Here is a 72,089-nt window from a genome sequence, read left to right on the forward strand (position 1 = left end):
CATCCACTAATTCCTTACTGAAGGTGTTTATAAGATCCCCAATCAAAGTTTCATATAATTATTGGATGTTTATGATTTGACGATTGGGAGATGGGAATTGCTCCAGTTCACCCCCTTTATCCATTTTAGGCTTGACATTTAACTGTCTATCCTCTAATTGTAGACATTTGTCAATTTCAAAATTCTCCAGAGAGATACTAGCTTCCTCATACTAACAACAATTGGGTGAGGGTGATTATAGGGACCCATTTCCAAACATTCATTATTATTCACACCTTCCTTGCCCCTAGATTCCTTATCAATTAGGGAGACATGCTCATGAATATTGGGGGTGTTAAGGCTATATCCCACCTCTTCCTCAAGGAGTTCCACCTTCTTCCAAGTTAGGAGCTATAATCTGATCCAAGTTGTCATTTGAAATATTTATAGGACAAGAAGAGTTATTATGCAATATTGTAAAACCTCCTCCATTTTGAATAAATTAAATTGTTATGTTATTTTCCAAATTTCTTTTACCGATGTGAACTCTTGATTTTCTTGTGTACGACTCTTTGTCTAAGCTTTCCTTCTGCTGTTTCTACTTGTCACACTGCATTTACTGTGGGAGCTTTTAGGCTAGGTTATAATGGCCCTAGCCAGTGGTGACCTAGTTGTTGTTACTGGTGTTCATGCTACTGCTTTAGATAGCCATGGCACCTCCTCAAAACCCTCATAAATTCATCCTAAAGGTTTTTCACGAGGTAATCCTGATATTATCCTTCCTTTACAAGAATTTGATGTTGCTTGTGATTGGTTAGAGCAACATACCTTAATAGGGTATTTTGTGGGTAGGACTGCTCCTAAACCTATGCTCTGAGAATGGGTTAACAAGAGTTGGATTCCTCATGGAGTCCGCCTTGACGCTGTGCTAAACCTTATCAAAGGTTTTTTTTTATTTCACTTCGCCAACCCATCACAAGCAAACATGGTTTTTAACAATGTTCCTTGGTCTGTACATTCTTCCTTGCTTGTTTTCAAAAATGGTTACAAGACTTCACAATCTCTGATGACAAAAAGCTTAGGGTTCTCGTGTAGGTCAAGTTCCCAAGTTTACCCTTGCCATGTTAGCCTTTTATTGAGTCCATTGCCAATACCCTTGGTAAAGTTATCACAAAGGAACATGAGAAATTTTTTAACACATGCCCTCATAGACGCATTTGCATCGAGGTTAATCTTTCCAAAGATCTTAAGGATTCTGTGGAAATATAGATTGGGACTCAAAGCTTCTCTTAGAAGGTGGTTTATTCGAACCTTCCCAACACTTGCTATAGGTGCTAGTCAGTGAAACACAAGATCAAGGATTACCCTTTGGTTGTGCCTAGGGTTAAACCCCTGCCTAAAGAAGCTCTTGCCAAGCCAATTGAAGGGAAAAAATAAGAATGGATTACTATTGGGCACAAAGGCAAGGCCCACTTAGCTCCCAGATAGTCATATGCAACGGTTGTTGCAGTTCCTCCTATTACAATAGGAACGCAAACCCCAACCAGCTTAGGGATGCAAGCAATTTCTTTGGAACCCAACCCAAGTGTTTCACAGGTTTCAAACCCTATTGGCTCATAGGGGATTAAGGTTTGAACCCCTCTTGCTACTTCTTTTATAGTGCCTCAGGATGTGCATCAATCTCATAGTCCTCCCGGATGTGCTGAGAAACCAGAGGTGAAATGTCAGGCCATCAATCCAGAAGATTTTTCTTCTGACTTCAACCAGGTTTCTACCTTCTTGCAAAATAGCTACTCCTCTCTTGAGGATGAGGAAGATATGGAAGAATTTTCATGAATTTTTTTATCATGGAATGTACGAGCTCTTACAGACCTCTCGAGAAAGTACTATGCCCAGGACATCCATCATAGACTTAGAAATTTAGATTTTCTCTATATGCAAGAAGTTATGATTTCTAGTTTCATGCTTTCTTCTACATGTCGCATCATTTGGCTAGATGAAATTATGTTTTCCTCTCAACACGAAGCTAGCAGAGGTGGTGTGGTTACTCTCTTATCATTTCGTCTTTATTCTACTATTATTTCGCACAATTCTGACCCCATGTGTAGAATTATTTGGCTATTGCTTTCCATTAACAATCATTCTTTTGGAGTCATTAATGTTTATGCTTTTAATGATGTTGTGGAAAGATCTCAAATGTGGAGCTAACTAGCTGACAACTTGCCTCTAGCTACTTAGGTTACGTGTGGTGACTTCAATATGGGTGAAGTGGCCTCTAACAAAGACAACATTTTGCCCTTCTCCTAGATAGTCAGGGAAAGGAAGCCTAGTACTACATGTGTAATAAATTGGGCCTTTTTTATCCCAATACTAACTACTGCCAACATAGTGGGGTTTGGCACACTTGGTCCAACTTTTGAGTTGGCTTTGACCACATTTTAAAGTGTCTCGATCGTGCCATGATTATTGCACAACCTTTTTTCTCCTTTTCTAAGGATCGTGATTTACCTATCATTCCCCTGCCAGATGTGACGTTATCTAACCACTATCCCATTTATTTTTTCATTTCATGGCAAACAGTTGTCCAAAAAGTTGTCAAGTCGCAATTCTTCCTCAACATGTCTGTGTTGATGCATGCTTCCACCATTGCTCATATCCTACATGTCTAGAATTTGGAGCCATGTCGTATTCCCAGACAGGGTGGATCCAGTGGTGGAATGATGCCATTACCATAATTGCTCACTTTCTGCCCATCTATGGGCAACAGTTGGCAGTTTTCAGAAAGCAGTCTTATGACTCCACTTCTTCTGTGCTCAAAAAAGCTTCTACGACTCTCACCCTTGATCCCTTTGATGTGGATATGCAAATCCAGCTTGCAAAACTTTGCTATGATATAAACAAGTTGCTAATAATTATGCCGCTCGAGGAGCCCAAATCAAAGCTCATATCCACTAGTTGGAGGTTGGTGATAAGGCTTTGAAGGAGTTCTTCTAGGCTCTTCGATCCTGTCATACCAATCTTGGGATTAAAAAAATCAAACAAGGCAATTTTGTTCTCTCTAGTCTCCCTGACATCCTACAAGCATTTGTTCATCACTATGAGAACATTTATGCTTCACAGGGAAATTTGGTTGCTTAGGAGGAAGTTCTTAGAAAGTGTATCTCTGTTACTCCAAACCATCTAGCAGTTGAGCAACGTGCTTTCTGTGAGCAACTTCTTATCCTCTAAGACCTTAAGGAGGCGATTTACTACATGGCTAATGATAAATCCCCTAGGTGTGATGGGTTTCCTTGTGAATTTTACAAACATCTCTGGGAACATATTGGTCCTGATTTGCACAAAGTTTATCTTGAAGCCTATCATTCTCAAATCTTAGGAGCCATTATCAATAAAGGAAATATTAAATTCATACCTAAAGCTGGAGATCCTGAGGATATTTGCAATTAGAGACCCATTACCCTTCTGAACATGTCCTATAAGATTATTGCCAAGGCAATTTCTTTCAAAATTGACCACCTTCTACCTTTAATTGTGTGACCTGAGCAAACTGGGTTCATCAAGTCCAGATATATTCTTGACAACATTATTGTTGTCTGGGAAGGAATGGAGCGGGCTTGCAAGTCTAAGCAACTGGCTATTTTTTTGAAGATTGATTTTGCTAAAGCCTATGATCACATTGAATGGCCTTTTATCTTGGCTATGCTCCAAGCTCTTGGTTTTGGTCCCAATTTCCTGAAGTCTATGGAAATGCTCTTTGGCGATGCTAATTCTTGCATTACCATCAATAATTCCCAATTTGATGCCTATAAGCTTTTTCATTCCATCAGGCAAGGTCACCCTCTGGCTCTGGTGCTTTATGTTTTTGCTGCCGAAGGGTTTGGCTATTTGCTAGCCCACTCTGTGTCTTCAGGCTGGTTCATGGCATTTCTTTGCCAGAATCATCTTCCCAGTTGGTCAATGGTCATTTTGCTGATGATTCCTTTCTCACTCTTTTGGAGGATGAAGAAAACATCAAAAATGCTTTACATTTGGATATGTTATTCAATGGCATAAAATGCTTTGCTACCACCAATCTTTGTTGCCAGTGCCACCTTAGCTTAGCTAGTTTGAATGTTAATGGGTCACTCATGGGGAGATCTTCCACTTTTTTGGCATACCATTTCCTTTTCAAGCTTTGCCTATTGATCTATGGAATGCAATGCTTGCCAAGATTACCAAGAAGCTAGATTATTGGCTTACGAAACTGCTTTCTCTTGTGGGCAAATTCTAGATTTGCTCAAAAAAAATTGTGGCTACTCATGTCTATTATTCTTCTTATTGGGCTCCTTCTAAAGCCTCCTATCAGAAATTGGAAAGGATTTTTCGTGATTTTCTTTGGGCTTCTGGTTCCGATCATCATGGCTTTCATAGAGTTGCTTGGGATTTTTCCCAAAAGAATTTGGAGGCCTTGGCCTGCTTTCCACATAGAAGAAAGGCCTTGCTCTATGTGCCAAATGGATTATTCATGCCATTACTAGTGATGAAGCTTGGAAGATTTTGGTTTGACATCGCATTTCTTCTGGATTTCTTGTCAATAGGCCTACATGGAAAGGGATTGACTTTCACACCCTCCTCATCATGTTGGGGCTAGTGATCATGCATGGCTCTTTTGTTATCAAGAGCATATGGAAAGCTTGGGAAGCTATCAAGCCTTGGCTTCACTGGTCTAGTGATGAGTTCCACAATGGACTCTCTTTGAATTAGCAAAACATTTGGTGGTCTCCCCTGTTTGCCATCCAGGGTACTCCCCTTGCCAAGACTCAAGGTGCTAGTGCTTTGCATTTTTTCAAACAAGGCATCAAGACTCCTAAAGATCTTTTCTCTAGGGCTTCCATGAGTTTTAGATCTTGGGAAGATATGCAAGTCCACTACTGTCTTGCTTGTTCAGATCAACAAACTTTTGACTTATTCCTCTCTTCAATTCTAGTGCACTTAATTCATAAAGTGGGTATTCAGTTAGTTAGACCTTGGTGGCATGATTGGAAGTGGTATCCTGCCACTCCTTTCACTAGTTACAAACAAAGTTTGCATTATAGATGGCTTTCTTCCCATCTGTCAATGGTGGACATGCTCAACTAGAGATGGCATTTGCAATATTCTCTTTCTCAATGGAGAAAGCACTTTGACACTATTTGGAGTGCTATTACAGAACCCAAGATTGCCCATTTTGCTTGGTGCCTAGCTTTTCAAGGTTTTCCCTTGGGGCCTCGACTCAAGCATATTGGGGTTTCGGATCCTAGATGCCCTTTCTGTGGACAACCAGAGTCTTTCTTGCATATTTTCTAGTTTTGTAGACGTGCTAAAAAACAAGAACTACTTAACCACTGGGGCAATGCCCCTTGCACTATTTCCAAAGTTCTTTTAGATGCCTCGATTAATACCTTGATGCCTAGAGGCTGCCGTTAGCGGTGCCACTCCTCAGGCCGCCACTCGCACACCCCGCGCTCCGAGGCTTCCCGCCACCACTCTCCCAGCAATGGTGATGGTGGATGGAGATGCTGCTTGGCTTCTCCACCCTGTGGTGGCGCTAGCTAGTCCTTGATTCCTCCTCCTAGTGCTCGACAGATGGTCTCTAGGAAATGGCCTTGCCTGGATCTGGCAATTTCACCTTTGCGCCCAGAGATAAAGATGCTGACCAAGCCACTGATCCTGCTGTTGCTACTGCTGATGATGGCTAGACTATTCCTAGCTAGCCTCCCAATCACAAAGATGATTGGGGTTTTCATGATCGTGACGAGCCACCTCCCTTAACAGGCACTGCTTTAGCCACCTGAGGTTGCTTTATATGTTTTTTTTAATGAATAGTTTATAATTTTGGCTTTGGCCGTGTGAACTCTCGCGGGGTGATCCTATATCCCTCGACCCTTTTTTGTGAATTGTAATCTTAGTATATTAATTATTAATAGAAAAGGACTTTCATTAAAAAAAATGCCTTTACCTGATAGGGCCTCATTAGATTTTTGGGAGCTAGATGCCCTACCTATGTTTGAAGGGTTGGGAGAGTTAATGGCGATCTTACCTTGAATATCTCCCAAAAATAATTTTTGTTGGAGATGATGGATTAATTAATTGGCGACAAGTCTAATTGGTTTAAATTTTTGCAATCCTAGTTCTAAATTGATTAAGATTTTAATATTTGCATAAGAAGTAATGTCCTCTTCAAGACCTTCAAAGTCTCCTAATAAATCTCCAACTCTAATTAAAATATAGCTATGGAGAAATTCTAAAGGAAGATTGGGGATCATAACCCACTTTAGAACTTTTATATTATGAAAATTTTTTAGTATCAAAATTTTGTGACCATTCATTTTTTCCTAAATGACATCCTTGAAAGAAAATAAGGTTTCCATTTAGTAAATTATTCCTAATTACATATTTTTACAGTCAATAGATAATAAGTCTTTTTCAAAGATATTAACACTACTTGGCTTCTAAAGGATTCCTTTAATCATTGCTCGATGCATTCTGCAGAGTTCCCGAGTCCACCATTTTGAAAAAAATACCATTGCTTTTACAATAATCCCAAAGGCCTTCAATGTAGACATTATTAAGGATTAATGTCTCCATGGAGGGGTACTTCCTTTGAGAACTAGAGAGACCAATGGTTCCAAGTGTTTGATTGAAAGCTTCTAGTCGAGATTGGTTCTAGGATGCACCAAATCCCTTTGCAAGGCCTTGGTGATATCTTTTGATGATGGGTTGTTGCTAGCCTAAAGGATCCTTAGGGTTAGAGATGATGCCTCAACATAATGGTATCTTATTGAGCCTCAATGCAAATTTAGGCAGGTCGCCAGTAACAGGGATTTCCCACATCTTTCTACATTCACCCATTAGGATTTTCTTCTTCCTTCAACTTTTAAATAAGCACCATCCCTCATCAATGTTCTCTATGGCTCCACTTTTACTTGCTTGATTAGAGCTAGGGTTTTGTGGCCCCTCCTCTCATTTTTGCATTTTCCTTCCAAAATTATAGACAAATCTAGTAGAACCATAGATGCTTGGCCATTCAAAGACTTAGGGTAGCTCGTAAGGGGATTTCTATCTTGTGGAAAAACCCAAGGATCCTCCTTTTGCAAAAAGAGCAAATGCATTTTCACATTGGACAGAGGATTGATTTGCATATTTAGTCTTTTTGAAAAAGCTTTTTTGCCTATCCACCCTTGATGTGAATTTCGCCTTGGTTGTCAAGTTTGCTAATTTCACATAGTGCAAAGCCATTATCATTTCTGGGCCCGTTTGGTTGGTGGAATAGGAATATAAATTTTGGAATATGTTTTCTATTCTCCATTTTGTTCGTCAAATGGAATAGGGAATATTTATTCATATTCCCATTTTACCTCTAAAATAAGCTTATATCCATTCCAAAAAATAGTTGTTATTGGAATAACCATTCATATTCCCAATATTGCATCCCTATTCTCGATTCCTATGCTTGCAACCAAATGTGCCAATAAAGAATTATGTTGATAAAATAATAATAGATTTATAATTTTAATTTTAAAATCTTAGAAATACCCACTTTTTAAAGCCTTAAAATTTTCATGATTATCTATGGATGGGACTTTACCCTCTAATTTATTTTTCAAGAAATTCATTTAATAGTTAAAACTTAACATTAAGTCGCTAAAACTTGAAAACAAAAGCAAGAAATGTTGAGAAGTGCGACCATTGGAAATCTATTAGGTCTGTTTGGATCATGGATTTGAGTGAGAATTGGAATTTATAATTCTCAAAAGATCTTAATCCACTGTTTGGGTCTGCAAAATAGGAATTGGAATTGGGGAAAATTTGGATGCTGTATCCCCATTTGATCTCCAAAGCAAGATTTTTGTCTCCCCTCAAAATACTTGTTATTTAGAATTCCCGTTTTAATTCTTAATTTTTGAAAATGAGGATTTTAGCTAAAGTGAAATTTAATAGGGTTTGACATTCGAATGCCCATTTGGGAGTACATATTTTTGAAATTTAATTGAGTTGTAACTGAGATAGTGAGGCATTTCAAGAAATGATGCCCTTTGCATCTACTTCGGGCACCCTTTGAACACCATTTTGTAAAAATTAATAATTGTCCCTTGAAGAAATTAGAAAGATTATTGCATAAATTTGCACGAATACAATTTTTTTAAATTGGAAGAAAAACTTCGGCTATTGTTGCACTTGCTCATATGTTTTGATCAAATAAAATAGCTAATACCAAAAATATCTAATTTTTTTCATCTTTCTTTTAACTTTTTCTTGAATTTTTATTTTGCAATGAACATCGACATTTTTGACATGTGTGGAGTTGGAAGAACCATGAATCACCTTTCTCATTGTAATTTTTTAATTCATTTTTTCAACTATATATTTATCTTTTGAACCAAACAGACTTGAAATAACAAATTCCGAATATCAAATATTCTTTGGTTTGAACCAAGTCCCTAGATAAATTTTAAAAACTGTAATATAGATTTCAAGTTCCAATCCCAAATCAAAGATTTTAGATTCCAATTCCTAAATTATATTCCGACAGCCAAACGGCCCAGTATCCATTTTTATTCAGGGGATTTGGTCGTCCTATTTGGAGGTTGGAAAAAAACAGAAGACGTAGCGCTGCTATTTTTAAAGCCATACGATCATCTCAATTAGTTGAGGGCAACGAGTTGAAAATGGCTGGGGGAAATTTCATGAACAGGGTTCTACACTATGTTGTTAACGAACTTTTGGTCGATCGTCTTGCAAACAGGTATCTCTCTCGCTCTCTGAAAATAATTTGAATAGTTTTATCTGTTTCTTTTCTCATTTGCTTGTCCCACCCCCATCAAACTCTTGATAAATATAATTAATATCTAAATAAAAGGGTTGAAATGGTAATAACACTTAAAAGGGCTTCAAGCTGGAACACGGTGGATAGGGTAGAAGTTAAAGTGTTCTGGTTTTAGAGTTGGGCGTCGGCGTCTGTAGCCTCCGCTGTGAATTTCTTCAAAGCCCACTGTGAATTTTTTCATGGTCTACATTGAATCTTCCATTCGCAAATGAGTGCCGAGCTTTGCCAGTTCAAACTATAAATCATAAAAATAATGCACTGAAATCGAAAAGGCCATGTCTTTCTCAAATTTCATGAGTATAAAGGGTTTGTAAATAGGGTTAACTTGAATATTGCCAACCTTGATTGAAAAACTTCACAGAAGGCATGAAATAGGAGAAGCGTTCCTGGCACAAGTTTGTGCCAATGATTATGACTGTTGTTTCTATTATAACTAGTAGGAATTGATCAAGTGTATGGTTTCCATAATTTGAAACCCCGACAGGAGTTTGGAGTATTGCTACTGGAAAAAGCATTACTTATGATGTTTTGAAGTCAAATAGTGCACGGTAAATTTCAACTCTATTAAAGTGCACTCCCTTTGCAACCATACACTGCTTTTATCTTGATTAGCTTGTTGGTAAGTCTCAAATAACGGATAGGGATCATCACTATTCAAAGGCCAACTCGAGACATCCAATTCCATATCAACATCTTCTATGGGCAGGTCTTTTTTCATGGCTGAGATTTAGAATATCAGATCTCAACAATCTGTTGGTCCTCAAAAAGCAGTGGGACCTAGTCAGAAATGGAAGCTAAACTCAACAAATTGATTTCTAAGCATTAGTAGTTCTGGAATAGTAGATTTATGCATGTACTATTAACACTTATATTTTTGAAGTTTAACAAATTACCTTCGCCAACATCAAATTTTGTGAAGATTGAAGACCCAAATGCCAAATTGCACAAAATGCTAAAATAGATGAATCATTAGGACGATCAACATATTATCTGACTTTAACACTCTGAAATAGTGACTTGTCAAATAACTACAATCACAATGTTATGAACATATCATAACATATATTATGATCTCTAATTATCCGAAACAATATCTAAAGTAATCATAATGCTTTCGTTATCAACGACTTCCGGCATATCCGAAACAATTGCTACTGGAAAAAGCACTACTTATGATGTTTTGAAGTCAAATAGTGCACAGTAAATTTCAACTCTATTAAAGTGCACTCCCTTTGCAACCATACACTGCTTTTATCTTGATTAGCTTGTTGGTAAGTCTCAAACAACGGATAGGGATTATCACTATTCAAACAACAAGGGCAACTTGAGACATCCAATTCCATATCAACATCTTCTATGGGCAGGTCTTTTTTCATGGCTGAGATTTAGAATATCAGATCTCAACAATCTGTTGGTCCTCAAAAAGCAGTGGGACCTAGTCAGAAATGGAAGCTAAAATCAACAAATTGATTTCTAAGCATTAGTAGTTCTGGAATAGTAGATTTATGCATGTACTATTAACACTTATATTTTTGAAGTTTAACAAATTACCTTCGCCAACATCAAATTTTGTGAAGATTGAAGACCCAAATGCCAAATTGCACAAAAAGCTAAAATAGATGAATCTTTAGGATGATCAACATGTTATCATGCCAGAGTATCTTCAGCCTTCTGAACTAATTGTATAGTTAGTTTTGGGTCGAGGATTGCAAATTACAATGGATAGGGATCATCGTTATTCAAAGGGCAACTTTATTACAACGCACTCCCTTCACAACCATACACTCTGTCCATCTTGATTGGCTTGTTGATGAGTCTTAGACAATGGATGGGGATCATCATTATTCAAAGGGCAATTTGAGGCATCCAGTTCTATTTCAACATTTTCTATAGGTGGGTCTTTTGCCATGGCCGATATTTAGAATATCAGATCGCAACAATCTGTTGGTCCTCAAAAAGCAGTTTGATGTAATCAGGAATGGAAACTAAAATCAACAAATTGATTTATAAGCTTTATTAGTTCTTGAATAATAGATTTAAACATCCACTATTAACACTTGTATTTCTGAAGTTTATCAAATTACCTTCGCCAACATCAAATCATGTGAAGCTTGAAGATCCAAATGCCAAATTGCACAAAAACTAAAATAGATGAATCTTTAGGATGTTCAGCATCTTATCATGCCAAAGTATCTTCAAGTTTCTGAAATTGATTGTATATTCTTAATTTTGGATCTAGGATTGGAATTACAAATTTCCATGATCAATTTGGCATCCTCTTCACAGAGAAATTAAGAATCAGTCAAGTGAAGAAATTCTTTGAGTATCATGATTTGTGATTGCTTGAGAACAAACAATATCGGGAAGGGTGGACTGTAATGTCCACTTTTTTGAAATGGGTTTAATGTTAATGATGATAATAAATTAAAATATAATTATAAAAATATAAATTGAAGATTAATTTTATCAAAAGTCAAGAACATGTGAAGATGATGACCATTGAAGGTGATAGATATGATTTTGTGGCACAAATTAGTTTTTATATAAAACTACATATATAGCTTTCAATATATGCAACTTCCATTAATTGGTTGCAAGCTGAAGATTCTGACTGGTTCCATCATAAGGCTAACTTTGGCTTTTAATGCAACAAAATGGATCATCAAATTTTGTTTTTAATTTTCATTTCAATAGAATCGAGTGCCTCGAAGGAAAAATTTCTTTCGACATATGATCCTGATATAGGTAAGAAGAAACAGTTCAGCAGATGTCTGATTTGAATTTTGTCCAATTTCATATTCAGAGGTTGCCCATGACTTGATGGAGTACATTCAATGGCCACATTTCTGCCAATGTTACAGCTTTGGGTTCTGTATCCTGATTTCTTTGCCTGGACAGGATATTCTCATCCTGTATATCGAAGTTTAAGTCTTCTGTTTCTGTTTGTAAACTGGGTTATCTCATCAGGTTATTAGTTCTTTGATCAGTCTGATCTGCATCTAGCTCCATTCTAATCACTCTCTCTTTACCCCTTATTTCCCCACCCACACCTGTTTCTTCTTTTGTGCTGAGCTGTACTCCTATTTGTGCCTTGTTGCTGTTGGCATCTATAACATACCACTCTCTCTTTTTGATCAATTATTTTCGAAGATTGCAATCTGCACCCACACATAATTGTAAATGAAATCATGTTGCTTACGGGATTCTGCTATGAAATAATCTGTGAGTCGTGTTGACTTCTAATTGTGGAACTAGCTAAAGATTTCTTTTTTTGGATTGGGTATTCTAAATATAACTGTGTAAACAGCTTGTTTTTTATTATCTCAATTAGTTTCTGAGCCTGACAAGGGCATCAGCTTAGCTGATCTACTTTTGTGAGATTGCTGATTTCTTGTTTGCAGTATATTAGTATTTTGGAATCTTTGAAGGCATAAATAACGTCCTATAATGGAACTATCTGTGCAGCCATTCATTTCAGAGATTTGCAGTGAGATCATCAATTGCAATTCAAGAATTATCTAAGAAAGGTATTTTTGTTTTGCCTCATACATTTCATTCATTCTTTTGCAAAAAACCTTTAAAGGTCTTTTCAAACACAGCTGATAAAGTAAATTCATTTTCCTTTTTATTCTTTAAATATGTATGAAATTAATACTACCTAGTTCTCTATATAGTTTTCTTAACATTGATAGAATTGTAAAGCAAACTGAATATGGACTGCCTTGATAAGGGACTTGTTTTTTGTGTTCCTTTTCTACCTTGTTTTTTGAAAATTGCTCAGTGACATGCTTTGGGAGAATTTTGGTATGGTCTATGGTGAAGGATGGTTGTCAAACTTTATGGTTGAGTTTGCCTTGTGTCTAACAAACTATTTGAAAGCTGATTTCATGTTCCATCTTGCTGATTCTGTCAAGTCTGATTACTCATGACAAATGAGTGACCCTGGACATTTTGGGGATAGGTCTGCTTGAACTTGCAATTATCAGAAAGTTTAGCTCTCTGTCACTATTATTGAAGGTTTATTATCTTGTTATTGATTATCTTGCTTAGTTGCTAGCTCTCTAGATGAAATCTAGGTGAAGTTATAAGTGTGTGTGGAAGCCTTTTGTGTTTGTGTTCGAACCTTTGCATGTGTGTTTAATGCCCTATTTTGTTTATGCTTGTGGACCAAAAACTCATTTCAATGTCTTACAAACTAAAGGGAATCACAAAGCAAGTAATTATTAATTTTTAATTTCCATTATCAATTATATTTTTGCATATGTGAAAAATGGGACATAACTAGTTTTAATTGCGCAAACAGGGCACACGAATTCACAAATGGAGAACTTGTAACTCTCAAAAGTATTTGAGATCTTTATTTATGTGAGATTCTATGGCAACTCATAATTAGGGAGTTACGATTGGCAATCAATGAGGCAGGTTACAAAAAGCGTGTTCTGGGAGATCATATCTAATAATTAACATGTTTTTTGATATTGAATGTCCAAGGAACATCTTATAATTATTCATGACAATTGGAATTTGGGAGTATAAGAAGGGCTTCTTCACTAGCCAAAACTGGTTGGGATTTAGTTGTCAGTTGTTGGTGTGAATAATGTCTTATACCTAGTTAAGTCTTTTACCTAATTAGTTTGTAGTAGGGGACTTATTCAGATGACTTAAGATTACTTAGATCCTAGGTTTTCTTCTAGAGGTCTTAGTTGTCTAGAGAAGATCTCACCATATCTTATCTTTTATTTAATTCTATCTACCTAGGTCATTTAATAATTAATTGCAGAAGTATTTAATAATTAATTGAGGCAGTTGTCTCATTGTATAGGATTAAGATACATGTTGACATTCTGTCTGATGCTATCTCGCACCTTGCATCTCATGTGCATTTTCATCCATTCTTGCAGTCATAATCAGGCAGGTTATTCTTGTCAATCTCTCTTTTGTGAAAGTTATTTTGGTCTGTAGTTGTTTGTGGGGGTGTTGAAGAGTCACAGTTTCCTCCTCCACGGTACCTGAGTTCTAGTTTTGGAGACTATTCCACAAATTTGAAAGTGCTTTGGGGGGGGGGGGGGGGGATTTTTTGGGTATGCTTTGGTGCGTAATGGACCTCACCACTGAGTTGTAGGCACTAGGACCTCTGTTTCGATATCAAATACTTAAATTTTGAATGATGTTAATTTGGGACATTTTTGAGGGTTTGAAGGAATTTTAACAAGGATCTGTCCATATAGTTATACTGAATCCAGACAACATAGATTCACTGTCTGTCGTTCTCCCTGCAGGCTTTAGGGACTATATAGTTTGTGGCTTGTGCAGACTGGATTGGTCAACAAAATATTCCTAGTATGGGCGGAATATTCTTCTGTTGGTTGATATCATCCTTTGCATATGATGGTAACAAATTGAACTTTGAAAAGGTGTTTTTAAATTATATATTTTTTTCAACATATCATCAATTTGGTCAATGGTTTTTTTCTGAACCTTGGTTTTGTGAGAACTGATAGTGGTCATGTTGTGTGGGGAATGCTTGGAATTAAGCCCTTGGTGGACATGGAATGACATGGCTCTGCTCGCCGCCCATGCATCATCCCATTTTTTAGTGAACTGCAGGCATTGGCTGAGGTCCCATGGGTGACCACACTTCAGTCCCTAGGCTCTCTAATTTTTACCCCTAAGTCCTAAAGGTTTTTTTTCTTTTTGCTTTTTGCTATAACTTTTTGCAAATAGATGCATTCTATTACAACAAAATATTGCCAAAAAGTTGATTTTGTAAGCTTCAAAGTTCCCATGATTAGACTCAGCAAGGCCAACTCGACTCGTGATTCAGCTACAACTTGGCAATGACTTGGGAAAATGAAAGTGTATATATATATATCATGACCCAGACCGAGCCATGAAAACCCCGTCAGGTCTGCTCAGCTAGGTGACCCGGACTACCCAAACGACTCGTGGTTAGTCATGGAACAAGATATTTGGAGAATTTTTGCCATTTGCTGCTTATTTTTTCTAGGTTGAAGTCAGAACTTACTTTTCTACCTCTGAGCTCATGGTTTTTTGCTCCAGATTTTGTTTTTCTCCATCCTTGTGACTTTTAGAAGTTATTCATGAGCACTAGAATTCTGTGCATGCTTTTTTTGCAGATTTGTTTCCAAAATGTATTTAATTTTAAAGCCAGCTTGACATTATTGGGGAACTTGTAAATTTGCAAAAAATTGTTATTTTTTTGAACCAAGAAGATATTTTCTTGTATTGTAAAGGGTATTTTTCTTTTTGTCTGTTGTTCTTTATGATTTTAGCATGGATCTGCCAGAAGTTGTATTTAACTCCACTATCATGAGTGCAAAACACAAATGGAGGTTTTGTTGTTAAAATTAAAGTTGCAAGGAATCATACAAGTAACAGATCCATAACCCACAGTGTTGTATAAAAAGAAGAAAATGGTTTATAGAAGAGCTGAAGCCCTTGGTGCTCTCATTTTGTCCTTTTCTTCTATTCTTAGATATCATTGTATAACATGTACTCATCTTAATGAAATTTGGACCACCTCAGGGATTCTCTTTGGTAAGCTAGATAAGATAAGAAAATTTAAGCTGGAGATTTGATTATATCTTCAGATCTTGTTTATATCTAGGACTTTTTCACTAAACTCAATTCTCTTAGATTGCAGTTGGCTGATTATGGGGTCACTAAATAGGATAAACAATTGATTTTTTCTTACTCTTGCTAAGGCAGGTTCCAATTATTCAGTTTTTGTTTCTACACTTTATCCTACTTGAAATTAGTGCACAAAAATGCTTCTCTTGATGAATTTGCAACTCACAAGGGAACAAGTCAAGTTGGCAAATACAGACACATTGAAGTCTTCAAAGTCAGATGCTCTTTTTATAAAAGGCTTGAAATGCTTCAATTGGAATATGTAAGAATAAATCAATAAAGACCTCATGTCTAATGAGAAAGCTAAGGATTCACCTTCACAAAACACCCTTGAGTCCACAACCTCTTTCAAAGAGTGATCATCTAAAATGAAGAATTTTAGATGTGCATATTATAGAAGCCTAGGACGTGTTCAGCATAGGTGTTATGAAAACAAGATTGATGAACTTACACACCCTTAGAAGCACATCTGATTGCCCTCGTCAATGTCTTCTTTTTCAACATCACAATCCACAATATTTTCCTCAACATAGTTTGGAATTGCAGGAGTTGCAAATGAGATCGACAAAATGAAAGGCAAAGCACTCTTGGTCTCTACAAGTCATGAATTTGGGAGATGGCTTCATCTCATCATATTGCATCATATGTGGAATGTTCTCTCCTTTTGAGCCTTTTAGTTCCCCAAAAATATTGATGGGTAAAAACACATAGATGAAGGCTTGTGGGAAAGGTTCCATTGAAATTGAAGCAAACACTTTTTGGTGATAGTGATGTACTTTGTGTTCCATCCTTGTCATTTAATCTCCTTTCTATCCATGAAATTGCTCACAGTGGACTAGTTAAAACAATCGAGACTCCTAATTTTGCTTACATTAGGGATGTTGAGACTAGAGAGATCACTGCTATAGGGATGGCTGATCATTTATCTCGTGTGTATTACTTTACTTACATTACTATTAATGATGGTAATGTTTCTTTGACTAATGTTAACACACTATCATAAAGTGCTAGTCATTTTTGTGAGGAGAAGTTTAATCATTTGAATCTTGGTATTCTTGATTATGTTGCTGAGCTTCATACTCATCCACCTCTTCACCTTTTAGTGCTTCTATTTAATGAGATGATCACAATTTTTCACTTCTTGTTTTTTGGGATGAGTATTTGACAAGGATTTCAAACTTGTTTATGGAATCTCAAATTTGTAGATTTGAACGACACTCTTGAGGGGATTTTTCGCCTCTTTGATGATAGTTTCAAACTTTCAACACAACTATAGTGTCAATTTCAATTTTTTTGGATATTGACATTCATGAGTTTCTTTACTCACTTGATTGTCATGTTTCCTTGGTTGAGTTTGATCATGAGTCTATGTGGCTTATTCAAGCTTGGAGACTCTTACTTAGTTTTCAAATACATACATTTTGAGCCTTCTTTCTTGCTCCTTTACATGGAGTGGCTTCATCATTCTATGGACTTGTTTTTTCCAAAGGGAAGATATGTTGCTTGCAAGCATTGGATCACTTTTTTGTATCAAAGAATCCTTCATTGGCATCAAAGCTTCTTCATTGTGGGGGTCATATCTTCTCTCTTTTTCCCTCGTATGGGGGATCATTGATTATATATTCATGATGGATGTAGTCCTTGGGGCGTATTGTTGAGCCCTCCATACATCATTCTTTTTTATGTCTTTTGTTTTCTTTGAGAGAGTTTTGTCCCATTGGGTTTTCTACTTTTTATTGTTTGTGAGATACTTGCATTGTAAATGGGTATCTAACATGGTTTTGTATTCGAGATTTATAATAATGTTGCATCTTTGCATAATAATGTACTTTCTAAATTGTACTTACGGGGTATGTTGGTGTGAAAAAGGTTTTGTACCTAGTAAAGTCTTCTACGTAGCTAGTCCTTGTTAAGGGTACTATACACATGACTATGTTACATAGATCCTAAGTGTGCTAAGAGTCTAAACCATCTCAATAAAATCTCATCATATCTTTTCTTTACAACTTTTATTAAGATAGTTGTCTTATTCTATAGGATTAAGACACACGTTAACATACTTTATACCCTGTCTTACATTTTGCCTTTATAAGCAAGGCATCTCATATGCATTTTCGTTCATTCTTGCATCCATTATCAAGCAAGTTATTCTTGCCAGTTTCTCTCTTGTGGAAGTTATTTTGGTCTTGCATGTGTTCCTAGGGTGTGAGGAGTCACCCATAACTCATAAATGGTTTGTGGAAACCGATTTAGTGTGGCTTAATTGAAGAGAGAATAATTGCATATGAACTAATATTATAATATTGTTTTATTATTGTTTACTAGCATATTGGGATGTTGGGATTGTGCCCCAACCTTTATACAAGATAGGTAGCTTCTTTAAATAATATCTTTTGTCAATTTATCAATTCCTTGTTGAGTTTGAGTGCTTTTATTAATCTATAGAATTTGATTATGAAAACTTTTGGATTCTTGGAGTATAGAGGACGAAATCCCTTTGGTTTCTTGAGAGGGATCTCATACAGAAATTATATGCGTACATCAAAGATTATTTTGGGTTTCAGTTTGTTTTTTGCAAGACTATGAAGAAGGGGGCTATAACATTCACAATTTATTTTTCAAATTTCAAATGAATTACTATAGTTTCTGATTTGTACTAGCATTTTGTTGTATAATTGAAGGATGCAGATTAATTCTAGTATTTTGGTGAATTTATAATTCACGTGTGCAAACTTTGAGTGTTTTTAATGACACTATTTTATGAGAAACAACACTTTGTATTATAGCCTTGGACATGCAATTTTGGTGGAGGCTATTTCACTATATTTTATTTTATCCGTCAATTTCATTTCAGGTTTGAAAATATTTGCAAAATATATTGTTGGGGGAATTATAGTGGTATTAGAGCTATGACCTTGCTAGCTTGTAGGGTACATATAGTTGTTGATGCACACGTTAGATTTTTGAGATCTATAAGAAATGGGAAAAATGCTTAGTTATTGGATTCGTGCCCAAGAGGTTGGATTTTTGTTCAGGTTCGATCCAAATTCGGATTTGTGCCAAATTGAGAGGATCCTTGTTTTACATTGTAGATCCATCTGGCCTATGAATCCAAACAGATCCACATTGTAAAACAAGGATCCTGCCTGCACGAATTGCGAGGACCCACAGGTAGGACAAGGTTTTAAGTGGGGCCAACGTATTTAATATGACTTTTTAATTTATTTTCGCCTCCTAACCCTAAAACAACCCTTTTATTGAACATCCAAATATATTTCACTTCACGTTTGATCTCTATTTTGCTCTCATTGTATATTTCTCTTTTTTTTTGTATATATAATGCACACACGCACATAGACACACACATACACACACACAAATCATACAAATCATAATTGGATTTTTTTCACGAATCCACAGATTTGATTCACGTGCCCGAATTGGATTCGGATCCCGCAACTAAGGAAAAATGCAGTCACAATGATGGAAATACAAAAGAGCCAAGTTAAAATGTTCGATTTTGCTGCAAAGGTTATAGAGTAGTATGCCAAATCCAATTCCAACTAAAACATCATATAAAAATGATCTTGACAAAATCTATGAGCAGTATTGAGAGGAATTTGATGCTTTCACAGCTGCAATAAATTTTGATGATTATTTAGAGTTACCTGGAAAATGAAAGAGGCCAATATGAGTACATAAGAGAGCTGAAGGAAAAAGAGGGAGAATCATAACCAATTTAACAATTCATTAAGGAACAAATCATTAAGCATGAACCGGAGTAAGTTGACCTACAAATGAGAGATCGAATTGAATTGGAGGTAAAAGTTTGTACCATTGAGAAAGAGATCTAATTATTTCTAAGGAGCTCTCACATTGGGAAACTGAAATGACCCACTCAGTTTGGTTGGCTGCTAGCTGTTAACTCTGCAGTACTGTTCTTATAATTCATTGCCAAGAGATTGTTTGTTGCTTGCTTGTTTGTTGTTTGCTTCAAAACACAAGATTGGTTGAAGAAGTTTATTGGAACATTTCACAGAAAATTAAATGTTAACATGAGCTCAACAACCAGATATCTACAACTCAAATTAAAATTGCTCATTCACCATATACTTCAGAAAGCTACAACTGAGTTAGTAACCAGTACCAGTCTGCAGGTCTATGCTCGCCGTGTTATTGAATCAAGTAGGAGTAAGATTTCCTGTTGTAATGATATTCCAGTGTGGCTGAACCGTTGAATCTTTTAATATGATTCCTGTTGGTCTGAATTTGTAGACGCTTCATTCCCACCCCTTGTCAGCTTAGTTGAATGCCTCCAATGTATGGAAAGTGTATTCATGACGCTTGACCATTTACTTCATATCTACCATTTCCCAACCAATTACTGGTGTGGTCAACCATTTGATTGTTCCTTGACACTCTCGGATATCCTCCCCGTACTTCTTCCTTCATGTATGGGTTGGTTGCTCTTTTCAGATAACCAAACTTCCCAATGTTTCCACTGCAAAGCACAACCAACTTGCAAGTTGAGCATTCTGAAAGTTTGTCCCTCTCTGAACCGTTGGAACCTGATGTTCTTCTTATGCAAAACACATTTCATTCTATCTCCGACTCAATAGAAATCTCTTTCTTGCTAGTCCCAAGGCCATGTACTAGATCATGGTGTCAAGACTGGCAAGTGACGAGGGGCTACGTTATCCCAATCCTTCAAACTTGGTATTTCCAACTAATGAATTCCTGCTTAGTTTTTTTTCACAATTCGATCTTTGGTCTTCGTTTTGTCCTCCTCTTGTCTAAAACTTCATTCCATCAAAATACTGTATGCAATCCCAACAACCATAATGCTTGACTGTTCATGTTCTGCCATTACAAAACCACACTTACAAGGTGAGTAAGGAAACATTATGCCCGTGAGCATATACCAACTCAGTTCTCCACTAAGGATAAAAGTTAGATCACCCTTAACACATTAGCGTCATAAAAAATTATAGTAAACTCCATGTTATCTTAATTCGGTCGCTTTGCGTACGTGATGCCAATAAACACCAAATAATCTTCATGATCCCTATTAAGTCCGAGATAGCCTCTTTGGGATAAAAAGTTATAAGGGCCAATGATTAATTCTGATGACAATAACGATTAATTCTGATGACAATTTCATGTAGTAGACATTACAGTCTGCCCGCTGTGAAATTCCTTGCCCTCAAGCAATCTCATTCTGGGATGCTGCAAAATGACTTCATTTTCCCATGTCGCATCCTTGCTTGGTAGATCCTTCCACTACACCAAGTATTCCCTGATTGACTATTTTTCGGAGCATACACTCTCTAGTGTCCAAAATTGCCTTAAGAACCAATACCAACCTTCCCTCATTATGCAGAGGAGGCAACTCAGCTGAAGGTGCCACATTATGTCCCAATACCTTTTTGAGGGGCGACACATGAAACATATTATGTATCCAGCTATCAATTGGTAACTCCAACTCATAGGTTACTCCTCCAATCCATCGACTCACTCTGAAGGGCCCATAATAATGTGGCTTCAATTTGTCCACTCTGCTCTTCTTAAGGGAGGAGTGTTTGTAAGGTTGCAACATGTGGTAGACCATGTCTTCTATCTCAAATGTTCGCTTAACTCAGCACTGATCTGTGTTCTATTTTTTCTTGTTTTGAGCCTTTTGCATATTCTCCCTCAAGGATCCAATGATATCTTGATTCTCTTGCAACATTTCTTTGGCCCTAGGCACTCCACAGTCACTGAATAGAAATTTATGTAATTTGGATTATCATACCCGTAGAGAGCCATAAAGGGTGTCATCTAAATGGACATGTGGTATGTAGTGTTATAGAAAAACTCACCAAGGTGCAACCATTTCACCCTCGCTCTCTACTTCCCTACTATGTAGTTGCAAACATATCCTTTAACCCATTAGTTCACTATCTTAGTCTGACCGTCAGTTTGAGGTTGATAGCTTGTGCTTGGGGTAAGCTCAATCCCACATAACCTGAAAAGCTCTTGCCAAAGGAGACAAATGAATTTTTAGTCTTGGTCACTGACAATAGTCCATTTCGACCCATGCAACCTAAATATCTCTCTAAAGAATAACTTTGTTACTTGTACCACTGTATATGTCGATGCGATGGCAAAGAAATCCACAAGCTTAGTCAATGAATTGACCACCGTATAAATGCAATTCTTACCTTGGGCCTTAGGCAAGCTCGTAATAAAATCCATCAACATAGTGTCCCATTGTTGTTTTTCTTGAATCGTTTCTGCAAATGTAGTAACATTGCCAATGTGATTGATGCTTTTTAAATGCAGTTTGGATCTCATATACATAAAAGAGGAGGAGACATGTCTCTTCAAGAGACATGTCCCTATATTTTAATCATCATTAGTTAATAAAGAACTATATGTATAACACACCTTTAAGCATATATATAATATTAATATATTAACCATATATGTAATATATTATTATATAATAATATATAATGCATTATATATATAATATATATTTTATTACATATATAATATATATTATATATAAGAGATATAATGCATAATATATATAATATATATTATATTACATATATAATATATATTATATTACATATATAATATATATTATATATAAGATATTTATCTTAAAGATAATTTACCATTAACGAGGTATTTCATGATAAAATCAAACCGACAGAAGCTACAACAAAGTCATGACCCATAGAGACATGACTATACTTGGCCAAAGGCCACATAGGGTCATGTCCCAACTTGATCACTGTCGTTGAATAAGCAAATACAATTACTTTGCTTCTCAATCGACAATCATGTGGAGGTAAAACAATTACATTCAGGATCTTCATAACATAATAGTCTCTTTTGATTATAAGAGCCCAATTAGTTAAGGAAAGTCATTTATAAATATATTCTTATATATATATATATATTCTTATCAATAATATGAGACATAAAACAATGTTCATATAAATTATGAATATAAATACTCAATGTAATGAGTATATCACTTCGACTGATGCTATACTTTAACACTCCCTCTTAGTAAGGGAGAAGTAACAAAAACATTTTATGAGACATTAGTATCAAGGATATCTATACACAACATATTATCTGACTTTAACACTCTGAAATAGTGACTTGTCAAATAACTACAATCACAATGTTATGAACACTATCATAACATATATTATGATCTCTAATTGTCCGAAACAATATCTAAAGTAATCATAATGCTTTCGTTATCAATGACTTCCGGCATATCCGAAACAAAACTATCATAATAACAGGCCTATCATTTGCAAGATTGTCATCTTACAAAGATTACCTTCTGTCTGTTCGTTATCATGGTTTCCGGCAAAATTCGGCCCGAAGAACCATGATAACAGGTCTACCATTTATAAGATCGTCATCTTATAATGGTTACCTTCTGTTTATATATGTCAATGAAAGATCGTCACCTTTCATTACATATCATATGTCAAATAGTAACCACCATGAACCAAGTCAGGGGGTGGTGCAAAGGCTTTCATCGCAATTCTCTCTCATAGAGAAGAATGCATTACAAGGAATTTCCTTTAGAACTTCTCCTCATAGAGAAGATATCATCCACAAGGGATTGCACCTCAAAATTCTCCCTCTAAACAATGATCTTGGGAAGTTTAGTTACTCCCTTAGAGGCTCTCTTCCCCCAAGGATTCTTGTCACACTTACTCTGAATCTGATATCGATTTTCTGATCTTCTCGTCATAAGTCATCACTTCCTCATGATATACATAGGATTAGGCCCATCAAAATCATGTAGTCACACACATGTATTTTTAGACTCCCTCTAAGTATCTATCTTCTAAGCTCCTGCATTGCCTTCGAAGAAGTGTCATACTCCCTCTTAATGTAGAGGAATCTTACACTCTTAATCATCAAGGATGTTTTCTTCAAGAGCCTCACTTTATCCATCTTGATCATCAGTATCTTGGGAGCTACTATCATTAGATTTAGTCTGCACAATATTTGTTAGCATATATAAAGTACCAACCTTCTTTTCCTGTAAGAATATCCTCAACCATAAAGGGAAAAAAAATCAAAGCAAATAACCCTTATAGTTTGTATATAATTACAAATAAATGATCGATATAAATATAAAAGATGTGTACTTATCTGCCCTTGAGGGTCACGAAACATCTAAAGAATGGTTCAAGTGGGAATGACACATTGGTTATCATTCCCCCCACAATGTAAAATTCCCACTCTTGTATCGTTGAACACTTTTACATTACATCAAATATGCCAACTTCTTTCTAAGTTCCAACTTGCTCTTTTCATCCATTGAGGATCTTGATATTCATTGATCTTAACAATAGAAGCACAATCATCCATGATACGCCAATATCTAGAATGAGTATGATTGTGCCACATGAATGAATCTACAACTCATACATCGAGCTTCATTCATCAAAGAGAGACTCGTAGATAGTTCAATTAAAGTCACAACTTTCTTATGATGTACACAAGGGGTAGGTCCATTCAAATAATTGCATGAATTACAATCCTCTTGACTTTTACAATTTATTGATCACTGAAGATTCTATCACAACATTGGTTTACTCCCTTTGAATCAATATGATCGATATTGCTGAAGGTTAACTAAATAACATCCTTAGTCTTCTCCCTCTCTTTCAAGGTTCCCTCTAATAAAATGTCAGTCTCCCTCTTTTCCTGCAAGAACAATCTCAGAGGAAAAGATCAAGGCAAATAGCTCATATAAAATAAAATAAGAGAGAGACCACAACAATAATCAAGGATAATAAATAGTTATGTGCAATAATAAGACCATTCCAATAAAATATAGATGAAATATATTTTGAACATATATGCACATATTCAAAACTATATAAGATGCTTTAATCTATATTAATTATATTATTAGTGACATTGAATGAGGCTATTTCTTCTTAAGTATAAAAATTACGTAATAGATGGTAGAGTTTATAACATAAAAATTAATCCAACACTTCGTACTAGTTCTATTTATATAATTGAATACAACTATATATTTATAATGTTAGAAATTGTATTTCAAAATAATATTAAAAGTTAAAATAAAACTTGAGATTGGTTCTTTCCCAAAGATAATATTTGTGTCCATAAAATTTGACCATAGTGCCATTTAATTGTGAACCAATAAAACATATATCTAATGTTTGAAATTATATAAATTATCATCACATTTAGATTCATAATATCCATTTCTATATATAAATGAAATAACAAATGTAAATAACACATTCCTTATGCATTGTCCTTTAACATACCTTCTTAAGCTCATGAGGTGTCCCTCATAAAAAATGGCCATGTATTTTGGTGCAATGGTACGTTATTGGAGTGGTATGGTTGAGTGGTGAATCTAGTGGCTGATCTATGCCTTCCAATTTTGTATTTGCAAGGGAGTCCCCTCCCGGGAGGTTGGGATGAAATTTTGAAGTCATACTGAAGTAAGGCAATTTCATATTCTATTTTGTCTGTTCTTCTAACATTGGGGCAAGGACATGATGGGAAAACCCCATCCGCATTATGACTTGGATTTCCCTATGATGTACCAAAAGTTATCTGAATACTCGCATAGTTGAATGAACGACAATTCATAGGAACTTGTCATGGCGTAATCAACATTTTCGTAGGACATCATAGATCTTCGGGCTCATAACAGCATCAACGTATCTACCATTAATATCTTGTTTATTGACGTTATTCCGCAGTTGAGTATGAGGATCCTAAACTCGCGTGATGTTATTGTTGAAAGGAAGTATATAAACTTTACCATCGAATACACCAGCAACGTAGGGATTAAGGTCTAGACCGATATTTAGATGAGGAAGAGAACCCCACTTGTATTCCTCTACATTATAAACAATAATAGCATCTTGTACATAGGGACAAAATATCTGCCTATTGTACCTGCCAACAATATAGATGAGCCCTTCAAATGCTAAGGTGGTACATGCAAAGTAACATCGACTTCTTGGCATATCGGTGCCCAGTCGCCATGTGTGAGATAAAATATCAAATGTTGCCACACCTTCTGTTTGGCTCTCTCTATTAAAAAAACTAAAAAAAAAATTACTACCAATTGTGGGTTGGATTTAATGAAGAGGCAATGACTATACTCTGTGTATGCTAGGTTAAATGTTTTGGGTATTTCTGATAGCCTTTCATGACAATGCGCAAGTGGGTAGTAAATAGCTACGTCAAAATCACATTCATTATCATTTAAAAATTCATTGGATTTCATAAGGAAAGCTTGTTTCTCTTCCCACTCGCCATAGTGCTCTCAGTGTTTTTAAAAGTTAGTAGAGCTCACTTGAGCATTCCGGCACTTGGATATTGCCATAAGTTTGGCGTGGAATTTGTAAGGAACTGTCAAGAGGTATTGCGTTGCTAAATTTTTTGGAAGACCTGGGATTATCTCTATTACAAAACAGGTTTGTTTCTTTCTTTACTATCTTTATTTGTAGCCTACCTCTGATACCATGTTGTTTTTCTTGGATCGTTTATGCAAATGTAGTAACATTGCCAATGTGATTGATGCTTCTCAAATGCAAATTGGATGTCATATATATAAGAGAGGAGGATATTTTAATCATCATTAGTTAATAAATAACTATATGTATAACACACCTTTAAGCATATATATAATATTAATATATTAACCATATATGTAATATATTATTATATTATTATATAATAATATATAGTGTATTATATATATAATATATTATATTACATATATAATATATATTTTATATATAAGATATATAATGCATAATATATATTATATTACATATATAATATATATTATATATATAAGATATTTATCTTAAAAATAATTTACCATCAATGAGTTATCTCATGGTAAAATCAAACCAACAGAAGCTACAACAAAGTCGTAACCCATAGAGACATGACTCTACTTGGCCAAAGGCCATGTAGGGTCATGTCCCAACTTGATCACTAAATACAATTAGTTTGCTTCTTAATCGACAATCATGTGGAGGTAAAACAATTACATTCAGTAGCTTCATAACACAATAGTCTCTTCTGATTATAAGAACCTGATTAGTTAAGTAAAGTTATTTATAAATAAATAGACACACACAAACACACACACACACACACACACACACACACACACATACACACACATATTCTTATCAATAATATGAGACAAAAAACAATGTTCATATATATCATGAATACAAATACTTGATGTAATGAGTATATCATTTCGACTGATGCTATACTTCAACACCCACTTCCTCTCAGGAATGGGTAAAGGCTGCAACAAACCCCCAGGAAAGGAATGCCTGTTCTTATTTTGCTGGTAAACTGTACACTCCCTCACGTGCTGTAGTAGATGTTATTTGAGCCCTTTCCATGTAAAGTTTCCCTCACCTGCCTGTATGTTTTGTAACATCCTTGATGCCCTTTCATAGGCAAATCATGAAAACCTTTCAAAAATTTCTGCTTAATAACAGATACAGGTAACAACCGTATTCAGTTCTTTTCCATGATCAAATCATTTATCACTATATACCCCTCATCTTATGTAGTACCATAAAAAATGCGTGCAGCCCTCTTGTTCTTGTTGGCTTAATCTTCTGAAATCAGCTCTCTCCAACCATCTGATATAGTTCCGCACTGACAACTATGTTTTTCTTCCCCTTGACAAAAACTATGTCAAAGTCATATGCCTGTAGTTTGCTGACTCATTCATGTTGTCTATAATTCAATTCCTTCTGACCAAGGAAATGCTTAAGGCTATTATGGTCTATTTTAACTGTGAATATGCTTTTCACCAAGTATTGTTGGAGTCTAGCCAAAGCATGCATAATGGCTAACAGTTTCTTGTCATAAGTGCTGTAACTCTTCTCAGCACCTCTCAACTTACTACTCTATTAAGCTATAGGATGCTTATCTTGCATCAAAACAGCTCCAACTCCTTCTCCTTAAGCATCTCAATGAAACTCAAATAATTTGTTGAAATCAGGGGTGGCTAAAATGGGGCAAGAACTCATCAACTCTTTAAATATGTCAAAACATTGCTGTGATCTATTTGTCCACTCGAAAGCATCCTTCCAAGTCAAACCTGTAAGAAGGAACAACCGATTGTGAGTACCCCTTCACAATGCGATAGTAGAAACCACATAAACCCATGAATACCCTAGGGTGTGAAATATTATTGGGTGGCAGCCAAGTCCGTAGTAGCCTGTGTCTTCTCTGAATCCACGTGAACTCCCTCAACAGTAATGATGTGTCATAGTTTTAGTAACTCGTTCATTTCAAATTCATACTTAAATGTTTTAGCATAGAAGGATTCCTGCTCTAATATGCTTAACACAATATCAATGTGTTTCAGGTGCTCCTCCCAAGTCCTGCTATAGATCAGTATATCATAAATAAAAGCCAACACAAACCTTCTCAATTGATGCTTGAATATCCTGTTCATGCATGACTGAAGGGTAGCTGGCACGTTAGTCAAACCAAAAGGCATGACTAAGAACTCAAAATGCCCAAAATGGCACTTGAAGTCCATCTTCTCTATGTCATCCTCCCTGACATGAATCTGATGATAGTCTATCCTCAAATCTATCTTTGAAAAGTAGTAGGCTCCATGTAACTCATCAATCTGCTCATCTACATGGGGAATTAAATACCTGATTTTAATAGTCCGCTTATTCAATTTTCTGTAATCTATGTACCACCTGAAATCCCCATCCTTTATCTTAACTAACTACTGAAGTGAATGGGCTCTTACTAGGCCTGATGTGTTTCATATCAAGAAGCTCCTTTATTGCCTTTTTGATCTCATCTTTATATCTCTTCAGATGCCTATAAGGAGCAATTATCATTGGTTTGGCTCCTTTCTCGAGGTCTCTCACATGCTTTATACTGCTGTCTAGTAGTCTGCCCGATTGTATATCTGAAAACACTTTAGAGTGTTTGGAAAAAAGCTCTTGAATCTGTGGAGGATAATCATGCTTGTGCCGTGCACTCAGCTTTGGTATGGTCACTATTCCTGTTGCCCACTATACCGTGTCATGCTGAATCAACCTATCTATCCATCTAGGTTACACCACCTCAAGGCATCCATCCGAAAGTGATCTAATCACTGCCTTCTACCTTGATGTTCAAACTTCAAATCCATTCTGTCAAGGTTGAAAGTGAGCTCATGTGGTGACCTCATCCAAGTCATGCCAAGAGTACAATCATAATCCTCCATGTCAACAACAAAAAATCTCCCAACCATGTCATACTCCCCCATTCGTAAGTGCATATCATTAATAGACGAGTTCTATGCAATGTATGGCACTAGCTACAGTCACCTTAAAGCCCCTTTGTCCTTTTGTCCTGTCCGCTTAACCAACTTCTTTGATACAAAATTATGTGCAGCACCTGTGTCAACCAAGGGAATCGCTAGTTGCCCCTCTATTACTCTTCTCACTCTAAATGTTATTGCTTGGTCATCATCTGAGAGTCTTGCAGTACTTTTTCCATCACTTGTAGCCTTTGCTTCCTTACTATCCTCTAAATCAGATTTTGTTTCATCTTCCAAGACTGATTCCTCTGCTGAAAAATACTCTATTTGAGCTGCCTTGGCCTTCAAAGGACATTAATGAGATAAGTCCCATGGTTCCCTACATTAGAAGCATGATTTCATTCTTCTTAATATCCGACCATTTTCTTTCATTTTTAGGTGGAGGGGTCTTTCTGAAATTTTATTTTATCTTTGTCTGTTTTTGAAGTAGATCACTTGAACTGAAACTTATCCTTAGAAAATGAAGGTTCCATGTCTCTGGCCTTTTTATAGGCTTCCTGTAAGGTGACTGGATTTAATTCCTTAATCCATCCCTTAAGAGTTGTACAGGTCTGTCCATGAATAGTACCAACCTTCTTTGGGAATATCTGTAACCCAAACAGAGATTTCTCAAAATCAGCAATGCAAGTGTGTATAGAACCCCATTGTTTAAGTTGAGCTAATTACTTAAACTGTAATTCAGGGTCTTTTTTGTCAAAACGTTCAATCAATATCTTGGTGAAATCAATATAAGATGTAATCTGGTGATGGCCCAAGGTAACCATGCCATGGTGCCACCACTCATGTGCTAGATCATCTAAATTTAATGCAGTAAATTTTATGGTCTCTTCTTCCAGCATTGGATTCAGCTGAAAATAGATATCCACTTTTTGCGCCCATGCTCTAGGAGTCATCTTATCGGAAACATCAAAATATGGTAAAGAATGTTTACTAGCTTTCTTTTGCATATGAAAATGTCGTCCTCTACCACCTGTCCAAGGCATGTGTTTCAGCCTCACATCCATGTACTCTTTGAAGGTAATGGTTGCCATGTACTCTTTGAAGGTAATGGTTGCCACGAACTCTTCTCCACCACTTTCCCAATCTCTCCTAAATTGAGCCTGCAACTTAGTAATCTGTGGCTCCTCTGCCTGCTGGACTGGAAGACGGGGTGGAAAGGTAGGTACAATGGGTCTCAAACACAGTTCTTATGGGCCTAGGTAGTTGTTCAAAATTATTTCCCAGCTGTGCTCCTCCACCATTCTGCCTATTATGTAATTCATTATTGCCTCCAATATGACCTGCATTATTTCCACCTAAGTCACAAGATTCGGCGAATATCAAGCTTGATATTCGGATATTGCCGAATTTGAAACTTGCCTTAAAAATTCGTTCAAATCCGCCATTCATTCGACTGCCAAAAACGGACTTCGTCAAGTAAATTTAGAAATTGCTGGCAGAGTTTGTAGGGTATTGTCGAGCAAAAACGTCTATAAAATCCGATGCGAATAAGAAGAAAATCCAATGCAAATAAGGAGTTTGTTGAGGCTGCGTTTTCTGAAACGTAAGTCCAGCGGCATTTTTTCTCTCCTGCGTCCTGCCTTCATCACATTTTCCCTCTCCTGGCCTGGGTGAACATCTGAACCCCGCTCGTGCCCGCCTGGGTGAACGTTCGAACCCTTGTCGTGCCCGCGTGGGTGAACATCCTGCGATAAATTTGTTTTTCGCGATTTCAATAGTTGTAACTTGTTATTTGTAATAATATGATGATGATCCAGTTATATTTGTAGATTTATAACTTTGTAATAATATGTATAAGTTTTTATTTTTAATAGGTATTAAGTTTATATTTAGTTTTGTTTTTTTAATATAGTTTTTAGATATAAAATTTGTATATAATTTTTTATTAATATAATTTGTATAAAAAAATTATTTCATTTTATATAGTTTTTTATTAATACAATTTGTAGAAAAAATTTATTTCATTTTATATAGTTTATAAAAAATTTAATCTTTTTATAATTCTTTGTAATCTATTTTGTAATAGTTAATTCAATGTTTGATTTATTTTTTAAAATTGACTTAAAATAGTGATATATTAATTTGTAATTAACATAATTTGGAAAACTTTTAAAATATTAGAGTTTAGAGTCGATTAGATATATATTAATATGTTTACTTTATTTTGCTTTGTAAGTTTATAATTTTTATTATAATTTAATAAATAAATAGATATATTATATTATGTTTAGTAAATGTATATTTCAATTTTTAAATAATATAATTATTAGTGTAAAAAGTTGAACTTTAACATGTTTAATTCTAAATTAACATTTTAAAATTATTTATTGAATTATTTTGTTTTAAAGTTTGAAATAATAACATATTATTTTGTTTTTTATTTTATAGATTGTAATATGGCTCCCCACAAATCAACTTCGGAGGCGTGGAAACATGTGACTCAAAACGGTCCTAATAAAGCTCAGTGTAACTTGTGTCCGAAAGTTATTACTGGAAGTTTAACAAGGGTCATGGATCACTTGCTTGGTATTACAGCAGGTAAAGGTGTGGGTGTTACTGCATGTCCAGGTGTGACCCAAGAGCTTAGGGCGATTTTAGAGAAAGAGCATTCGTCTTCTATTGCTCAAAAGATGAAGAAGGCACAAAAGAAACAAAGAATTGAAGACATCTCTAGATTCACATCAACTATACCATCATCTTCATGTCTACCTCAGGTTGTAAAGGCAACAAAAGAGAGTGGAACTCTGAATAGCTTTTGGAAACCATGTGAGAAACAAGTAGTTGATGATTTACTAGCTGATTTATTCTATACTAGTGCAATTCCTTTCAATGTAGCTAGAAATCCACTTTATCGTGTTGTATTTCAAAAGGCTGGAGAGTTTGGCAAAGGGTACATACCTCCTTCTTCTGAGGCTTTGAGAACAACTCTCTTAGAGAGGTCAAAAGATAGAGTGACTGATAAATTAGATGTGGTCAAAGCCTCTTGGAAGGTAACAGGGTGCACTATATTGAGTGATGGATGGTCGGATATCTGTCAAAGACCATTGATTAATGTTTTAGTGTCTTGTCCTGAAGGTGTTGTATTCTTGAAGGTTATTGACACTATGAATCATAAAAAAACTTCTGAATATATATTTCAGATATTAGAGGAAGCAATTCTTGAAGTAGGGGTTGCAAATGTCGTTCAAGTGGTTACTGATAGTGCAGCAAATTGTGTGGGAGCTGGCAAGCTGATTGTAGAGAAGTACCCAAAAATTTATTGGAGTCCATGTGCAGCTCATTGTTTGGATTTGTTGCTTCATGATTTGGCAAAATTCCCTTGGATACATGAAGTAATTCATAGAGGAAGAGAAGTTGCGAATTTCATACGAAATCATCGTCTCACATTGAGCCTTTACAGGCAACATGCATCTAGAGAGTTGTTGAGGCCTTGTGATACAAGATTTGCTTCATTTTATATCACTTTGAGAAGAGTGGTTGAAGAGAAAGCGGCTTTAAGATCTGTAATTTGTTCCAATGAGTGGGAAAATTCAACTCTCTCAAAAAGTGGTAAGGGGAAGATGATAGAGCAAATTGTTTTAAATAGTAGCTTTTGGGAAAGTGGGGCAAAGGTTTTAAATATATGTAGTCCAATTGTTGACGTGCTCCGCATGGTTGATGGTGACACTCCTTGCCTTGGAATGCTTTATGAAAGCATGGACCGTTGCAAGGAAGCTATTCAGAGAGCACTAAATAATGTGGAAGCAGAGTACATAGAGATATGGGAGACTGTTGATTCAAGATGGAAAATGATGCACACTCCTTTACATGCAGCAGCTTGCTATTTGGAGCCTAAACTGTTTCACATTGATAGACAAGGTGATGCTGAAATTATGGCAGGGTTTTATGAAGCCATTAGTAGATTTGAACTAGATCCAACAATTGCATCTCTAATTAGAGAACAATGTTGGAAATACAGAAAAGCGGAAGGGATGTTTGGAATAGCAGCAGCCAAATATGATATGACACGAGATGAGGTACCTAGTTATAGATGGTGGATGAGCTATGGGGCAGAAACTCCTGAACTTCAGTGATTTGCCATTCGAATTTTGAGTCAAGGAGCAAGTTCATCAGCTTGTGAGAGAAATTGGAGTTGCTTTGACCACATCCATTCCAAAAAGAGGAACAAGTTGTTGTCTGGAAAGTTGGGAGATCTTGTCTATGTTCGTAGCAATTTAAAATTGCTTATGAACAAATCAACAAATGAGTCATCTTCACAACAACAGACTTTGGAAGACATAGCAGTACCAGACGCAAATGAGCCTGACTTTTTTGAGGAAGAATTGGGTAGTGATACTGATGATGATACTACACCATCTGAGCCAAGTGCTCTTGATGACTTCGAGCTTTCTTGAAGCTATGAAGTCTTGACTTTTGATTGAAAATATCTTTGCTATTGTGATTTCACATGTTTCTTATGTTTTGTACTTAATAAATGCCTCATCAGGCTTATGAAGTTGTGAGATCTATTTAGCAATTTTTACTATTTTGATAATTGATAAGATATATTACATACATCTAGAAAATAATTAAAATTGTATAAGGCGAATTTAATTCGAATTTTTTTCCGAATTTTTACTCTTTCCCGAACTTCATTCGAATTTTATAGTTGCCGAACTCGAATTCGAATTCGAACCTTGTGACTTAGATTTCCACCATTATTTTTACCATTATTTCCTCCATTATTTCTGCCATTATTTCCTTCATTATTCCCTCCTTCATTTCCATTATTATTTCCACCTGCATTCACATTAATGCCCATCTGTTTAGCCATCATTTGAATTAAAACAACCATTTGTTGATTCTGTTCATGTGCCCTTTGTTCAGCTAATTGCTGTCCTTGTGCTATGGTATCCAATAACTGCAGAAATCTGTCATCACCTGGATCCCTAGCATTCCTGTCACCCATGTTGTCAACACCCTGTTCAACTGCAACAAATTGTTCTTCGTGACTTGCATTTAAAAGTACTGTAGTTGTCCTCAAGTTGTAATGGTGTGTCAAGGGCTGCACACTCCAATCTGTCATATCATTTTCCACTGGTTGGTACCATTTTACCCACAAGGATGACAAGGTTCATTGCCCTGATACCATTGAAATGACCCACTCAGTTTGGTTGGCTGCTAGCTGTAAACTCTGCGGTACTGTTATCATAATTCGTTGCCAAAAAATTGTTTGTTGTTTGGCTCAACAGACAAGATTGGTTGAAGAAGTATTTTGCAACATTTTACAAAAAATAAAATGGAAACATGAACTCAACAACAAGATATCGACAACTCAAATTAAAATAGCTCATTCATCATATACTTAAGAAAATTACAATTGAATTAGTAATTGCTACTAACCTGCAGGTCTGTGTTTGTTGTGCTGTTGAATCAAGTAGAAGGGGTAAAATTTCCTGTTGCAATGATATTCCTAGTGTGTGTCGATTGTAGAATCTTGTAATATGATTCCCGTTGGTCTGAGTTTGTAGACTCTTCCTTCCTATCCCCTGCTGACTTAGTTGAATGTCTCCAATCTATGGAAAGTGTATTCACAACATCCGACCATTTTAATCATATCTACCATTTCCCAACCCCGTGTTTCTTCCTTTACATATGGGTTGGTTACTCTGTCATATGACCAGACTTCCCAACGTCTCCACTGCTAAACACAACCAACTTGCAAGTCTAGTATTCTCAATGAAAGTTTTTCCTTCTATAAACTGTTTGAACCTGGCATTCTCCTTATGCCAAACGCCTTTCATACTATCTCCGACTCAATAAAAATCTGTCTTGCCAGTCCCAAGACTATGAGGAGCTATGTCCTCCCAACCCTTCAAACTCGGTATTCCCAACCCATGGATTCCCGCTCAGTTTTTTCACAAGTCAATCTCTGTTGTTCCTTTTTCCCTCCTTCCATCTACAACTTCATTTCTTCCAAATACTCTGCGTGATCCCAGCAACCATAACACTTGACTGTTCATGTTGTGCCGTTGCAAAACTACGCATACAAGGTGAGCAAGGAAACATTGTGCCCAGGAGCATACGTGGCTGTCCAACTCAGTTCTCCACTAAGGACAAAATTTAGATCACCCTTAGCACATTAGTGTCATCCGAAAATATAGTAAACTCCGTATTATCTTAATTTGGCGGTTTTAGCATATGTGATGGCAATAAACACCAAATAATCTCCACGATCCCCATAAAGACTTGGGTTAACCACTTTGGGACAAAAAATTATAATGGCTAACATCTAATTTTGATGACAATTTCAAGTAGGGGACATGACAAAAACTTCTGTTTAAATGAAATTAAGGAGAAATCAATGTTGCAATTGAAGTTAACAATTGAATAATTGAAGAAAATATTCTAATAACGAAGATAAAGATTTAATAATTGAAGAATATATTCCAGTGATTTCTAGTGATGTCCAAGAAAGACCTATCAATCTTCTAAAACATTTAGGACATTGAACCATTGGCATGTGAGAGTGGTTTATAAGTTAAATATGTTGGTAGTAATGGATTAATAAAGGATGCTTCAGTAGATTCTTGTTCCATTGAGGATCTTCATTTTGAGATTGCCATTTCTGTTATAAATTTCTCAAAAATGCCCAAATCAATGAAAGGAGCTAACGATATTAATTGCTTCTTTGATTACGACTCGAGGAATAAAGGAGGTAATAATAGTGCTTCTTCAAGATGTGCCCCTAGCCTTTTTGCCCTTGCTTCTTGTAAGTGACCTTGCAAGGTTGTGGGGACAACTAAGAAACGGCCTTTGTTGCATCTTGAAACATTTTCAAAATGTCCTTTATTGGTAAAGGGATGATTAGCTGTCCTCGACATGGCTAGGGGACGTTTAGGCATCTGCAAATAATCTTGGGGGTGGCTAGTCATCCCCTACAAGCCACTAGTTATCTCAAATGTTGCGAATTTGATGCCCTAGTGCCTTTTTATGACTGTTGTTTTCTCTCTCCATTGGTACTCTTTAATGAAAATCCAAACTTGTTAAAATGAGACATCCTGTTTTTCTTTGCTTCTTTTGAGGGTTGTATTAACTTTAGAAATTGTTTCAAGGTGTAGGTAGTTGGATAATAAGTATTTGGTCCGAATTAGAAGTATACCAAGGAGAAGTTACTCAGGTAAAGGGATGATCAAGTTTTACAACTTTGAAAGGTAACTCATTGTAAGAATTAGGGAGTTTAAGTTTGGAGCGTTATCATGCAAGTAAGATGATCTGAAGCTTTGATAAAGGCAAGGGGCAAGAGTGGGGGTCGGAGGAAATGGATCTTGGGAAGGAGATTAATGAAATTGTAATAGGGAAAAGGGATGAAAGTGGGCAGTAGTTGAAAGGCATGTTGGGAGTGTAAAGTCCATTTCTTGACATGGATGGTGTAACAAGGTAGAGTATGGAAGAAAGGCATACCAAGAAGGGAAACTTTGAAACTTTGACATTAAACACACTTAGAAAATTGAACTATAAAAGACTAGACTAAGAATATTTAAGATGTTTACAATTTTTAACACATGTTAGCCATGTGGTGGACAAGGGGGAATTGTAATGTCCTTTTTTGGGATATTACTATATTATGACCTAAAACCACAAATTCAATTACAAAAGAAACAAAGAAAGTTTAAGAATATAAATTTACTGATTGAAATGCATCCTATAAGAGAGATTCTGGTCTAGGCCCTACACTCAATTTTAGTCACTGGAAATCGACATTAAATCATAAGCCATAATATTATCTACCATTGTAATCATTAGCAAACACCACAATATCCAAAAACATCATTCATATCAAAATCCAATAAGTCATTGTCTTTTCAAAGTAGGTTCCTATAATAGTCTCATTAGGGATACATTGAAACATTTGCAAACCGCAATTGCAAGGTTGGCCACCTCTGTACTCTGAAAGCATGGAAGGTGGGCTTCCCTTCCATCCTTTGATTTACCTTGAAGGTATCCATACTCGATCAAGAACACGAGCAATAACAATCATCCCAACCCATGAGGCTTAACCCTTGATGTGGCGTGCATGATGGTACATCAAGCCCAAGGGCACATGAAACCCCTTGGCCCATCAAGATAACAATCATCTTGGTGTGGTGTACTTGGGTCTCGTGAACCCGAAAGGTTGATCAATGTTTTTGGTTTGCAATCCATTTCTCTAAATTTGAAACAGATTATCATACAAATCTTCCTTTGCATGATTTATATTTGAAAGAGTATTGAGATTATTCAGTAATTTCTGCAAGCATCCCAATAACAGTAACACATGCATAGTTCTATATTTCTACTAATCTATTAGCTTTATCCCTTAATCAGTACTGCCGCTAATATATGATCAGCTCCGAGTTCCATTCTGTTCCACTCTGTTCCTTTTTATCTTCATTGATCATTCGGTACCTTTATCCCTCATGGATATCTTTCCCAAATGAATGGAGCTTCCTTTTATATCTTTAATTTTCAGTGGAGGGTCACTTCCTTTTATAAACAATATTTGGGTTAAGGGTCGCTTCTTTCCATAAACAAAATCACTTTGCAAGGGACACATCCCCTCTTGCTTCATGTGTTGTTTGGGTATGCTTTTTACTATACTCCTTTGGTCAGCCAATTTCTGAATTTGTATGTTTTACCCTTGGTGTCCTTGGGATTTGTCACTTGGGAAATATTTGTATTTATGCTGTCTTAGTAAGTTTTATTGCCTCTAAGTTCTAAGGACTGTGATTTGTATTAGTTTAAGGACTGCTAACCTAAATCTGGTGTGGTCGTGACAAGAGCAACACATGCAAAGTTTAATCAGGGGACACCCATTAAGAAACATCTCAGATTGGTTATCTATGATGGGATAACAAGGCCAATCAAGCACAATTGTACATAGTCAATTTGGGTGCCAACATTGGCTCGAAATTGTTAAAAACTACCCTAAAAAGAGACACATCTGGCCCATGTTAGTCTTGTCAAATGTCAACTTGTTAGCTTAATTTTGAATATGCTCAAAAGAGGCATGGTAGTTGTCTAAATCTAGGAAAGTTGAGTGCCCACATTCATTGTGTGCTGAATTCCCTTAGATACCTTTGGGCTTTCAGGGATGTGGCAGAAAAGAATACACCTCAAGTTGGTGGTTCATTTTGACTTCACTTGGCAAGTCTAATGGGTAATTGTAACTCAATTTGCACTGTGATATTACTAATTGATGAATTGGTTCCATAATTGATAATCTAGAGCAGCCCTAGATTCTCAACAAAATAGAGCTTTTATCCATTCTAATGAACCAACTCATTGTGTGGGTCTTTAAGGTGAATGCATTAGAAGGATGCAGTACATTTCAAAATGGAAGGATTCACAGCTTCCATGCTCCAAGGGAGTTTCCACTTTTTATTTCAGTACCTTAAATATGATTTTCAATAGTTTAGTCATGGATTTTAATCTAAGTTACCATGGTTCATCCCTGGACCCCCCGGACATGCAGAAGTTTGAACTAGTTTGAAGTTCGGGTCTGGTTTGCAGTCCGGTTTGGGCAGGGTTCCAATTTTTACCTGCTGGTTTGATCTAGTTCGAATGTGTGCGAACCAGGCCAAAAATATCGAACCAAGTTTGAACCCAGTTCAAACCACGTGCTTCCTGGGTTCTGCAGACTAAAGCTTAGTAGCCAGATTTGTCCTAGACAGGCCGGATCCAGATTCGTGCTTGGATCTTTGAGGATCGGGCAGGATCCGAGCCTCAGCCTGAGGATCCAGCACGAATCCGTGGCAATACAAGGCACAAAAACATAAAATCATAAATGTGAATGTGCTGATTTTCTGTATAATCGTAAAAATAGATCGATTATCAAGTATACTAGATTCATAGATGCATACTAGAATCATATATTCATACTATGAAATGATTTAGTTTTAGAATTATGTATATTTCTCTTATTTTTTAGTACATAAAATTTATAATGCATATGCACACACACACACACACACACAAATCCTCCACGGATCAGTATTGGGAAAAAAAATCTCGAATCCATGGATCCGATTTGCGTACCCGAATCGGATTTGTTTCACGAATTGACAACTAAGCAATAAAGAGTTTTTTTTGCAAATTTAATAAGTTTTTGGTGTCCATAAGCCTAAAAGGTTGCTATGAAATGCTTTTAGTGGCCTCTCATTGTCATTGTCATCTTTTGAAGAATTTGATGCTAATACCATTGTTGCTGCTGCTGATCCCATTGGCCATAGCTCTATTGCTGAGTCAACGAATGCCAGAGAAGAAGAAGATGAAGATGAAGAAGAAAAAGATGAAGATGAATATGAAGAAGAAGATGAAGATTGAAGAACTTAGAATATTAATAGATTTTTATTTCATTAGTTGAACAATGAACGTGAAACCATGATACTTGAACTTGATGCTATGATTTATTTTTAATATTTTGAATCTTTGTTGTTGAACTATCTGATGGTATGACCACTATGATTACAAGTTTATCGTGTTTTTGTTGTTTAAATGTGTTTATGCTACTATGCTACATTCTCATTTTAACTCATGCTTCATATATATATATCTTACATGTTTTTGTACTAACAAACCCAAACCCCTTTCCAAAATTTTGATGAACTTGTGATCTGAATCTTGGACTTCGAACTTGGAACTGAACTCGAACCGGTAACCTAGATTTTAATTTTTTACCTAGGATAGCATTGGGGTCAGACATGATGTAGATGACAATATATATCTGTAGGAAGCATTACTTTCCAGATATATTAATTTTGGTAGCAAAGAGCATCAAATATACAATATTACAATTCAAAGATTTCATCTGGTAAAGTACTCGGAAATATCCTATGAAATTACACGTCAACCACTGAACTGTCTGACATTCAGTTAACTATGAGTATGGCTATAACAGAATCTCAATTTTTTTTTTCAATGAACCCTTTGCACACTTCTGTGGTTTTTGCATTCCATCCTTCAATATAGTGTACATATGGTCGATGAGTATCTTATCTTCCAGGACCAATGCTATGTTAATTGACTTAAAAGAAAATCAAACTCCTTAATAACTTAAGACCACAAAAATTACATGATGGATTGTGATGCAGCAGTTGTCTCTGTATTATTCTTTGATTCCACGTTGTACTTCAGACTTATTTTTTTAGACTGCAGGAATTGGGTATAGCATCCCTGTAAGCTGCAGTGTGTTTGATAAACTATTTTTAAAGTGACCAGTGAGGCTGGTGTGGCATGTTCTCCAGTACCACGTGGCTAGGGGTAGACTGAACCTAACCTTGTGCTTTACTATAAGAAGCTCTTGCCAATCAATCCAGGCCTCTAACCCTCGTACTCCAGTTTTTCAATTGTGCTATTTATCATCTGTATTTCCCAGTGCCACTGTGTCTTGGAAGATAGGTTTTTAGTTCCAAGTATTTGAAGTGTGTGTGAATCATTGTTGAAAATTTAGCTATCTCTATTATTGTAATTTTAATAATGCCTTTACCATTCAGGTCTTCAGAAAAGGGAGGAACTTGCTGAACAACTGAAAAAAGCTTCGGAATCTTGGAAATCTGAGGTTTGATTCTAACTGGTGCTTCTTTTTATATGTATATTTTTTCCATCTATGTTCCTACAAATTTATTTGAATTCTCTGTACTTCCTGTGTATATGGTGGAAAGAATTTTGCAAATAGAGCAGAAAATAGAAATCATGTTTCCAATAATACATACCATAAATTTATAATGGTTACTGTCTTTAAAACGACAAGAAATTATCTAAGTGCATGCAATTAGATAAACTGTACCTCAGTGATGCCTAAGTTCTCATTACAAAAAATTAATAGAATCTATCGTATAGTTTTCAATTTTCCGATGAACCTAGCTTACAATCCTCTTGGAACAAAACTCAATTATGATAACAAAGTAAGTCTTAGACCCTCCTGTTCCAGTCAATTATGTGATTTCCTACAAGACCTTGATTCACATCCACCTGAAACCTGGTCCAGCCATAAGTCTTGATGCCTAATTCTGTAGCTCATTTAATAATTTTATTTCCACCAACATATTTCACCTTATTTTTTCCCTCTTGATTTTCTGATGCTTTCTTATCCCAAATATTATTTTATGCTCATGGAAGTTTAATTTTCTTAGATATTTTTCTCATCTCTTGGTTAAATATTAAATTCTACGCCATTCAAATTGGATTTAAAGAAGCCAAGGTCTACATGTTATGGGTAACATATATTATTTGTACCATGTATACTAATCCAAAAATTAAAAAGTCATCATACAACATAGCAAGATCTCCTTCACATAGCGAAATCATCATACCATGTACCTTATCATAATATGATTAGTAATAGTATAAAAAAATGCATTTCCTTCTAAAGAGGACTATCAGGTGCTTTTATTGTCTTAGAAAGATCAAAAGTGATACAAAGCTGAGGTTGAGGTTGAGGTTCAAGTGGGATATGCTCAACACGATTAACAACATGGTTGGCTTCTTCAACTTTATCATCATAAATAATGTGTAGTAGAAGAAGAATGATGTACTATGGTATTGGTATATTGAGATGGTAAATGATTAGTATAGATTTGCAATTTTTGATAGGAGGTGCAACAGATTTGTTTCCTTTAGTAACATCAGCATCCACAGCTATAACATTAGAAATAATAAAATCTTGGATAGCATTTTTCAATGAATAGCACTTTCTAGTATCATGACCATTTTGATGGTTGTATTGGTCAAAGACTCTAGAATCAAAGGATCTAGGAAGAGATTTGTTTGGATCAATTGGTTTATATAGGAGGAAGTTTAAATTTTTTAGCATTTATTAACTTCGACATCACGCTATGCAAAGATTCAGATAATGGAGTGTAAGTACAATTAGGTCTAAAAATGGAGGACAAAGGAGCCACTTGATCATCTATTGTGTTGGATGATTTGTTGATTTTGATGTAGTTGTTAGGGTTATGAAACTTGTTAGGATGAGATGTGACATCACTCTTGTCAACAATAACAAGAGCCATTGGAGTGTTGCTCTCAAACTGACTGACTTGTAGTTGATAGTGATGAAGCACTGCGCATAATTGTTAAAAAAGGAAAACTCAGTAAGGAGAATCTTATTTCTAATGTCTTCTTGCAAATTAGAAATAGATCCTCTAAGCACATAAATTTCCAATACAAAATTAATATCAACATCAGGCACAAGATCAGAAATCTGAGCATGTGAATGTTTAAATCTACCAATAAAGTCATTGACTTTTTTCTTTAATTCCTTGTCTACAATGCACAAAATCAGTCAAAGAAATTTGGGAACCAATATTGTTTTGAAATTGTTGAATCAAAGCATTATCAATGAAATAAGGAGGTAGGGAACAATACCATTTCAAAGCTTTGTCTTGAAAAGTCCTAGTGAGAAACTTGCCATGAGTATATAATCACGAGCAAAATCACTACACAAGGTTTGAAATGTTTTGACATGCCATAGGATCACTCTTACCGTTAAAAGTCTCAAGATGAGGTATCTCAACAATTTGAGGGATAACAACTCGAATAATGTCCAAGGACAAAGGACTGACCATGTCACATATGAGAATGTTGAATTTGGATTCAGTCAAGGAGGTAAGTTGTTGTGAGGAAGAGACTGTTCGAGGTAGCAATTAATGGTGGAATTGGTAGAGGAAATAATAGGAAGGGATACATTGGATATGTCAGGAAAGTTGTTTGAAGCAAAGGGAATGTTGGATGAAGCATGAAGCATGTTTGAAGTAGTGGCAGGAAGAGGGTTGGAATATGTAAAAAGAACTCTATGCTAAGAAGGCATAGATGAAGGTACTGAAACACATGAAACAATTGTAGGAAGAGTAGGATGAGTAAGATAGGGAGACTCACATGTGTATGATTGGAAACTTGAATTGAAATAGTAATGAGAGGTGGCACATAAGTGGAAATGCTAGGAATAGGAGTGGAATATGCAAGGACGTTTAGACACTCGTAGAAGGGGGAACATAATTTATCTCATGGGCACCTTCTACTAAATTTTTTACATTGATTCCAATGTGACGGGAAATTGTACTCAAGCTTGAGATACCATGTTCATCTTTATGCACAAGTTTCCTTAAGGCTTCTATAGTGACAACGATGTAAGGATTGTGATGTTTTTGAGCTGGAAAATTTTTCAATTTTTCAAATTCACAAGCGAGCTTTTGAACTTGGGAAGGGGCAACTCTTAATGTTTCATCTTCATCATGTGAAGAATGAGAAGTGTTATTCTCCCTGATATGATTAGATTCATAAAGGCCCATGTTGGTTTCATAAAGATTCCTAGGAAAGGAGGGTTCATGATCAAAAGAACCCATGGGCCTACAAATTATTCTAACTAGAATACTATATGTGGGATTCAAAGTAATAAAGTGCATGCACCAAGAGATGAAAGATAGGAAGATATGAAATGAAACATGGTAGCAATGTCTTAAAGATGTAACCATAATACAAACTAGATCTAACTAAAGAGATACGAAACCTAGCTATAAATCAAGAATATGCATATAATGTGAAAAGGGGAGATTACATAAGGAGGATCTAACTACTCCATCAAGAAGGTGCAAATAAAGATATTTTAAATTTTGTGCTCACCAAAATGTATGGTGAAGATGAACACACAATGATGCAAAGCAAGATCTAATATCAAAAGATATTAAGTGTGAAAGTGGCTGGTTCATCAAAATGTATGATGTAGGTGAACAAACAATGATGCAAAATAAGATCTAACACCAATATCAGAAAGGGATGAAGCGTGAAAGCGATGGGTTTACCAAAACGTACCATAAATGATTAAGTACATGGGAGGTGTTGATTAATAAACCTTTTATGTACATAAGGGAAAGAGAAAGAGGGAGCTTCAAGCATAATTCTGAAAAGAACCGAAATTGGATTAGCATAACCGAAATGGGTGTAGTGGTGCCAATGCAAAATCCAAGCCCTCTCAAACGTGGATGCTAAAGGATCTCTTTCTATGTGGTTTTATTTCCCTTTATTGTAATGTAGATTCTTTGATAATGCTTAATGTGTTCATCCAATGAGAATTGATTAGCCCATTGAAATGCAAGTAAGGTAGGAGCAAATATGACAATAAAAAACATGCATAGATTTGATCTAGTACATCAAAGTAAGTGCAATGAAATGACAAAGAAAGATTTAACTCACCTTTAGGATTTGAAGAGGAAACCAATTCAGATCTGGAAATTGATTGTGAAAGAAGAGAGGAATCTGGAACAGAGCTGGATATGGGACCAGAAAGCCTGAATCTGCGAACGTAGAAAATCTAAGGGCTGTAGGACAAGGCCGACTTGGAGGTATAGGTTGAGATGGAGGTTCAGGTCAAGATTTAGAGGCCAAGGTTGACCTGTACCTCAATTGCTCAAAAATTCAGGATCCTAAGCTTTGACAGTAAGTTTACATCCTTGTGTTTACGCTCTAAAAATCCATAAATCCTCATTTACGCAAGAAAATGCAAATTATTAAGGCAAAGGTGCTTTGCCTTGGTCAAGCTTTTGTTTTGGAATTAACCTTGAAAGGATAAAGTATGTAAAAGTAAGACAAATGTAAATATTCACCTTACTTACCAAATCTCTAAGGATGGATTCAAATCCGCTATCCACAAAGATGTACGAATGGTTGTATGGAGATGTATGATGATGAATGTAGGATGTCTCCTTAAATGCAATAGATGTACAAGTGCCAAATCATAGATCTATAGATGTAAGTATGCTCAAATGTATGAAGGGTTTGATGCTTGAATGCTTGTGCAATGTTGATGTATGTACATTGTAGATCTCCTTCCTTGATGACCAACTCCACTATCTCCGATGAAGAAAGAAGCTAGATCTTGAGAAGAAAATGCATGAAATGAAATGAGATGAGGGCCTCTAATGAATCTTTACTTGTCATGTTTAAACTCCTTGAATGCACCCTGAAAGCTTGCTCACAAATGGTGACTTGAATGCAATGTGTGCACAATTGGTTGCCATAGATATGATATCCTCAAACGAAGTGAGTAGTCCTCCTTTATATACTGAATTCAGAATCAAAATCAAAAGGCTGACCACCTTTGAGCTGGAAAGAAACAACAAATCCTAAAGGCAAATTACCTTGGGTTGAGGTGAACCTTGACCTATACCTTAAATTATTCTTGGAGGTTTTACACATCAGAATTTGCTCCAGGATCTCGGGGGCAGAGTTGAAATTGTCAGAAATCAGACAAAAAATTGAGGAAAAAACAAGAATCTGAGTATAAATTCATCCTGTCATTGGAGATCACTAAGCTGGGTCCTAGGAAGTCTTAAAAGCCTCCAAATTAAAGGGTGCTAGGTTTTGGGATGGTACAATCTGAAACAAAAATTGACTGAATATTTGAATAAGTGATTATATGGAAGAGATAATAGAAACCTGTAAGTGAAGAGAGTAGCTATGCATTTCATCCTTTTGTAATTTGTGTCTTTCATGTCTTTCAGAGATAGAGATAGAGAGAGAGAGAGAGCATCATTTGAGGCTTACCTCCAATCCATTGACCATTTGGTCTTTTATACAATTTCCTTTTAGAAGTAGTACAACCCTACACAAGAGGTGCAAAAGCAGGGTCCGGTCTTTTTATTTCCATCTAAGTTGTTGGTGTTCAGAACCTACAATAGTCATTGTTACTCACACCCTATAGAGCCCTAGATTACTCCTCTCCATTATTATAGGACTTGGACTCGGCATCCGATCTCAACAAAGATTTGACAAATAGAGAAACCTAAGAAATGCAATTTTTTTAAAGGATTAAAAAATTGTTTCATGCATTCATGGATTAACCTTAAAGACACAACGATCTCATCAAATAGAAGCTACTTTGAACACATACACAAGTTTACATTGATCACACAAGTATATATGCACATTTTAGGCTTTAGCTGAAGGAAATAAGTTAAACTAAATAAGACATATGAAATCCAAAGAATTAAAAATTAAAAATGTATATCAAAGCAATAGCTAGAGCTTAGAAGACTAAGGATTAGACCACTCGACCTCATAATGCTCCTACAAATATGCCTTAAATAGGTCCCAATCACTTAGCGATTCAGGATATGAATCCGATTTGGGCATGTGAATCAAATCGGATTTGCGATTTTTTTTTCCCAATTACGATTCGTGAATATATATATATTTCTCTCAGTTTTTAGTATATATAATGCATAAAAGGGTCATTTTAGGATTGGAAAGCAAATTTTTTAAAAAAAAGTCATATTAAATAACTTAGACCCACTTAAAACTATCAATCCTTGAGGATTCGTGCCTGGATTCATGTAGATCCGGCCAGGATCCTTGTTTTACACAATGAATTTGTCCGGATTTGTGGCCCACGAATCCGGATGGATCCACTGTGTAAAACAAGGATCTTGGCCAGATCTGCACATATCTGGATCCGGATCGGATCCGAATCCGGATCCAGCCTCTAGGGCACGAATCTGGTAACTAAGCCCAATCATAAGAACATAAATATTTGAGCGATAAGCATGCATATGGGTAATAGTTATCAATGTTCCATGTTAAATAACATTCCCGAAGAAAATAATTACACATTCAACCTAGAACATACAACTCTCAAAAATATTTATGAACCATAGTCCACCAGTTTTCCACATTTATCTCCCAAATGCATATGCAATTTGTATCCAAATATTTTCAATCTCTTGGATTCCAGAACTCTCAAATATAGGTCAATTGCCAATTTACAATGCCAGAAGATCCTTTTATTTCCCTGCTAGTGGATACATACGAATTATGATACAAGAATGAATCTGTCTTGCACTTGTTGGAATAGAAATAAAGAAACTTCACATCATAACAAATAAAGTTTGTTTGTGTATGATACACCATTAATGCAAAAAGGACAAACATGAAGTTTGTTTGCAAATGATACATCATTCATGGAAAAGGACAAATTTAGGCTAGAACGTTCTCTTTACTTTCTTCCTCGTCTTGCTTGGGTCTTATCATTTCATCTTCAGCTCGAAATTGGGTCTGGGACTGAATTTTGCTTCGAAGTTCCTTAATTTGGTTATCCAAGGCAACAGGCTTTTCATTTTGAGGTTATAGTACTATTCAAGCGAGCTTTCCATGTGACAACAATATTACCAACATTTTCATCTTATGAAAATCAGTGAAGTACTTTCTAAAGGTAATGAGACATATTAACTATTTCAGTCTCTCCTTTCTGCTTCGATTGATAACATCTAACATCTTTGTTGATTAGTTGATTGGTAACCTGATTCTTGTTCTTGAAGTTCTTATTCACCATTTCTACATCAGGCAAATTCTATATTGTTTTCATCTAGGATACAGATATTAAGACTCTTACAATTAGTTTAGAGATGAAATATTAAGGAGTTGTAGCTTTCCAATGCTTTGTTCAACTCATTTAGCTACCTCTTACTGATCCGATTCTTCCATTCAGCAGCACACCACTAGGGTATTTTGTTATTTTGTTCTTTTATAATTTTTTTATGATGTTTTAAGATATTAAACTTGCAGTGTCAACTTTATTAGTATCCTGTAAATCTTTTGTTATTACCATGAGTAAGATTCTCTTTCTTGGGCAACCTGAGGTTCAAAATTTCTCTCTATTTGGTCAAGATGGTAATATAACTTCATTGCTCTATTAATATAAAGAAAACTTCAGTTGTCAATGTCTTTGTCCAGGTTTCCGTTGCTCTTCCCACTGCTCAGTAACTGCTAACGTGATCCATGATATTAGAATCAACTCCTTAGGAGAGAGCTCACAGGAGTTTTAAGGCATCAAGATGCTGTAAATCAGTGTCATTAATTATCATTAATTGGTTTTATGCTTGATGTTAGAACTTCTACTCATTATTCAAATAACCTCTTTCTTTTTCTTCTTTAAATCTCCTTTCTGAAATATCAACACACATCTTTGCAATATGAATATTACCTTCCACTGTAGGAGGCCCTAAGTCAATCTTACTGACATTGAAGTCAGCTTCTCTGGCCTCTTCCTTGTTTTTGTCATTGGTTCTAAAATCTCTATGCATTGATATCTAGACCTAGAATCCACTATTATTGTAGACCTTAGGCCTTTTCAGGTTGATGACCAGCCGGAAGCAATTTGGCTATAGAATCAAAGCTAGGATCAATTATCTGCATATATTTCCTTTTCCTACCAATAGATTCTTTCAGTCAAGTTTGTGACAGCAAGATGGATTGGTTGTCAATCATTTTCAGATGGCCCAGGGCTAATTGGCGCTAAATCTGATATAACGTGACAAATTGTTTGTTGCTGAGGGGAATTGGCACCTTGGTTCATTGGTGAATATGAAGGAGACATATTACCTTGAGACGTGCTAGTATAAGAAGTACCTTGACCTGTTTATTGTTTCTGTTATCCAATTCCATGGGCCTTAATTGGATCCACTTCAGTGCCTTTTTCACCTTGATACAGAAGCATCCTGGTTGTATGCACTTTCCTCCTCTCTTTTCTTTTGGTTTTCACAATTTGGTGAATGTGGCAGGCTTTTGAAGCACCAAAGGGAGGTAGACAATCGTGGATGTTTGGGCATCACAGAAGTCTTAAACTTGTTTTGGAACCTGAAACGCTACAGAAATTAATAAAACAGGAAGTTAGGGCACTTTGGGAATTATTAAAACGACCTGGGATTGATTTGGAATTTGTTTGGGGCCTGATGTGTTGGTCCTAATCTGGAACCCCGCTGTTATTCTTTCCCACATTGCTAACCATCATTGAATGTGAAAAAAGGCATTCTCTTTGCCACATTTAAGCAGCTATTCAATGCATCTGAATTTTTGAACTTCTGCTTTTGTTTGTTAGTTGAACTTGTCGACAGTTAAGGTGGTTACAATGTTAAACAAAGTGGTGTAGCAGTCTTCCACTGGAAGAAGGAAAATGTGGACAGTAACTCGTGAAGGAAAAATGAAATAAAAATCAATTTTGTCTAGGAAAGATAGTGGAAGCAAGTGGAGGGTTGAATTCTCTGTACGGACAAAGTGAACAATGTGCAGGTTAGAATATGAAGAAGATTTGAAAACTGATGTATTTACCAGCAATGTTGTAAGTTTAGCATTGTTCTCTACATTTCAGTAAACTTCCTATCCGTGCATTGATTTCTCTGACTGGAAGTGTCTTTGGGCTTATCCATAGTCACGACTCACAACAACTCCAAGTGGTGTCATATCATGTCTAAATTGAAGAGATTTATTTGTAATTGTACACAGAGGATGTGGAAGAGGGAGAGGGGCACCCGAAGGTGCAGGCACTTTTATGATGGAAATTCTAAGGAGAATAACAGCCAGACTTGAAGCAATTAAAACAACACAACACAGATTTTCATATTGAAGATTTAAGTGACGGTGAAGATGAATAGGTTGATGTAGCAAAAGAAGAAAACCAATTTTGGCTCTATCCGATGTAATTCCTCAATAACCCATATAATTCTTGGCAATGCTTTTTTGGCAAAACATGCATATATATTAGATTAATAAACAATACTATATAAAAGAGCAGCTTTGCACGAGAAGGGAGAGTATGGTCAAAAGTTGGAGGCAACATCCTAGTGGAGCAACCCACAAGCCTCAACACACTACATAGATAAGTGGGATAAATAGTTACCTAAATTTAAGTAGAGTTAATTAGCATAAAAATAGCACACAACAGCCGAATGGAAGAGCTTAGAGAAGAACAAGCCCAAAGGAGAACCACAAGACATTTTAAACCTCAGGAACAAAGAAATCATTCAATGTTACACTGGAACATATTGATGGGAGAAGTTGGAAATATAGCACATTCCACAAGAGCTAAAGTTTTTTGAATTAGGGAAAAACAGGTTTTGAAGGGGCCCTGAAACCCTGTTCAAGAAAGAGTGGAAGAACAAACCCTACAAGGACAAAACACTGCCACAGATAAAAACTATTCTGTCTAGCAGCCCCAAGCTAACAAACCAAAAACATCAAGAGGTAGTCAACAGGAAATACGGAAAAGCCCTAACTGCCCCAGGGGGTTTTGAAAGCAGGCTCCCACAACCTGAAATAAATTGTGTCCTGAAGGGGACCCCTTAAGATTTCGCTTTGGAACCCTTCTCATGAGAACAAAGTATCATGATAAATGAAGGCAAAGACCTCTTAGATTGTTTACATTTGACTTAGCTTGTTTCCAAGTTTGTTATTTTTGGCCCTTTTAACTTCTCTTGCTTTCTGTAAAGGGTTTAGGCTTGGAACCTTTCTATTTTTGGCCTTATGCTCTCTCATCCTGTCGATGGATCATGGAGTGTGATTCGAAATGTTGATGCAAAAATGTTTACACAATCAAATCCAGAAACAACATACAGATAATATTGGGTTAAAAGGCCTTTAAAGTACCATGAAGCTGATTCTACTCGGTGTTCAAATAAGGCAAATGAAGCAGTGTCTTTATTTTCCCTAGCAGAATTGTCAGAAATCTAATAATGAACAGATTTGTTTATGGCTTGTCCAACACTAAAGTGCTCCAATAGCTGGATTGGTTGCAGCAAGATATACAATCTTGTGTGTTTGAAATAGCAACTCCCTTGTATGATAAAAGTTGGATGGGTTATGTATGTACTTTTAACCTCAAAGTAGGAAAGCGATTTTCTAAAAGTAAATCTGATGTAGGCTGAAAATAAAGTATTAACTCAAATAAGTATTTTAAAACCACCACCCAGAACTAAGCTATGTAACAGATCTCACTAAGCTTTATATTAATGCTAAGCCTTTGTAAATTTTGTGAAGCAATTATTTCTTCCCTTGTTTAATATGCACTTCTATGCTTAACAGCTCTTTTAGTTTCTTGAGCTTTTCAGTTGATCTAATTATTTAGTGATGTACCTCACTAATATTATTGAATTAAGAAATTTGCATAGTTGTAAGAGCAAGAAAATAACATAAGTTTTACTAATGATTTTGTGTATATTGCTAACTGTGACTAGATTGGAAAGGGCTTGAGAGATCAAGAAAGGCAGTAAATTCTTTTGCATAGGGAATGCTTGTCTGGTGCTTTAGTGTGTTCCATGTTCACAGTTTTGACAACTCCTAATTCTAAAATGCTCCAAGTCCTTGCATCTGGCTTCATCCAATGGGAATAGATGTAATTAATCTAGTCAAAGATTGTTGCGACACACAACAGCTGTATATGATTTTTTTGTTGACCTTTATGGTTGTTCTAAGATGATAAGTACTTTCTGTTTCATTCTTAGTTACTTCCAAGGAATCAAGAAAATGTTTATATATAAAGTTGAAAAGTTTGAACTATCATATTATGCAATTTAAAGGTAAATTTGCCCTCTGTTGTTTATTGTAATGATTTTGAAGCATTGAAGTTGGTAATCTTCTATTGTCAGCAATGCTTTAAGGTAAACTTTGAATGAGCTTAGATTGAAATATATATAGCTTATAATTTCAAGAGATATGAGTTCATATTAATATTGTATTCTTTTTAAAGGGTAGCTATTGAATAAAAGCATGGCTGGTTTAAAGTACACTTTCTTAAAATTGTGTCGATTAAGCTCTTAGCAATCATTTTTATCTTGAACTGAGTTCTGTTTTGCTACCTGTAAATGTTACTTTGATCGACAGTTTGCCTTGTTATTTTGGCTTGCATTGAACAAAAGCTGGTGTGCTGTTGTCTGTTTGAGAGTTAAGCATCAAGCAAACACCGAAAAGCATATAAAGGACTTGAGTTATAAAGGGTTCTATTTAATGTTGTGCCATTAATGTAATATCATGGAAGATTAAACCAACTAAATTAAATGTTTGATCTTTTGAGTGATTATCCAATATGCACATTTTCACCTATTGTCATTCTAGGTCAATGTCAATGTGTGAAAGTATGTATTGATTTATTTTTCCCTTATAGCAAATAGGATTAATGGACATTAGATGGAAAAAATTACTGACATTAATGTCTGCACCCAGCTAGAGCAAGCAATGGGTAGGAAAATCAACTGCCAAATAAAATATGGACTTAAAAATCACTAGCTTTGTGTATATTACTTGCAAAATGGTAGCAACAAAACACACTTAACAATTGGATATGTATTTAGTTAGATGAACAACCATTCTCCATGTTTGAAAGGGGTGGCTCTATTGTGTAATAAAACTTGGAATATACATGTATATGCTATTAACTCCAAAGAAGAAAGCAGAATTTTTTAAAATAGATGTGAGTAGGGCCAGCGTAGAGTATCAAAGTAATTACTTATTGTAGATGAGTTCATACTAAATATTTTAAAATCACCACCCAAAACTTCCCGATTATAAGAGCATAAATATTTGATACACATTCATATGGGTAAGAGTTATCAATGTTCTATGTAAAATAGCATTCCAGAAGAATATAGTTACACATTCGACCTAGAACATACAATTCCAAATTTTTTTATGAACCAAAGTCCAGTTTTCCACATTTATCTTCCAAATGCATATGCAATTTGTATCGAGATATTTTCAGACTCCTGAATTCCATAACTCAATATAGGTTAATTGCCAACTTGCAATGCCGAGAGATCCTTTTATTCCCTGGTAGCGTATACATACGAATTAGGATACAAGAATGAATCTATCTTCCCCATGTTGGAATAAAAATAAATAGACTTTACATCACCTAGAATAAAATTTGTTTGCGAATGATGCACCATTAATGGAAAAGGACAAATTTAAGCTAGAACGTTTTTTTAACTGTCTTTCTTGTCTTGCTTGGGTCTTATCATTTCACCTTCATCTAGAAATTGAGTCTGGGATTGACTTTTGCCTTTAAATTCTTGAATTTGGTTATCAAAGGCAAGATGGCTTTTCAGTTTAAGGTTATAATACTATTCAAGCGGGCTTTCCATGTGACAACAATATTACAAACATCTTTATCTTATGCAAATCAATAAAGTACCTTTGTAAAGGTAACGAGACAGATTGATAATTGCAGCCTCTCCTTTCTGCTTCGCTCGATAATGTATAACATCTTTGTTGATTAGTTGATTGGTAAACCTGATTCCTGTTCTTAAAGTTCTTATTCACCATTTCTACATCAAGCAAATTCTTTATCGTTTTCCTCTCGTCATCGTTCTAGCTTTCCGATGCTTTGTTCAACTCATTTAGCTACCTCTTACTGATCCAATTATTTCATTCAGCAGCACACCACTTGGGTATTTTGCTATTTTGTTCTTTTGTAATTTGTTTATGATGTTTTAAGATATTAAACTTGCAGTGTCAACTTTATTAGTATCCTGTAAATCTTTTGTTATTACCATGAGTAGGGATTCTCTTTCATGGGACAATCTGAATTTTAAGATTTCTTTCTATTTGGTCAAGATGGTAATATAATTTCATTGCTTTATTAATATAAAGAAAACTTCAGTTTTCAATGTCTTTGACCAGGTTTGTATTGCTCTTCCCACAGCTCAGTAACTGCTAATGTGATCCATGATATTAGAACAAACTCCTTGGGAGAGAGCTTTGCATGAGTTTTAATGTATCAAGATGCTGTAAATCAGTGTCATTAATTGTCATCAATTGGTTTTATGCTTGATGTTAGAACTTCTACTCATTATTCAAATAACCTCTTTCTTTTTCTTCTTCAAATTTCCTTTCTGAAATATCAACACATTTCTTTGCAATATGAATATCAGCTTCCACTGTAGGAGGCCCTAAGTCAATTTTTTTGACATCAAAATCAGCTTCTCTGACCTCTTCCTTGTTTTTGTCACCGACTCTAAAATCCTTATGACTAGCCAATAGGAGACCCGCACAACATATTTTGCTTAAGGAACAAAGAAATCTTCAATGTGACATTGGGAAATAATGATTCCAACACACTTCCTTGCCTAGGAGGCTGATTCTTCTAGCTCAAGAAGGCAACCTTTGTTAGTCAAGGTATGTGTGACTTCATTTGCTTCCCTGTAACAATGTTGGATTTGGTAAAGTGCAAGAAAGGGAAGGAGCCCCCTAGAGTGACCAAGGGCATGGGCTTCCTCGCCCTTTTAGAGAGACAATGCTTCCGACACCACTTCTAGGACACTAAGTCCAAGTTATCCCTCTTGGACTCTTCGGTTAGACACAGTTCTTTATGGTGCGGTGGTTTGGCGACTATCTCTTCTTGATTTTGATTGGGTCTTGAATGAGTGTGTGTAGACCCTTCTCCTTCGTCGAATTATCCGTTGCCACTGCTACACTCCGCACAGTATTGTTTTGGCCGAGTTCAGGGCTCACCCTTTCCGGCTTAGCGCCATTTTCGACTTGATTTGGTATATTCACCGTCTCAAAGGCTTTGCGGACTCAACGGAGGGCCGACACAGATACTCATACCTTGCTTATTGTTCCTCTGTGGACATTGCCAGCTTGGCGAGAATGACTAAGGCTTGTTCCTGATAACCCAGGCCACTATCTTACTAAGCTCGATTGGTATTGACATCGATCATCTTATGACATACCAGTTCTCTTTGGATGCTCCTAACCATCTCCTCCCTTCTCACCAGGAGTTGAATGTACACGTCAGCCTCAATATTTATAGGCAGTATATCTCCACGACTTGGATCAGCCCTCCTAGTGGTTTACGCCTTCAGATGGCCTTCTACTCACAACACTTTTTGGTGACCCGCGATGGTATTACTGTTTGTTCCTCTTACTTGAGTCGACGTTGGAGCCATGCCCTTTGCATCACCCTGAGGTCTTTTAGAATTGGATCACACTGACTTCGTTGCGAGACTGATCACCACCTGACCAGAGAGGAACAAGTGTGTTGACTTTGCACCATATCCGAGACAGAGACAAAGACCCACTTTATCTTCGGGGGACGCATCTACTATGAGATCAAAGGTAGGTTCCACTACCTATTCAGAGATTGCAGATCCTTATGACCTTTTTCAGTTACTTTGACCAGCGGTGCTTAGTGCTCTACCTCTAGGAGACCTCCCAACTCAAAGACAACACTTTACAGATCTTGTTTCCTTAGAGCTAGACCTCAATCAGCTCATCACTGACTTCTTTCCTTCCATCCCCACTTCTTGGGGCATGGAACGACCACATACACCCATCTCTAGACCCACCAGATTGGTCAGACCTTGGCATGGGTTCCTCAAACAACAACACCCTATCCCCATTGCTACACAAAGACAAAGACAAAGTCGAGCCCTAACCCTTTCTCATCCTGGGCCTTATCCCTCTGTGCGAGATTTCTTTGCACCGAGAAAGGATTGATGATCCTTCTCTTTCTTCTTGTTGTTTCCCTTTTTCTTGCTTTCTTGTTTGATGTTTTTTCCTTGGACGCCTTTTGGCGCTTTTGCTATTTTATTCCTCTCTGCACTGTTGTATCTTCCAGTCCCTTAGACTCTTGTTATCTTATCTTATCTAGATAGGGACTCGAATTTTTGGTCGTACAATGATATTTCGGGAGTCACCTTCACTAATAAGATTTGATACCTTGTGTGAAACATCAATCTTGACTCCTTGAAGGAGAGATCTTTCCCTAACAATGTTATTTTTATCATTCGGCATCTTGATAACTAAAGCCGCCAATATGACACTTTAAGAATTTTTAAGAACATTACATCTTGAGATGCTTGGATTGCCTTTGGAGGCACCATCAAAGTTTAGGCTAACAAAGTTTAGAAGTGGGGGGTTCCACCTAAATTCCTTTTTTCTCAGCTTTCCTTGCTTTGTTTGAAATGAGATTTTTTTTGAGGGAAGTTGAATGTTGTTCTATTTAGCCAATATATTAGAATGTTTAGAAGTGAAACACGATCTCTATTAGTCTTAAGTAATGTGCATTATCAAAATTTGAAATTGATGTTTCAATAATTTGATTAACAACATCAAGGGAGTTGGTCTTGTTTCAAAACTTTCTATTCCATTCCCACCAATTTTTTCAGAATAATTTGCAGGGGGTCACTACCCCCTATTGAACATACCTTGTGAAGATCACCACCAAGGGGGGCATAACAATGGCGCTTGCATTTAATCCATTCTTAACACGGGAAGGGAAAAGGGTAGTGGAGAAAAAATGTGATCAACTGTTTTAGGTTGATTTTCACACAATGCACAATTGGAGGTAGGAGCTAAGAGAAGGCGAACAAGCTTATCACTTGGAGTTTTTTGCTCGCTATTGCTAGCCAAGTGAACAAACACACCTTAGGAAAACTTCAGGAGCCCAACAAATAATAACTCTTCTCGAACTTGTAATGTGATTAGCTTTGGAGATAACTTGATAACCATGCTTATTGGGATATTAACCTAAGGGCAAAGAGGACCAAATAACCATCCTTATAATGAATTATTCTTTGTTGGAGAATCTTTTTAAGTCTGATTTTCTGTGCTTTTGAGATGGGAGTGGCTGAAAGGTCTTTCCAAAATTTTTTAACTAACCAATTACATTGTGAGATAAAGAAATAGTTTTTAACAGTAAACCCCCATGGTGCTAGTAATATCTCCTTAGCCTGACAAAGGGAGCCAACTATATTTGAAGGGTGGAAGTTATTTCAAGAATCTCCAAAAGTTTGCTTTTGTACAATCATGTGAGATAGGGGAGAAACACCTCTCTCCATTTTACCATGGAATTCCACATACGAGATCTTGAGGGAGGGCTACATATAGTGAATATTCTTTGCTCGCTATAATCATCTAAATATTTTTATTTAAGATGACAACCTAATTGGATTGTTGATTTGAAAGCATTTTCCAACCAGCTTAGCTCTTAGAGCAATATTTCTGCATTATAAGTTGTGAATCATGGAGCCCCTCAGGGCCTTAGGAGTGCAAACTTTATCCGAAGTTAGGATATGAATATTTTATCTTGAGTCTTTGATCCCTCTCCAAAGGAAGATTTTAGATTTATTTCTATGGATGATAAAGTCCCTTTAGGTACATGAAGAACTTGCATTAAATAATCTGGGATTCTAGTCAAAATTGATATGATCATAAGGACCCTTCTTGTGCAAAATAATCTGTGATATGATCAAAACTGATATGATCCTAGGATGATCCTTTGTTTCTACTTTTAAATAGAGGAATACCAAGATACATGCTTGAGAGAGGCTCTTGTTTGGATCCTAAAAACTCACAAATAGTTGTTGTAACTAATAAAGGGTAGTTCAAGAATATTTTAGATTTATCAACATAATTTTTCTGTCTCGAGATGAGATAATAACTATCCAAGATGTGTTTATGTAAAGAAACTTGCAAGAAAGAATATAACTGTTTCCACATAACCCATAATAGATCTGAAATAAATATGTAATTGAAATCCACATGCAAGAGAATAGACAACATACCCACAAAAATTGTGACACAAAATATACCCTAGGAAACCCTCATTAAGAAAAAATCTAGCCTCCAAAAGCATCCATCACCATGTATTATTTAACAAAAACACCATTGCAATACAATCATGGAAGCCTTCAATGCCATAGCCACAACCAAACAATCCATGTGAACAAGCATGAATACACACATCCCATGCCATGCTTCCAACCTTCACAAATGCTCCATTGGCTAACTTGTCAAGCTTTGTCTTGCTCGACTCTTTCATTTTTTGCCTTCTGTCTTCTCACACAACAACTGCCCTTGCGACTGCTTATATAGTAGCAAGTCCCACAAAACCACATATGCTAAAACCATGTGCCACCTAACCCATTGACCCCACATTTAATATTGGGCATTTAATTCTTTTTCCCAATATTAAATAATTACATGAAATATTATCACAATGTTACAATACAACTCATTAAGTATATCGCATGAGAATTTTTACATGTTGCACGTCCATCTAGGTGCAACACTACATAATAAAATAAAATAATACAATATAACAATATTATGCAAGGTGTGCAACACCCATTATCTCAACAATCTCCCACTTGTTGTATACATTGCATAGGGTCAATCTATAGCCACATAAATAAACAAGGGAATAATCCCTCCTAGCACATCCACCATCATGGATCAAAGTACACAAAGTGCTCCATCCTAATACCCATAACAAAATCAAAGTATCCAACATCTCAAACATGAATGATGTCACCTCCTATTATGCCACTACCATCAGACATACATAGAAGCCATCCAAAGAAAAAACCAACCTGTCGCATTAGAAGATCATAAAATCTTGTACCAACTGAAATGCCAAGCATAAAAACTTGATCCAAAGGTAATCACATGTATCTGTAGTTGTCAAAATATCTATAGCTGAAATAACACCCACAACAAGTACCAAACTCATCCAACTATCCATACCTCCAAAGGTATACCAAGTGAATCTCACATCATCAACATATCCAATCTGTAACTTGCAATCACAAGCCTCAAGAGCAATACTTGCCACATATATACCAAGAAGCTCCTACTGCAAAAGATAATGTCAAATCTTTAAACAATCCACTCATAACATCTCAAAGAAGTGAATCCATGTAGTATCAAGGACATCACAATACATAAACCAATAACCTGCAAGAACAACTCATAAAAAATTTTCAACAGTCTTCCAAGCTCTCCACAACCAACAAAGGAAAGAGAAAGAAATAACTATGTCATCTCTCACATGATATACATGAACACAAACCAACAATCACAATCTCTAACCAATTTCAAATCCAATGTACGCAAAATTGAACATCCAGGAAGATAACCAAGATCAAAGAAAAATCATGCAAATCATAACTAGTATCATGTCCTTCTACACACACCTCTAGATGTAAATTGTGCAAGTAAGATCTCCTCCATAAAACCTCAACAAGAAGCCACAACAACACCCAAACCATACCATATAACTAACCATGGATGCAAGCCTCTCACAAAAAGATCAAACTCATAAACCATTCCTAATCCAAGGAATATGCCCAATATAAAACCATCTCACAAACTTAACCAGCATAGCAACAACATATGCACATAGAGATAACCAATACTAAACCATCTCTCAAGTGAACCCTCTAGAACTAACTCATGTACCATAGTTTAAGATCCATATCCATAAAAGACAAGAATAAACATAATGCACCTGAGAGAATCAATGGGCTATACCTCTCAAGTAGCAAATTGCCGAGTAGACCAAGAGTGGGGAATGAGAATGCTCATCAAGATATCCAAGTCTCCAACCAAGACACATTTAAGAACAATCTTCTCTCAAGTCCATATCAGGTGATTGCCTCTTGGACTTCCCACTCAAACAAAACAACTGTCCCAACAAATACTTCTCTAATCTAAGAGAAATCAACATCACCACCATCTCTAAGTATCCATGAGCACCTGTAACCAATAAATCCATGTAAACTCCAAACGCAATATAGCAATATCATGAAGTATCCAGCTTATGATCAATGTACTCAATACCAAGAAACTAAACCAAGATCAGTGTCAAAGTTCCAACCATGGCCTCAAGAATATAAACATGACAACATGATCTAACCATCTCAACCAAAGAGATAACATGCTCCATATGGACATACTATAACATGTCAAAACTCTAAATGCGTATCAAGAGTATACCGTGACATTAAAATGAAACCATCTTAACTCCAAGGATAACATGCCAAATGAAAGCATAAACAACACCTTTACCAAGAACCCCATTAGTCCTCAAGATGCAACCATTTCTACACACCATGAAGAAAAACTATCTCCACATACCATGAAGAACCATCTTAACACACCATCAAGATAACCAAGAACCCCACGAGCCCTCAAGATCTAACCATCTTCACACACCATGAAGATAACAAGTGCACCATGCAAATGTCAAAGATGCTTTTGCAGCAACAAGATCTAAGACAAATCTCTAACATCTGCAAACACTCAATAAATATATCAATGCCAATAACTCCCACTCAACCATAGTACCATGTCACTTATGACATCATAAAATCCATCTCCTATATAAAGATCCTCCAGGTTTATACACACACAACCAAAGTGTCAGTACCAAGTGAAACCAAGATCTCCAAACCAAGAAGATACAAACCAAATCAGGAACTAATTCTGCAATGTCACCCCATCACTTTCACTAGCTTCCATTAAACCTTGTATCCAAGCTATCCATGAAATAATGATGAAAAACCATCCTCATACCATAAGAATCAACTAAGGCATCAAAGCATCAAAGAACTCAAAGTGCACATCATAAGCTCCTTGAAAGAAACCAAATAACCATGATCCTCAATCAATAAGATATACCACCATAGCAAAATTAGAAATCCAAGCCAATGAATATCAAGGATGTATCTGTATATCCAATTATGTCATACCAAAATCCATGACACCATGATCACATCCATGAATCGAGCAACTAACTTTGAATGTATCCAACCTGTCAGCATAAAATAGTCAACCACAATCCTCCACCACGACTCTACCTGTTAACATCTCATCCCTTCTACATGAGAAAAAAAAATCAATAAATCATGTGACTTAGGAAACAAACAACCCAAATCTAAGCCACCAATATGAATATGCATCAATAATGAAAGATCAATAAAAAAAAAAACTCATATCCAAGCCATAAATGCAGCCTGTAAGTATAGACCACTTACAAAACTGTACAACTTTTAGACCCAACAAGTCATCATACATATCCAAATCAAATACTGATAACTGAGACAAATCTGAAATATAAATTGAGTATACAATGACATCAAACTCAAATCTCCAAAATATACAATGTCAAAAACTCACCATGTTACCATAGTCAATATATACCATAAACTATTCAGATCAATATATCACTAAATAAATCATGCCAAACTTGCACCAAATCTGAACCAACGTGTAGAGCTTTCCAAGAGCTTTCTGTTGACTATTCGAAGTCCAAAATTTTTGTATGCCAAAGTTATGCCCTAATCTGTACTCAAAATAAAAAACATCTAACTTTCAGGCTCTTAAAACCTAACAAAATGTAAAAATCACAGAACCAAACCTACATCAAGTTGTAGTGCTCTAAATTAGCTTTTCAACGTCTATAAGAAGTCTGAAATTCGATATCCTGATAGAAAGTTATGGTCGTTTTTCTAAGACAACCTTTTTACCATTTTCACCATGTTTTTAAAAAAATAATTTTTGTGACAGAAAATTTTGATGGGATTAAATTTGATGGCCATCATGGGTTGAAACTAAAAAACTCTTTCATTTCCTTTAAACATGGCCAATCTAGGGCATATTATATATCAAAATTTATGGAGACATCGACCTGGATCCAATGGTGAGGTTTGTTTTTACTTAAGAGGTTATTTCTACAAGCTACCCCCTAAAACCCTCATTTAAATTAAACATCTGAAAAACCCTTTTGTCCAACAATTTCACATGCCCAAAATCTACCAATATTCCATCATAACAATAAATGCAAAACCCTCACATTTGCAATAAACAACTCATATATATTTTTCTCTTTCTTTTATCATTTATGCATTCCCATGGATTCAATCTAGGGTTACAACAATAAAACCATAGCTCTGATACCACTTGTAATGAGATTTGCAAGAAAGAATATAACGGTTTTCACATAACCCATAATAGATCTAAAATAAATATGCAATTGAAATCCACATGCAAGAGAATAGACAACATACCCAGAGAAATTGTGAAACAAGATATACCTTGAGAAACTCTCATTGAGGGAAAAACCCAACCTCCAAAAGCATCCATCAGTATTATTTAGCAAAAATACTATTGCAATACAACCATGGAAGCCTTCAATGCCATAACCACAACCAAGCAATCCATGTGAACAAGCACGAATTCACATATCCCATGCCATGCGTCCAACCTTCACAAATGCTCCCTTGGCTAACTTGTCAAGCTTTGTCTCGCTCGACTCTTTCCCTTTTTACCTTTTGTCTTCTTACACAATAACTACCCTTGTGGCTACTTATATAGTATCAAGTCCCACAAAACCACTGAGTGACATTACATAAACCATGTGCTACCTAACCCATTGACCCCACATTTAATATTGGGCATTTAATTCTTTTTCTCAATATTAAATAATTACATGAAATATTATCACAATTTTACAATACAACTTATCAAGTATATCCCATGAGAATCTTTATCTGTTGCACGCCCATCTAGGTGCAATATTACATAATAAAATAAAATAAAATAATATAACAATATTATGCAATATGTGCAACACCCATTATCTCAACAGTTTAATGACATATGCTTTCATCAAAGTTGCTTCCCCAACAAGATAATATAATCTGCAAAAAGAGGATGAGTAACATTGATATTAGAGTTTGATTATTTAATACCTCTCCAAATATTCTCATTGTAAACGGTTGCTATGTAACAACTTAAAGCCTCTTCTATAATTATAAATAGATGGGGAGATAATGACCCCCCCTGTCCAATACCTTGAAATGAATCAATAATCCACATGCTTGGCCATTAATGTTAATACAAAATTTAACCCTAGACATAAGAGCTAGGACCCATTTGTATCACCTCTAAGAGAAGCCAAATTTGAAGAGCATTTGGTGAAGGGATTTCCAATTAACTCTATCATATGCTTTCAAAATATCAACTCAATAATTATAGCCAAAATATTATTTTTATTGATTTTGAGAAGTGTTCACAAGACAATAGAGCCCCTTTTGAAGCTTCCTTCCTTGGCACAGAACTCGCTTACTCTTTAGAGATAATTTTGGGGATAACGAGAGCTAGCCCTCTAGTGACCACATTAAAATTTTTATTTGTAAATTGAATTATAGAGAGAAGTGGGTCCAAAATCCACAAATGAAATGAGTTCGTCAAATTTAGGAATAAAAGCAGTCTTAGTATTTTTGAATTGCTTCAAAATAGCTCTACTTTTCCTTGATTCTTCCAATGTTGCCTAATTTTTGAGTCAATATATTCCTAACAATTTCAAAGAATAAGTGGGTGAATCCATCATGCCAAGGAACCTTTTATGAACCCATTGAGAAGACTCCATGTTTGATTTCATTAAGTGAGAAAGGTCTTAATATGGCAACATTATCCAGGTTTGAGACTAGCTGAGGGACGCTCCTTTGTGAACTTCCCTTATTTGCAGTCTCCAAAACTTCATCATGCTGCTTTGCCTAATTAATACAAAAAATATCACACTCCCTCATCTTGGATCTTGCCAATATGGTATGAAATCTTGCATATTGCATATTTAATAGATTTAGCCTTTGCTAAAGCATTGAAGAAAGAGGTGTTTTCATCTCTATCTTTTAGCCAAATCTCCCTAGATTTTTGCCTCTTATAGTTTTCTTCCCTAGCTAAAACTTCTTTGTATTCTTGCTGTAGTCTTTTTTCCTCATGGTGTGAGAAAGAGTTCCTCATTAAACTGATCTAACTGAAGTGCAATTTTAGTCTTGGAGGCAAATGTGATTTTGAACACATTTTTATTCTAATATTTTTTTTCCACTTTGATGAGAAGTTTCCTATTCAACGGGAACATCCTGGAACTTGAAATGAAAGGGAGATCAAGAAACCATCATTTTCAAAGTTTGAAATGTGGGGCCTTTGAACCAATTTTTCTCAAACTTGGAAGAAACCCTTTGGTTTCCTCTAGGCACGATTGCAACTAGAGAACTTGAAGAGGGAAATGGTCAAACCCAAATAATGCTAATATATGAGAGATGCATTGATCATATTTTACAAAATGTTATAGGTTAAGAAAAAAATATCAATCCTCTTAGCAATGTGAATGGATTGGGTCTATTGTCAATCCACATAAATTGCCATTGGTCAGGTATAATCCACCAAGCCATTATTTGATACAAGGTCATATATTTTTTTATAAGAGAGGTCACTCTTCCTTTTTTAATCTTTCAAATCCAAGATGACATTAAAATCCTCACCAATAAGATTAGGACATTTAGAGACATAAATTTAGGACAAAGAGTACGAAAACATTTTCTTCCTCTTGGTAATAGTTTGGCCCATAAACATTAAAAATGAGAAAGGGGAAATTAAAGAATTCAACTTGAACTCTTTTCCAATTAGCCTTGCGAACCATCTTTTTCACTTTGATGTAAAAAGCTAAATAGTTTATGATAGTTTACATTATGGAGCAAGTAATGAGCTAATCATCAACTACCTGAATAGGAAGGGGGGATTCATTAGAAGAAATAAGACCCACATCCTTCTTATCTATGACAACTTGAGAACTTGTAGGGGGAAATCATTCTATTAGAGTGGGAAATTATAAACACATTTCAGCAAAGTTTGAGCAAGGAGAGGGAGATACTATTAACACATCATCCAGTAGCATGTTTAGTTTAGGTATAAATTCTGAAAGACCATGACATCTTTTTCCTTAAGTGAAGTGACACATTTGAATTAAGAGGGAACATGGAGTGCAATAGAATTATCACCCTCCTTTATGGAAACCACATTGGGTGCTCTCGTGTCCACATTTATAACATGCAACTTCTTATTTGATTTCATCTAAACAACCTACAAGAGGGCATATAGACAAGTGTGTTAAAATTGACCTCATCATACTGGGAGATAGAATACATTCCAACCTTTTAAGAGTAGATATACATACCCATGAAGGAAAATCAAGCCAACTTTCTTCAAGTAGATAGGAGAATTTCTCAATTCTTGTAAAAGGTTTGTGAAAGTTAGGCCTCCCATTCTCTACTAATAAAAGACATACTCGAAGGCTTTTTTGGTTAAGAGAACAAGGCACTAGAGAAGATGAATTATTTAGAACTGATTTGCAATGATGAAATCTTTTGAGAAGAGCTTCTTAGAGCATCAAGGTTGAGCAAGAAAAAGCTCAACATGGGAGGGCACACATTTTCAATATGGAACATTTTGACAATTACTGCAAGAAGTAAGTTGCAAAGAGGTAGAATCACAAGGGTAGAAGCTCAAAACAAAAGAAGTGAGTGAGCATAGATCTACTTGAGTGAGATCTTTGCAAAACAAGATACCTTAAACTACACTCCCATGACCCTTAGATGACCCTGAATATCTCTATGCAAGGGTGATTACACAAGATCAGGCTATATTTTTTTGGACATGTCGATTTGTGCTAAAATAACACATTTTTATGAAAATATGACTATTTAAGTCTTGATAGGTCCTATTTGAAAGACATAATTAAAGATTGTTAGATCAAAGTCTCTTAGATCAAAAAGTATTTACGAAAACCTCTCTACTCCTCAATCATATTTGCAATGGATGTTGATCTCTAAGCCCAAGTTTCCTATTAGTGTCCAACACTTAGTCATTTTCAAGACAATGTTGGTCAATCATCACTGTGACCGAGCCATCCAGAACAGGCCGAGCTACAAAGGACTTTATTATATTTCATTACATGTTGAACAAGTTAATGGTTGCCAAGAACCCTAGTACAAACCGAGAAAACATGCATGTCGAGTAAAATAATAGATACTGAGAAATGTAAAGTTAATTAATGACGAGTGAGTCAGTATATGCCAAGCCTATAGAAGTTGAGAAACAACATGAATGTTAGTTATGACCAAGTGTTAGAACATTCAATTGTCAAGTAAACCAGTTTTGACATATGAGTTTGTAATGGTACAAACACCTATGTAAATCATTTTAGTAGACTTCTAAGAAACACTTAAAAATATTGGAGAGATAAGGAGAAAATTACGTATTTTGGCAGAAGGCATTAATCCCAAGAAAAATAAATTAACCAATCAAAAAATCAGAAGGGATAAATGACAAAAGAATGAAATATAGATAATTGATTAAGATCTATAACTTTCTATGATTATCTATTTAAGAAGAGTTTAAACCCTAAAAATCATAATGAGAGAGATGAAAGTGTGAAGGAGCAAGCAAGCCTAGAATAGAGAAAGGGAGGCTAAGTTAGAAAGAAGATTAGATAGAGAAACCTAACAATGAAGAACATAACATAGCATATTAGATAAGGAAATCCAATTGAGACATTGAAGAGAGGGGATCTATAAATAGCTTATAGAGAAAATTGAAGGATCAGGTATTGAATTAGTTTTGATAGATTGAATCAGGGAAAATCTCTTAACATAGTGGTTTTTAGAGATCTTATTTAAATGAACTAACAATGTCCTTACTTCATTGTAAGTGTAAAATCCTTTAACCAAGGTGAGACCTAACAATCTTGTAAAGCTTTTAACAAAACATACCCCTCATAGGGTAGATCATCAAAAGCAATCAAATTGTAGCTCTAACAAGCGAACTTTATTGTTGAAGTAGTAAAGATTTGTGGGTTTCATCCCCACCCCAATTTTACCTTCACCTTGGAGGGTTTCTAAGTTACCAAAATCTTTGTGTTATGTTTTTATGTTTTCATGGATTTTATGCATAGATAGATAATTTCAACATTACATTTTATAATTATATGGTATGAGATTCAAGATATGAGATGGATTAGGAGTGAATACAATTAATCTGATATATTTCTTAATTACTAATATTTTTTATAGATCCTGCTTCACTCCCCCCCTCTCAATATCTTTTTTCCAAATAAGACTTTTAATAGTTGGTATCAGAGCCTAGTTCTCTTGATAGAAGTCCAATAACTTGAGAGTACAAATCTTGGAAATGGAGGAATACAAATTGGAAAAGATCATTGAGAATCAGATCATACTACAACAACTTGAAGGAGCAAATGAAGAGTTAAGGAAATCCTTAAAGAAAAGGAAAGATATGACCATTTAGTAGAATGACACACTATACAAGGAAGTTGATGTCAAGGACTTGCTTAACAGTAGAAATACTAGTGACAGTATGTGACAATAGCAGATCTATTGGAAAAGAACAACATTCTAAGTAAAGAAGTCAAAGAACTCAAAAGAGAATAGGAAAGTCAATCAATAAGACTATGTGAGGTCACTGAACAAAAGAAGAAACTTGAAGAAGATAAGACCATGGTTGAAGAAGAAAAAATAAAAATGACTACCAGACTTGAAGAAGGATCATTTGATGCACATAAGCTTACAAACAATTAGTTGGACATGATGAATCAGCTGTTACTTGCAAATCGGGAGGTGAACAAAAAGGACACGAAGATCACAAATTTGAGATCACAAAGTGACCAATTAAAAAATGAGTTAAGAACTAAGAAAGAACTTCTAGAAAGAATGAACAAACTAAGTGAAGCTATTAAATACTTTGAAGAACTGATGAGATCACCAAGGTCATCCAATGATACTTTTGGTCTAGGACATATCAAGAATTCTTCATCTACTAAGGTGGGAGAGTCATCAAAGAGTTGTTAGAAGAGAAATGCAAAACTGAAAGGAAAACATACATGTCACCATTGTGGTAAACTTGGATAGACAACAAACATTTGTAGAAGTAAAACTGGTATGCAAAACCTTAAACCCAAGTTTATTGGTAACTATTTTAATTGCAAGAAACAAGGACACCAAGTACATGAATGCAAGTCAAAGAAAAGTGATGCACCTACTACACCTAGATTTGAAAGACATTGTTAAAACTATCAAAAATTTAGACATAGAGATCAAGAATGCAGATCCAAGGAAAAACCAACTGGACATCTAAAAGGCAAGACCTAAGAAAGGTAACTTCTATAATTGGGATTATAACACATGGTATAATTATCATTATTGTGGAGAGTATGGACACATTCCATAAAATTGCATTAAGACACATTTCATAGGTAATTATAAGAAATGGTTGAATGGAAACCTAGTTTGGTTTAGTTGTCTCAATGTTGGACATGTTAGTAAGAAGTGTAGGACCTAAGAACCAACTCCAAACAATGAAAGAAATAAAGGAAAAGGCAAGGTTGAGATACATAATTCATGGAAAAGATAGTATAATATGGAGGTAGTGACGCAGACATAGTTGAGATCACCCAACCCAAAGGATTAGGTGATCACACCACATCCAACTAAGAAAAACAATATGTAAGGGACTGTATACATCTTATATCATACATCAATTCCTAACAAGAAATGTGATTGAGAGTCCATACCACCATGAATCAAGATGCATTAGGACATATCTGAGAAAAGAATTGGGCAATGGAATAAGTTACACTGTCAAGTGTCGAGCATTAGTAATATTGTCTGTATTGACTGAGCATTGCAATACACAGTGAGAGCTTACATTGACCAAGTTTATGTGCTGACTAAATGAAATGGTATTCACCAAGTCAAGTAATAGTGACTGGGCATTTGGAAATGTGAACACAATGTGAAGATCAAGACAATTGTCGTGCATCTACCAGCGTACCAATGCATTTATTGCAGACCTAAATGAATAGGATTGAAGGTATATATCAAAATTTGACACTCATTTTCATTTTACCAAGCGATTTATAGTGCACACGCGATTAAGGTGATTTCAGTGACATAACAAGCGAATCGCAACATGCCATTGGAAAAATTGGAAGAACTCAATTAGTAAAGTTTTAGTGCCAAGTTAAGTTGATTTCAAAGTTGTTGAAGAAAATTTGATCAAATCCTAGTTTAGAAATGGAATCCTCTATATTTGCATCCACGAAGGAAATATTAAAGGAAAGAAATGTACAAATTATGAGGAATGATCAATGTCCTCCACCAAAATTTGAGGAGTATCCTAACGTTGCATTGATCGGTGATGAATCTAGCATCCTATCATCAATTCACCAAGAGTGTTGATGATTTAGGATGTGAGATCATTTTACATGTACAAAATGGAAGAAATTGGAGATTATGAACTTTGAGAAAATATGACAAATTTTGTGACAATGGAGTGATGAGAGATGAATATAAGATTGTTGTCGAGAAATGGCTTACTTGTGCCCTAGCTTTTCCAAAGGCTTTCAAGGTTAAATGGATAAAGATTGTGTTGATAAGAGTTCACAATATGAAGATATGGTTAGAAGGTTGACAAATGAAGATAACCAAGACTATCACTTACCGAGTTATATGTTACCCTACCTTGGATAGACCAAAGATTTTGAGATGTGCCGCAAGGGATGTTGTCGAGAAATAGACAAAGGCCAAGTGTAATAATCATGGAATGGAATTATATGGGATCAAAGATTCAATTTATGAGTTTGTAGTACGTGTGATTGCACACAAATTCTACTAGTCAAGCCAATTGAATAGTGTTCCTTGCATTGTAGTGGACCTAGGATATAAAATTGTAAAGAAAGATCATAGTTATGATTTTTTTGAGATGCAACTGCAACAATTATTTGAGAATCTTGGAGTGATAAGGAAGGAAAATAATACTTCATGTAAGTTTGGATCCTTACTTGTTTGCATATTTTATATGTAAATAATACATTCCCCACCGTCGACATAGTTGCATGGGATAGGAGTCAACTGGCTATTGAGCATATAAGTGACCTTATCAATCAATTGGGAGAAAATTTTGAGGTGGTAATGGATAATTATTTTGAAGAATTCAAAAATAAGATGAAGAATAGGATGAGAATACCTAAGTTAGTGGCAAATAACTATTTTGATAACATATGTTTTATGGTAGATACATAATTCATCTATGCACAAGAAATACTACCAAGGGTTGCATGGTTGAGGCCAATACAATATGAAGTAAATGTTGATAAAGTTACAACAACAATGACTACATTGTTATCTGAAGGGATTGATATGAATGTCGAGGCATTCGATACTTATGAGAGAACCAAGATTAAGATGTTAATGGAAACAAAAGTGCCCAATATAGATAGGAAACAAAATAAAATGATCAAAGATCTTGAGGGTAAACTTGGCATACGTCAACTTTAGATAATTGAAGGAAAAGGTGAAGATGAGGAATCCAATGAAGAAGTAGAATCCAAAGAGTCAAAAGGGAAAGAGCTAGCTATTGCCGAGCCTTATGCAATGAAAAAAAAGAAAGTTGTGATTGTTGATCCAAAGGTGAAGGAGAATTTGAAGAAAAATGTAAAGAAAGTAATCACACCTCCAGAGCCTGAACCAAGAGTGATCACAAGATCCAAGGAAGCTCAATCCCCAGTTGGAAAAGAAAAATAAATCCCAACAAAGAGGAAGTGGGCCAAAGCACCAAAGAAAATCTTACCAAAAAGGTCGAGAAGAAAACTGGTCATTACACTTGATGAGGAGGAGGAAGATGAAGAAGAAACTAAGTTTGACACTTTGAGAAAACTTCAATTTTTTCATAGACTACATACAATGACTATTGACCAGGTATGTGAGAAGATAAGAGAATCAAATAGTATAGAAACATTCAAGATAATTAAATATAATTCTTTGAATAAAGATGATAAAGTAAATCTTGAAAAAGCTATGATGGATATGATGATTAAATTTAGGTATACACCTATAGAATTAGGTGAAGGAATTATTGAAGACTTGTACAATAAACTAGATGCTAAGTGGAAGTGGACATTATCCACTGAAAGACAAATAAGGGAGACCACTTTAGCACAAACAATGCTTGATTTGGGAAAGACACATATGTCTATAACCCTACAAGATTTTGTAAAGAAATTCATACCTAAAGAGAGGGCTTACAAAAATTTGAAGAATAAAGCTCATGAAGTAGAGAAATAAAGCATAATAATATGGAAGAAAGCATTTGGATTTCTTGTTCCATTGGCTGATGAAGAATAAGAGGAAGAAGGAAGAGATTCAGTAGAGCTAGAAGGACAAGATGATGAAGCAAAGATTTTTGAATTAGAAGAAGTGAGGAGATTGGTAGTAGGGAGTGAAGAACAAAATGTTATTGAGGACATTTTTGATTCATCACCACAAGAATCAGAATGTATTAATTGAGGAAGATTTTAAAAATGCTAAAAATGCTAGATCAGATGCCTCAAATATGTCTGTAGCATGCACCAATCCAATTTTGTTATAAATACAAGATTTTGCAAAGATTGAAAGTTCATAGACTGATGATTTTAAAGTTACATTAATTACAGTGGTTTTTGACATGAGTATTGAGCAATAGGGTAATGCAATAATTGTGTTTCCACAATTCACTCATGTCCTAGTGGGCCAAATTGATGAGAAAGAGGAAGAAGAGGAGAAAGATTCGATAGAGAAACCCAAAGAACAAGAGGCTATTCAAGCTCTTATACAACTCCCAAGTGTTGTGTCAATAGAAACATTAACTATTACACTTGTACAACATGTGATATCAACTCTACAGGAGTAGAGACTTAGATTGAGTGAAAAGCGAAAACAATTGTAGGTATCACTACCTAGTGATAGCATCACTCAGTCAAAGATAGTGACACAAAAAGATGAAACACCAAAGGAGATAAAAAATCTAGATGAGGTCATCACACTTCCTATGTATGACTTGAATAATATGACCCTAGAACAAATACAACATTTTTGAACTATGCTAAGTCACAAGACAAAGCAAGAAAAATTGAGGAGAGAACACAAGAAGAAACATGTATTACATAATATAAGGCATATTTTTGTTTATTCTTTTATGATTCATGATGTTAATAAGAAACATCAAATTTTGGATCAACTAGTGTATATAGTTGATAAAGTTCAAATAGAAGATATAGAGACCAGTGAAAAATTGATGAGATGGTCTAAGAAGAAATTTGAACACAAAGTTTTGGAGAAAGTTTCAATAGCAATTGCAATCAGATAGGTTGAGCTTTCTACTCTTGTAATGAGTGTGGAAGGGATTTGTCAACCATTCATTCTTTGTATATGAAACTTTGTGATGTTGATTTCTTCACATTGGAGAATCAACATACTATTGATAATATCTAGGAAAATATGAAGGCTTGTACAATTTCATTGAGCAAGAGCACAAGTTCAAGATCACATTTTTATAATAAAATGACATATGATCAGGGGGGGTTAGCTGAATTAATGGCTAGAGACACTAACATTGGACAAAAAATAATTTCAATTTAATTCATGTTATTACCCCATTTAGAGATAAATCAAAAGGAATTATTAGTAGCTTAGGACTTAACACGGAAAGATCCACATCTTTCAACATCAGAGAGCCTAATTGATCTAGCTGCCCAACTAGAAATTCAAATAGAAGTCATGGAATCAGTGAGCACTAGTTGGAATAATAGACTTGAAGAAATTTTGGCATCCCACAAAACATTTTTGGATAAATATCAATTGACCCCTACAAATCCCAAGCCATATGTGTCAAAAATAAGGGGGAAACGTTCTCATGACATAAATAAAGAATAAAGTAAAAGGAGGAAATGTTAGAATAAACAAGGAGGAAATATCCTAATGTGTATAC

The 72,089-nt window shown here is 35.6% G+C and overlaps 1 protein-coding gene across 1 annotated transcript; it reads left to right on the top strand.

Moving 5' to 3' along the window:
- The first annotated feature begins 8,389 nt into the window (after window positions 1-8,389).
- LOC149573077 (UvrABC system C protein) lies at window positions 8,390-51,240 on the top strand. The gene is made up of 4 exons (XM_089814255.1): window positions 8,390-8,743; window positions 12,290-12,351; window positions 40,379-40,443; window positions 50,885-51,240. Exons 1-4 carry the CDS (start codon window positions 8,667-8,669, stop codon window positions 50,918-50,920), a joined length of 240 nt encoding a protein of 79 aa, XP_089670381.1. The 5' UTR covers window positions 8,390-8,666; the 3' UTR covers window positions 50,921-51,240.
- Window positions 51,241-72,089: the final 20,849 nt, after the last annotated feature.

The sequence above is a fragment of the Cupressus sempervirens genome, chromosome 2 (genome assembly GCF_028749045.1).
Source record: "Cupressus sempervirens isolate cs-2001-9-10 chromosome 2, ASM2874904v1, whole genome shotgun sequence".
NCBI classification, from domain to species: Eukaryota; Viridiplantae; Streptophyta; class Pinopsida; order Cupressales; family Cupressaceae; genus Cupressus; species Cupressus sempervirens.

Excerpts from the sequence above, each read along its gene's own strand:
- LOC149573077 (XM_089814255.1), top strand. The coding sequence starts at position 8,667 with ATGGCTGGGGGAAATTTCATGAACAGGGTTCTACACTATGTTGTTAAC. Across the intron at positions 12,352-40,378 it reads TCAAGAATTATCTAAGAAAG|GTCTTCAGAAAAGGGAGGAA; the intron begins GTATTTTTGTTT and ends TTTACCATTCAG. Across the intron at positions 40,444-50,884 it reads CGGAATCTTGGAAATCTGAG|ATTGGAAAGGGCTTGAGAGA; the intron begins GTTTGATTCTAA and ends AACTGTGACTAG.